The sequence below is a fragment of the Vipera berus genome, assembly GCF_964194415.1.
Source record: "Vipera berus genome assembly, chromosome: 1".
Lineage (NCBI taxonomy): Eukaryota > Metazoa > Chordata > Lepidosauria > Squamata > Viperidae > Vipera > Vipera berus.
In genome coordinates, this window is record NC_138202.1 from 5644302 (window position 1) to 5705249 (window position 60948).

The window sequence follows — 60948 nt, forward strand, 5'->3', positions numbered from 1 at the left end:
TCTTTTCTACTGCCTTCTCTTCTTGGTATCATTATTACAATTATTACTAATCGAGGAGAGAAGCAACCTGGAACTAAGGAGAAACTTCCTGACAGTGAGGACAATTAACCACTGGAACTCCTTGCCTCCAGAAGCTGTGAATGCTCCAACACTGGAAGTTTTTAAGAAGAGACTGGACAGCCATTTGTCTGAAATGGTATAAGGGTTTCCTGCCCGAGCAGGGGGGGGGTTGGACTAGATGACCTCAAAGGTCCCTTCCAACATTATTATTATTATTATTATTATTATTATTATTATTATTATTATTATTATTATTATTATTATTATTATTATTATTATTATTATTATGATGTCATTTTGCACACACCAGAGGTAAATTCCTTGTGTGTCTAATCACACTTGGCCAAATAGTGGTAGTCAAGCCCTCGATTTGCGACCACAACTGAGCGCCACATTTCTGTGGCTAAGCGAGACATTTGTAAAGTGAGTTTTGCCCCATCTTACACCCTTTCTTGGCACAGTTATTAAGTGATTTGCTGCAGTTATTAAGTCAGGGACACGTCGTTAAATGGCTTCCCCACTGACATTGCTTGTCTGACGGTTGCAAAAGGGGATTTATTTTATTTATTTATTTATTTGATTTATATACCGCCCTTCTCCCGAAGGACTCAGGGCGGTGTACAGGGCAATAAAAATAAGAATACAGGATACAAGATTTAAAGTTAAATGATTGTGCCCAATGTAGTAAGTTAGTTAAAACAATGTTAAAACCCCAAACCCATCAGACCAGGCCGGCTTGTTCGAATAGATAAGTTTTTAGATCATGCCGGAAGGAGCGAAGGTCGGGGGCCATCCGTAGTTCAGCCGGTAAGCGGATCACGTAACCCCGGGACTCGGCAACTGTCATAAATATGAGTCAGTTGCCAAGCATCCGAATTTTGATCACGTGACCATGGGGGGGGGGATGCTGCGACGGTCGTAAGTGTGAAAAACAGTCCCAAGTCTTTTTTTTCAGTGCCGTTGTAACTTGGAACAGTCACTAAATGAAAGGTTGTAAATCAAGGACCACCTGTTTTCTATTCTGTTCTACAATTCAGACAAGAGCGTCTGTTTGTAAGCAAGTTAAGTGAGTTGTGCCCAATTTCGTGACCTCTTTTGCCACAGTCAGTAAGTGACTCCGGCTTGCCCCATTGACGTGGCTTGTTGGGAGCCAGCTGGGAAGGTTGCAAATGGGGATCCACGTGACTTCGGGATGCTGCGACCGTCATAAATACATGCCGGTTGCCGAACACCACGGATTGTGCCTGTGACTGTTAAGGGCCATGCGACAGTGAACAATGCGTGGGTGGGTTATAATAATAATAATAATAATAATAATAATAATAATAATAATAATAATAATAATAATAATAATAATAATAATAAGAAGAAGAAGAAGAAGAAGAAGAAGAAGAAGAAGAAGAAGAAGAAGAAGAAGAAGAAGAAGAAGAAGAAGAAGAAGAAGAAGAAGAAGAAGAAGAAGTAGTAGTAGTTGGAAGGGACCTTGGAGGTCATCTAGTCCAACCCCCTGCTCAGGTAGGAAACCCTATACCATTTCAGGCAAATGGCTGTCCAGTCTCTTCTTAAAAACTTCCAGTGTTGGAGCATTCACCGCTTCTGGAGGCAGGTAGTTCCACTGGTTAATTTTTTCTCACTGTCAGGAAGTTTCTCCTTAGTTCTAACCCTTTTTTCAGCACTGTTGTGACTTTGACTGCTAAACTGTGTACAATGTGATCTCTAATCCTCATCAATGGAGAATCCGGCTTGTATTCCTACCCTCCGATTTTCAGTCTCCTCGAAATTGCGATCTCTTTTCTGACTTCCATCTGCAAAAAATATTGTTGGCTGCCATTATCCAGAAATGATCATCAGAACTGGATAAAAATAGGCCAAGATGAATTCTGAATGACACCCCAGAGACTGGCCAAGGCAGCTTTCTTAGCCTGGATAAGGAAGGCTGCTTTCTCAGCTGCTCAATCTATTTTGTGGTTCCCCCCATCCATAAAATAATCAGCTCTGACCTTGCTTAGATTCTCAAGTTCAAGCAAAATGGCTTATTTGAACTGCTAAGGTCTTTAAAGATTTTTTTTCCTCCCCTGTTGGGTCAATTTTTCATCCAGAACAATTTCACAGTCCTAGGTGCAATAAAAAGTGCAGTGCAGCTAAGTCCTCGACGTACGACCGCAACTGAGCCCCAAGTGTTTGTTGCTAAGCGAGACATTGGCAGAGCGGGTTTTGCTCCTTTGTTGCCCCCGTTGTTATGTGAATCACTGCAGTTGTTCAATTAGTAACCCGGTTGTTAATTGAATCCGGCTTCCCCTTTGACTTTGATTGCCAGGAGGTCGCAAAAGGGGATCACGCGACCTCGGGACACTGCAAACCGTCATAAGTACGAGTCAGTCGCCAAGCGTCTGAATTTTGATCACGCGACCGCGGGGAGGAGGCAACGGTCGTAAGTGTGAAAAACGGTCCTAAGCCACGTTTTTCAGTGCCGCTGTAACTCTGAGCGGTCAGTAAATGAACCGTTGTAACTCGAGGACTATCCGCGGCTTGTCTGCATTTTAAAGAATGAGCACTCTTTCGCTAGAGATCCCGGCTTCTCTCCAGGCAGTGCAAAACGTAGAAAATATTAAACAGAAGGAATCTAATTATTAACTGATTGATAATGTGCCCTGCTAGTTCATATTATTTCTTTGCTCGCTTGTTTATTAATAGAAAAACTACAACTGTTTGTTAAATATTTAAGCCACATCTCAGAGAGAGAGAGAACAAAAAAAGTCATTTTTAGGACGGCTTCCAAGGTTGATTCAATTATGGGTTCTCGCAGTTTCTCTGTCTGGCTTCATTATTTCATTGATACAATATCACGGCTGCTATTTTTATAAGCTTTTCCAGGCTGGTTAATCGCCTTGTTTTCTCTTGCGTTATATGTAGTCTTCGATTTACAACAAACAGTTCATTTAGCGACCATTCAGAGTTACAACGGCACTGGGAAATGTGACTTACGGCCGTTTTTCACCGTTATGACCTTTGCAGCATCCTCACGATCACGTGATCAAAAATTCAGACGCTTCGGTTCGTAGTTATGATGATCGCAGTGTCCCGGAGTCGCGTGATCCCCTTTTTGCAACCTTCTGACAAGCAGAGTCACTGGGGGGAGCTGGATTCACTTAACAACCGGGTGTCTAACTTGTGACCTTCAGTGATTCCCTTAACAACCATATGGCAAGACAGGTTGCAAACTGGAACGAAACTCACTTAACTAGTGTCTCGCTTAACAACATAAATTTTGGCCTCAGTTGTGGTCGTAAGTCGAGGACTACCTGTATTAAACATCACAAGGAAGAGAGATAAAGAAGCCGGTGAACTCCACCGTGTAGTTTATCAGCTGCTAAAAGTCTCAAACAGTAGTTTTCATCTTATGACCGTTTGCTTAGCGACTGTTCAAAGTTACCATGGATGTAAAAATGCGGATTTAGAATAGAATAGAATAGAATAGAATAGAATAGAATAGAATAGAATAGAATAGAATAGAATAGAATAGAATAGAATAGAATAGAATAGAATAGAATAGAATAGAATAGAATATGGAAAAATAATATAGAATAGAATGGAATGGAATGGAATAGAATAGAATAGAATAGAATAGAATAGAATAGAATAGAATAGAATAGAATAGAATAGAATAGAATAGAATAGAATAGAATAGAATAGAATAGAATAGAATAGTAAGATAGGGTAGGATAGGATAGGATACAGAATGAATAGAATAGAATAGAATAGAATAGAATAGAATAGAATAGAATAGAATAGAATAGAATATGGAAAAATAATATAGAATAGAATAGAATAGAATGGAATGGAATGGAATGGAATGGAATGGAATGGAAAGGAATGGAATGGAATGGAATAGAATAGAATAGAATAGAATAGAATAGAATAGAATAGAATAGAATAGAATAGAATAGAATAGAATAGAATAGAATAGAATAGAATATGGAAAAATAAAATAGAATAGAATGGAATGGAATGGAATGGAATGGAATGGAATGGAATAGAATAGAATAGAATAGAATAGAATAGAATAGAATAGAATAGAATAGAATAGAATAGAATAGAATAGAATAGAATAGAATAGAATAGAATAGAATAGAATATGGAATGGAATGGAATGGAATGGAATGGAATAGAATAGAATAGAATAGAATAGAATAGAATAGAATGGAATGGAATGGAATGGAATGGAATGGAATGGAATGGAATGGAATAGAATAGAATAGAATAGAATAGAATAGAATAGAATAGAATAGAATAGAATAGAATAGAATAGAATAGAATAACAGAGTTGGAAGGGACCTTGGAGGTCTTCTAGTCCAGCCCCCTGCTTAAGTAGGAGAACCTATACTATCTCAGACAGGCGATTGTCTAGTCTCTTCTTGTGGGTGATGGAACGCCCACAATTTCTGGTGGCAAGCAGTTCCACTGGTTAATTGTCCTCACTGTCAGGAAGTTTCTCCTTAGTTCCAGGTTGCTTCTCTCCTTGACCAGTTTCCGACCAATGTTTCTCATCCTTCCCTCTGGTGCTCGGGTGAACAACCTGGCCCCCCTCTGCCTTGTGGCAGCCCCTCAGATACTGGAACACGGCTATCATGTCTCCCCTATTTCTTCTTTTCTTTAGACTGGCCAAACCCAAGTCCCGCAGCCGTTCTTCGTATGTTTTAGTCTCCAGGCCTTGGATCATCTTAGTTGCTCTTCTCTGCACTTTTTCCCAAAGTCTCAACATCTTGTTTATCGTATGGTGACCAAAATTGCCTGCAGTATTCCAGATGTGGTCTTCTGATAGTTGGGGGTCCCTCCCCCCCAGTCATGTGACTGCACTTTGGGTTCTCGCCAACATGGCAATTCCGCTTTTTGGCACAACTATGGCACAGCGAACGATGGATTCACTTAGCGACCGTGGAGTTTCCCTGACGACTGCAGTGTTCGCTTTAGGACCACTGTGTGAAACTTTTTTTACAGCGTTTCAAGGCCCCTACAGTCAATAAAGCTAACATTAAAATAAACAAGTTTTAAAACTGTGAAAATATCATAACGGACAGGTAGCCCTCAACTTACGACCTCGCTTGAGCCGTTTCCCTTGCAAAGAGAGACAGCTGTGAAGTGGGTTTCGCCCCATTTTGCGACCTTTGTTTTGCCACACTTGTTAAGGGAATCCCTGCAGTTGTTAAGCAAGTCACACGGCCGTTAAACGGATCTGGCTTCCCCCCACTGACTTGGCTTGTCCACAGCCCGCTGGGGGAATTCCAAATGGGAATCCCAGGACAACTGGAACATGGCAACTGCCGTAAATACACACCAGGTGCTCAGATCACAACAATATTACACAATCATGTCATGCAACAGTCGTACGTGCGAGGACTGGTGTGGTAAGTCACTTTTTCAGCCGTATTGTAACTTTGAATATAGCTCCCCAACTTCTCCACCACAAATGAGCCCAAAATTTCTGTTGCTAAGTGAGACATTTGTTCAATGAATTTTACCCCATTTTATGACCTTTGTAGCCGCAGTTGTTAAGTGAGTCACCGCAGTTCTTAGTAACCCCGTCATTAAGCAGATCTGGCTTCCCCCGTTGACTTTGCTTGTCAGAAGGTCGCAAAAGGGGAAATCACCTTGACCCCCACCCCACCCCGGGACGCTGCGACCGTCGTAAATATGAGCCAGTTGCCAAACATCTGGATTTTGATCATGGGGATGCTGGAAAGGGTGTAATTGTCATAGCCCGCTTTTTCAGTGCCGTTGTAACTTTGAACGGTCACTAAACAAATCGCTGTAAGTCGAGGACTACCTGTAATAAGTCTTTTAATAACCTCCCGATACAGATCCGCCTGGTTCCCCCCCTTGTTATTATTTCGAATACAACTAAAGACGGAATCGTGTCGCTATAGGTTTCCTCCCCCATCCTTCTCTTGTGTTTTTTTATTGTGTTCCTTCGTTCATTTCGTTCCCACTGTTCTTACTGTTAAGTTAGTTTTAATTAATTTTTATGCTCTGTGTAAGCCGCCGAGAACCGTCCTGATTGCAGCGGGATAGAATTGTGCGAAATAAATAAATGCATAAATACACTTTGCCCGGTGCTGTTCAAAGATAAGACATAATGGGGACTTAAATTGCGGTAGACCCGGATGTATCTTATCTTCAGCTGAGAGGCTGCAATCATGCTGCCTCGTTTATAAACACAAACATCGGAAGAAAAAGAGGCACACGTTGTCTGTCTCAGGGCTTTCCAACCTTTTCACCCATTGTACCACTTTTAGGATACGGCAACATCCGAGGACCGCCAGTCGCCTAGCAAGGTGTCAAAAACTTGATGACCAAAAAAAAAAAAAGGAAAAAAGTGATGAAGTACAGGTAGTCCTCGACTTACAACACCTCGCTTAGTGACTGTTCGAAGTTACAATGGCACTGAAAAAGGTGCCCCCCAAGCCACAGCCGAGCAAGACACCCGCCCGCCCGCCCGGCGGCGGTCTTCCTCCTGTCCGAGGTTTTCATCGTTGTGAGCATTTCTGTTGAGGATTGGCAGCGGGGGTGGGGGGGGGTTGTTTGGTTTTTATCCCCCCCCCACCCTCTACTAGGTGGTTGCAGCAGGTTTTGGTCACTTCACATGACCCTGGGACACTGTGACCGTCATAAATATGAATCAGTTGCCAAGCATCTGAATGTAAATCACAAGACCCTGGAGATGCTGCAACATTCCAGGTGATCGGCGCGTCTTCTGGGCTCAGAAGCGCCGGGATCAGTGCAGAGCTCCAGCGGGATCCTGGCGCTGATCCTGGCGCTTCCGCTGAGCCCTGACAGCCCTGCAGCTCCAGCCGTCTCTCGCTCAGGCTTGTGCGGTGCTGCCACTGGTTATGCTCATTCTCCTCCCCCGCTGCCACTTTTCTAGGATGATCGTGTACCACCTGCCAGGTGCCAATGTACCACAAGTGGTACCCGTACCACTGGTTGAAAACCCCTGGGCTATCTAACACAGAGCGAAATGGCAGCGGCAGGAGAAAAAAAAACCCTTCCCAGGTGAATGGGGAAATTTTTCCTCCCTGTGAGTTCTCCTCTTATAACCTCAATTGGGGGGAGGGGGCAGAATTTTCATTCCGGTGATTGTTAAATGGGTCGTATCTGATTTTACAATCTGTTTTGCCACTGTGGCTTAAGCGAATGCCCGATTCTGTTGTTAAGTGAGTCACACGGTCATTAAGCGAATCCGGCTTCTGGGACCATTGACTTTGCTTGTCAAAGGTCACAAATGGGGATCACGTGACACACACACACACACACACACACACACACCGGGAGGCTGCAAACCATCATAAATACAGGCCGGTTGCCAAGCACCCTTGATCACGTGACCTTGAGGATACTGTGATGTTTTGTGTGAGAATTGGTTGTAAGTCGTTTTTTAGTGCTGTTGTAACTTCGCATGTTCGCTAAAGGAATACTGTACTTGTAAGACAAGGAGTAACTATATTATGTAATTATAAAGCCTAAGAATAGAATAGAATAGAATAGAATAGAATAGAATAGAATAGAATAGAATAGAATAGAATAGAATAGAATAGAATAGAATAGAATAGAATAGAATAGAATAGAATAGAATAGAATAGAATAGAATAGAATAACAGAGTTGGAAGGGGCCATGGAGGTCTTCTAGTCCAACCCTCTGCTCAGGCAGAAAACCGTGTACCATTTCAGACAAATGGTTGTCCAGTCTGTTCTTAAAAACTTCCAGTGTTGGAGCATTCACAGCTTCTGGAGGCAGGTTGTTCCACTGGTTAATTGTTCTCACTGTCAGGAAATTCCTCCTTAGTTCCAGGTTGCTTCTCTCCTTGATGAGTTTCCACCCGTTGCTTCTTGTCCTGCCTTCAGGCGCTTTGGAGAATAGCTTGACTCCCCCCTCTTATTTGGGGTAGACCCTCAAATATTGGAAGACTGCTATCATGTCACCCCTGGTCATTAAACTGGACGTACTCAATTCCAGAAACCGTTCCTTATATGTTTTAGCCTCTAGTCCCCTGATCATCTTTGTTGCTCTTCTCTGTACTCTATCTAGAGTCTCAACATCTGTTTTACATTGTGGGGACCAAAACTGGATGCCGTATTCCAAGTGTGGCCTTACCAAGGCGTTGTAAAGTAGTATTAACACTTCACGTGATCTTGATTCTATCCCTCTCTTAATGCAGCCTAGCACTGTGTTGGCTTTTTTGGCAGCGGCAGCACACGGCTGGCTCCTATTTAAGGGATTGTCCACTAGGACTCCGAGATCCCTCTCACAGTTGCTACTATTGAGCAAGGTAGCACCTATGGGGTCTTCAAAGTTGGCCCTTTTATGACTTGTGGACTTCAACACCCAGAATTCCTCAGCCAGCGTGTCTGGCTGAGGAATTCTGGGAGTTGAAGTCCACAAGTCATAAAAGGGCCAACTTTACCTGTGCATTTGGTTTTTCTTGCCTAAATGTAGAACCTTACTTTTTTCACCATTGAATTTCATTTTGTTACATAGTGCCCAATTGTCAAGATCCTTCTTTATCTTAAGCCTATCTTCTGGGGTGTTGGCTCTTCCTGTCAGCTTAGTGTCATCTGCAAATTTGATGACTTCAGAGGAACTTATCAGAAATCTGTGAGAGAAGGATAAGTTGGAAAGAATCACAAAGAAATCTTTTAACCAGAGAAAGATAATCGTATTATTTGAGTACAGTGATATTTATACGGAATTGAATTACTAACATGCTAATGTTGAAATAACTTAAAGCTTTAGAGATAAAGAGAAGTTTACATTAAGTATTAACTAAGAGTTCTAAAAGGCCAAAGTTGATAAACAGAACACTGTTTTAAATTTTGCATGCAAAGTTAAATGCGGCATCAATAAACAGCATGAAAACTCATCAAGTTATCTGTTATACGAGAAAGGTTTCTGTTATAAGCTTAATATTTAATACCAAGATCTTTGCCTTATTTATCGTTTTTGTAGATATTATAGATTCTATCAGTTGATAGAATACAAAATAGATAAGTCCTGGGAATGGTTAGATTTTATCCAACATCTTTCTAGACTGAGAGATTAAAGAGACACAGAAAATGAGATTCAGAAAATGTCCCAATTAGGATTCATTGAACCATCAAATAGTGATTTTAGAACCGTTTTGGTCCTAAAAGCTAATGACAAAATGAGATTTGGTGTGGACTTAGGAAAACTTAATTAAGTTACAAAAATCTCTACTTTCCCCACTATTTCAGTCATTCCAAATAGGCTGGGATATAGGCAAACGTTATGTAAATCTTGTCTCGTGTTTTGTTGGGTACCTGTCCATTTTAGGACAACGCATAAATGGGCATCTGAAAGGAACTTTGGGCCAAAACAGTGTTTCTCAACTTTGGCAAGTTTCAGATAGATGGTCTTCAACTCCCAGAATGCCCCAGCCAGCATGCTTTAAGAGGGGTGGACTTCAACTCCCAGAATGCCCCAGCCAGCATGCTTTAAGAAGGGTGGACGTCAACTCCCAGAATTCCTCAGCCAGCATGCTTTAAGATGGGTGGGCTTCCACTCCCAGAATTCCCCATCTGGCATGCTTTAAGATGGGTGGACTTCAACTCCCAGAATTCCCCAGCCAGCATTACTTTAAGATAGATGGACTTCAACTCCCAGAATTCCCAGCCAGGATGCTTTAAGATGGGTGGACTTCGACTCCCAGAATGCCCCATCCAGCATGCTTTAAGATGGGTGGACGTCAACTCCCAGAATTCCCCAGGTGAGCATTACTTTAAGATAGATGGATTTCAACTCCCAGAATTCCCCAGCCAGCCATGCTTTAAGATGAGTGGGCTTCAACTCCCAGAATTCCCCAGCCTGGGGGAGTTGAAGTCTACCCGTCTTAAAGTTGCCAAGCTTGAGAAAGGCTAGAGTAGAAAATGCCGGGCAAAGGAGGAGAAGGAGTTAGGACTCAAAATCAGGAAGATGCCCCTTCCGATGCTCCCTGTGCGTGTGAGCAAGAAGCCACCCTGCATCGTCCCGTGATGCCTCAAAGAGACTCACTCCCACGAGAGGCTCATCCAGCCACAACTGTGTTAAAAGGCCAGTGTCACGCTCGCCTTGACCCCAGATTGAACTGAATAACTGAATAAGGCTGTGTCAGCTCCAGCTCCTAATCACATCAATCTTTTTGCCGCACCAGCAGCTTGGCTTGACTCCCTGACATCACCGCGGAAAAAAATAAGCTGTCTGGTCAGTGGAAAAGTGCATTACGTCCAGAGACAGGAGGAATTTGGAAACGTGCAGTCATAAAAAGGATGTCAGCCCCGTCTTCATTGCCACAAAACTGGGCTAAAGTCAGTTAAAAAGACACCCGGCCCTTCGGGAACTTCCGAGGTGGAATTTGGGGCAGAAAAACCTAAGAAGCCGTGATGAAGGAGTCTGAGGGAAATGGCTGTGGGTGAAATGCGAGCCCCCTTTACAGCGAAATTGGTCTTCGTTATTCCCAGAAGGGTAATTTGGGGTTCCAACTCAATCCGGGGTTTGCGCAAGAATCGAAATGAAATCCAGACCACCATGAGGAAAAGAGATATATTTGTTCCCCAAAGCACAGGGGCACAGAGATATTGTTTTATAGGGGAGTTGTCCTGTGTGTGTGTGGGGCGGGGGAAGTAGGTACGTGCTGATGCTAGGGTTGAAGGAAAAGTCTTCATCGTGGTTCAGTCCAAGCCGGGAATAAACAACATGGCGACTGCTTTAGGAAGAAGGTTGCAGTTTATTGAAGAGGAGAGCCAGACAGGAAAAGGGCTCTGGCAGAAAAAAGGGCTGAGCACATGTAGGGAGTGGGTTTTTATACCCTCTGGAGCCTTTTTTGTTTGGAGTTGTTCCGGTGGCATAAACGTTGACCTGAGTCTGAGTGTGCCCCTTTGGCATCTGTGGGTTAATCCTATAATGTCCTGTCTTAGAGTTTGGGTGGGGCATGTAAATTTTAGGTGTCTTTGTCTTCCTAAGCTTCTAGCTGGAGGCCTCCAACCTTCCTGAATGGATTATCACATCTGCATTTCTACAGAGCTGGTCTCCGCTTCGGGGAAGGAGACTTTTAAAGAGGCTTTTCTGCCTCTTTAAGATCTTTTGAGGAAATATATTTTTCTGCCCTTTTAATATTTCCTTCTCTGGGGGGGGGGGCTGACTTCCCACACTAGGGTGACACTTGAGGGACGTGGGTGTATGATGTCTATTCTTGTGAGCAGTTCCACTGGGAGACCAATTTAATGAACTCTGGGTTGACAGACCTTATCCTTTGATATGTGGATTAGGTCTGAGTAACTTATTTGGGCGTTAGAGGAAGTTTGAGTACAAGATTTTCCCGTTGGCTGTTTTTAGTTGGTTAGCTTAGTTTCCTGCTTGACTGCCAATTATCTCATGGAGAATCTGATTCTCAGCCCATTGTGGATGCAGCTAATGTTTTAAGGGAAGGCGGAAACAGTATAAAGAGTGAAATCTATTTTGATATAAAACTTCCCGCCGTATTTTTAAGCCTCTTTCTCAAGCTATGCAAAGGGATGGATAGATTTGCCTTCTCGAAGGGATTTCTAACTCTTGCTTACAATGAAAGACTTTTTGAGTGGTTGGCAAAGTTGTGGAAGAAGGAATAGGGAACATAACTTGACTTGTGACTGGAATTGAGCCCGGAATTAGACTGGTAAGGCAGGCTGTTTGTTAAGCAGGTCACTACATGACCCTATGTGCATTTTACGACCTTTTGTGCAACGGTTGTTAAGTGGATGTTAAGCAAACACAACGTTAAGTAAATCCATTGTTTGTAATGGGTCAGCTTTCCCAGGAACTGAAAGTAAAAAACACCCCCAAAAAACAGTTTCTGGCAATAAATAAATAAAGCAGAGTTATGTGACTAGACTAGACTAGACTAGACTAGAATATTATAGAATAGAATAGAATAGAATAGAATAGAATAGAAGAGAAGAGAAGAGAAGAGAAGAGAAGAGAAGAGAAGAGAAGAGAAGAGAAGAGAAGAGAAGAGAAGAGAAGAGAAGAGAAGAGAAGAGAAGAGAAGAGAATTACAGGATAAAATAGAATTACAGAATAGAATAGAATAGAATAGAATAGAATAGAATAGAATAGAATAGAATAGAATAGAATAGAATAGAATAGAATAGAATAGAATAGAATAGAATAGAATAGTTTTGGTCACCACGATGTAAAAAAGATGTTGAGACTCTAGAAAGAGTGCAGAGAAGAGCAACAAAGATGATTAGGGGACAGGAAGCTGAAACATACAAGGAACGGTGGCAGAAATTGGGGATGTCTAGTTTAATGAAAAGAAGGACGAGGGGGGACACGGACAGCAATCTTCCAGTATCTCAGGGGCTGCCCCAAAGAAGAGGGAGTCAAGCTCTTCTCCAAAGCACCTGAAGGCAAGACAAGCAGTAACGGATGGAAACTAACCAAAGAGAGAAGCAACCTGGAATTAAGGAGGAATTTCCTGACAGTTAGAACAATTAACCAGTGGAACAACCTGCCTCTAGAAGCTGTGAATGCTCCAACACTGGAAGCTTTTCAGAAAAGACTGGACAGCCATTTGTCTGAAATGGTATAGGGTTTCCTGCCTGAGCAGGGGGTTGGACTAGATGACCTCCAAGGTTCCTTCAAACTTTATTATTATTATTATTATTATTATTATTATTATTATTATTATTAGTAGTAGTAGTAGTAGTAGTAGTAGTAGTAGTAGTAGTAGTAGTAGTAGTATAATTCCCCAGCTACGTTGCTTTAACATGGGTAGATTTCACCTCCCAGAATTCCCCAGCCAGCATGCTTTAAAGATGGAATAACTTCTAGAATTCTCCAATCAGCAAGCTGGCTGAGGAATTCTGGGAGTTGAATGCATCCATCTTAAAGTTTCTGAGGCTAAAAAGCAGGGTTTTCTTTCTAATAAATGCTACTAATCAGATCTCTGAAGATGCGGCCTCTGGATTAACTATTTTGGGTTCAAATTGCAAGATGGGGAAGGCGGCCCTCGAGTTATAATTGGCTGAGCTTATTAAATTTGAAAATATAATAAAATTTGAAGCGGATAATCCATCCTGAGCCCTCTCTGATGCACTTCCTTTTAATAAATATTACTAATCAGAGCTCTGGAGACGTATCCTTTAGATTAACTATTTCCAGTTCAAAATTCCCACCGGTGAAACATGGTTTTCCAATTTACAAGCTGCAATCACTCGGTTGGGATCATAAGATCCATAAAAGCTTCTGTCATTTAATAAAATGTGCTAGTTGTAAAAAATGTTACCTCACTTCTTCTCATTTTGGGGGAAAGTCCAGACAGTCCTCGACTTACGACCACAATTGGGCTGCTAAGCGAAACAGTTCTTAAGTGAGTGTTGCCCCATTTTATGACCTTTCTTGCTGCAGTTGTTAAGTTGATCAACATAGTTGTTAAGTTAACAACACAGCTGTTAAGTGGATCTAGTTTGCCCATTGACTTTGCTAGTCAGAAGGTCGTGAAAGGGGATCACATGACCCCAGGAGACTGCGACCGTCATAAACGTGAGTCATTTCCCAACTGTTCAAAATTTTGATCACGTGATCATAGGGATGCTGCGAAGATGGCAAGCGTGAAAATCAGTCGTAAATCCCTTTTTTGAGTGTTGTTGCAAGTTCGGTCACTAAATGAACTCTTGCAAGTCGAGGATTACCTTATTTGTCAAGGCTGCAGAGGTGGTAGATTTCGGCCCAGGGCATTGGGGGGGTGGGGTGGGGGGGTCAGACTAGATGACCTTCCAAACCCTTCAAGGATTTTCTTTCCTTCTATGAAATAATCATACGCAGCATGGTGTAGTGACAAGAGTCTTTCCAAGCAATTTCACTCACCCTCCCCCGCTTTCTTAGATGGTCCTTGCGGTGATAAAAATAGGAGTGTTGCAAAAATTTTAATTTTTGACAGGTTGTAAAACACACCCAGACGATGCCATAGCTACTGCTTTACACTCTGTAGCAAGTCATCTCGAGAAACCTGGAAGTTATGTCAGGATGCTTTTTGTTGATTACCGCTCGGCTTTCAACACCATTTTGCCGAGCATTCTCATCGAGAAGCTGACTGACTTGAAATTCTCCCCCGCCATCTGCAATTGGATTCAAGACTTTCTCAGGGACCGGTTACAAACAGTGAGGGTCGGGTCTGCTTTGTCCACCCCCCCTGAAGCTTTGCACCGGCTCGCCACAGGGCTGCGTGCTTAGCCCCTACCTGTACTCTTTGTACACATACGACTGTGTATCATCCGACCCATCCACTGCGATAATCAAGTTCGCAGATGATACAACTGTGGTGGGTCTTATTACAGGTGGGGATGAGACAGCATACAGGGCGGAGGTACAAAAACTATCCATGTGGTGTAGTAACAACAACTTGCACCTAAACATCGGCAAGACGAAAGAGATGGTGTTAGACTTCCGGAGAAAAAAGGAGGAACCTGCCACACTTTACATCGGGGAGGACTGTGTGGAGAGAGTTTCCTCCTTTAAATTTCTGGGTGTCTACCTCTGTGAAGATCTTACCTGGAAAGTTAACACAACCCAGGTGGCTAGAAAGGCCCAACAGAGGCTTCACTTTCTTAGGGTCTTGCGGAAGAACAGGGTAGAACAACAGCTAATGACCCTCTTTTACCGGTCTACTATAGAGAGCGTCCTCTCGTATGGTATTGTGGTTTGGTATGCTGGTCTGACAGCCGCGGACAGGAAAGTATTACAGAGGGTAGTGAGCACAGCACAAGACATTGTGGGCTGTCCCCTGACACCACTGGATGACCTCGCCAGGGCTCGCTGCCTTGGAATAGTGAGGAAAATTCTCAGGGATGACTCACACCCTGGTCGGTATCTCTTTACTCTCCTACCATCCGGTAGGTAGGAGATACAGGAGTATAGCCAGCCGCACCAACAGGCTGAAGCCCAGCTTTTATCCGTGGGCTGTTAGGCTTTTGAACGGGAAATAATTTTTATACACTTTATGCATGATTGACTTGCGAGGCCGGTGTGTGGTGCAATCCGTTCACATGGTGTAACAAGATGGAGGTTTGTTGTCACTGTGAGTTGCGGGGTGGGAGCACGAAGGGAGGCTCAGCTAATCTCAATGTATACATGGTTGTACTTTGACAATAAAGGTTCACTCATTCCAGTTCCTGTCGGAGCCTCTGCCTGAACTAGTACCAGCCAAGAAGGCGAGTGTGGTTGTGCTTGTGGTGATATGTTCCGGGTAAATGCATGTCTGATGCAAGGGCATTCTTTGGGAAAACAGACACACACACACACACACACAAACATGCACAACAGGAAGGGGTTTATTTGCATCTCTTGTACCACTGATCATTTATTTCTTTTTTTTTAAAAAAATTTCTTTCACCTACAGCTGGCATTATAGCACCCACTGGAGAAATAAACTGAAGAAGGGAAGGAAGGAAGCTAAAAGGGAGGCAGAAAGAGATAGATAGATAGAAAGAAAAAGACAGAGAAAACCCAAAGAAAGAAAATGAGAAGGAGTAAGAAAAAGAGGAAGAAAGAGAAAAGAGAAAGAGAGAGAAGAGAGAGAAAAAAGAAAGTGACAGTAAGAAAGAGAGACAAAAAGAGACAAAAAGAAATAGAGAAGGAAAAGAGAACGAGGAAGAGAAAGAAAGAGAGGAAGAGAAAAAGAAAGAGGAAGAGAGAGAGAAAGAAAGAAAGGAAAGAAAGAAAGAAAGAAAGAAAGAAAGAAAGAGAGAGAGAGAGAGAGAGAGAGAGAAAGGAAGGAAGGAAGGAAGGAAGGAAGGAAGGAAGGAAGGAAGGAAGGAAGGAAGGAAGGAAGAAAGGAAGGAAGGAAGGAAGGAAGGAAGGAAGGAAGGAAGAAAGAAAGAAAGAAAGAAAGGAAGGAAGGAAGGAAGGAAGGAAGGAAGGAAGGAAGGAAGAAAGAAAGAAAGAAGGAAAGAAAGAAAGAAAGGAAGGAAGGAAGGAAGGAAGGAAGGAAGGAAGGAAGGAAGGAAGGAAGGAAGGAAGGAAGGATATGCAATATGTCAGTCTCCTTTTTAAATTCCATCATCATATTGTTGTGTTGCTCTTTAAATGGTACTTAAGGTCATAACATGCTAAGCTGTTTCTCTTCAAAGAAATTTTCATTGTAATCAATCCATCAATCAGCTGGATTTGTTAATGCCAAATTCTAATTCGGAGAAGACTCTAAGCTGCCTACACATAGATTAAAACCATAGTAAACACCACATAACTGCCCAGACCAAACAACACCCCTCGACAGGTTTAAAACTCAGCAAACCTAGCCCGAGTCATTTTCTGCTCGGATGACTGCAATGCGCTATTCATGGGGCTGCCCTTGAAGACTAACATCAAGAGTCCATCGGACTTGGGCGGGCCTCGTACAGCATTTGAAGAATGTATTGAAGAAGGTGCAACCGAAACGGGGGAACTAGAACTTCGGTTGCTAAGTGAGGCAGTTGTTAAATGAGTTGTCTTCGATTTTGCGGCCTTTTTTTGGATCTGGTTGTTAAGCAAATTACATGGTCGTTAAGTGGATCTGGCTTCCCCCATTGACGGCTTGTCGGATGCCTGCTGGGAGAATCACGAATGGGAATTGAATACGACAATTGGAACATGGCCAAGGTTGTAAATATGCACCAATGGCCAAGGGCTCAGATTGCAACAATATTACACAATCGTGTCATGCAACAGTCGTAAGTGCGAGGACTGGTGTGGCAAGTCATTTTTTTCAGCGCCATCATAACTTTGAAGACAGCTCCCTCACTGCTCGACTTAGGACAACGGATCCCCAAATTTCCATTGCTATGAAGACATTTGTTAAGTGAGCTTTGTCCCACTTTATGACTTTTCTTGCCGCCGATGTTAAGTGGATCACTGCAGTTCTTAACTTAGTAACACGGTTGTTAAGTGAATCCGGCTTCCCCCGTTGACTTTGCTTGTCAGAAGGTCGCCAAAGGGGATCACGTGACCCCGAGACACTGCGACCGTCATAAATACGAGTCAGTGGCCAAGCGTCTGAATTTTGCTCACCTGACCATAGGGATGCCACAACGGTCATAAGTGTGTGAAAACAGCCATAAGTCCCTTTTTTTCAGTGCTGTGGTAACTTTGAACAGTCACTAAATGAACTGTTGTAAGTCGAGGACTACCCGAACTCCTTAAATTAATAGTCGTAAGTTGAGAACTGGGTGCATCGCCTCCATATCTGTTTAAAGTTCCACAGATAAATAAGAAATTGGAATTTATGACAGCTGGAATTGAAATTGGAGGGTAACCTCTTAACAAATGTAACAAATAAATACCTAAAATTTAAGATAAGCAGATGATGGAGCTTGTTTGTGAAAGCCTGTACAAATTAGAATGGAAGATAACATTTTAATTATGGTCTGCTGACCGGTTTTGTTAAGAGGCTGGATAGAAGACGAATAATAATTAAAAAAAAAATCCCTGAAAAGGCATAAAACCTTCTAATAAAATTAAGCGGGAAATAAAATAGAATGAAATTTTTTAAAATAAATAAATAAGACCAAGCAATAAACACCAGCGCCGGAGTAGTAAAAGATTAAATACTTAAGACTAATTACCGCTTTATGAAAGTACTTTGACTAAGGTGGCGAACAGAGAAGAGAGTCAATATATAAATGGCATAAAATGCAGATAAAAGGTGGCAAATTACATCCCGAGTTTCTCCCGTCAGGCTGAGAATAATCATCGCTTTGTTTCGCTGACTTATTTCGAGCAGAAATCACAAGAGCTCTCGTGAAAAAGCCGGAGAGAAGGAAAACGAAGCATCTGGGTTAAGATTAAATATTAAGGAGACAAAGGAAACGTCGGCCGTAATGAACACGACGTTGACGGTGAGGGGGAAAAAAAAGAAGAAGAAAAGAAATAGATTTGTTGTTTTTTTTTCCTCCCCTCAGACTCCGGAATAGAGAAGAATAAAAGAGAAATAAAAAAGGAGATTAATCTTAGGGTAGCCGGCACTGAAAAATTTGCATTGGATCATCGAAGATCTTTCAAAGACCGTTAAGATCAGAAGGATAAAGCAACGCAGGGAGTCCTCAACTTACGACGACGTAAGACTTTACTTGGGCATTGTGAAGCGAATTAGGCCTCATTGTGTGACCTTTTTTGTTAGATAGATAGATAACCTTTATTGTCATTTTTTTTTAACCGTGGGCACAGTAATTTATTAAGTGAATCACGGCCGTTGCTAATGCGAATCAGGCGGTTGTAAAGTGAATCCAGCTTCCCTCATGGATTTTGCTCGTCGGAAACCGGCTGGGAAGGTTTGAGGGAGTGGACCCCCAGGATGCTGCGACCGTCATAAATACAAGCCAGTTGCCAAAGCGCCCAGACTTTGATCTCGTCACCGACGGTTGGGAAGCACGAGGACCCATCACAAGTTGCTCTCTTCGGTGCTGTGGTAATGTCGAACGGTCGCTAAACGAATGGCTGTAACTCGAGGACTATCAGTAGTGAAATATGGCTCAGAACAGCAAAGGAAGGGTGATTGGGGAGACCACCAACTTCAGTGAAGAACTGAGGACTTCATGTGGCAGGAGGTTCCCCTGGCTAAGAAGATGTACAGAAGTGTCTTCTAAAAGCAGGCTTGGATTAATAGATTACAAACAAAGTATTGTTTGAATAGTTTTACTGTTGAGATGTTGTAATGTAATAGAAAAACCACGTTAAAGGCACTCCTCAACATACAATCACTTGTTTAGTGGCTGTTCGAAGTTACAATGGCACGGAAAAAAGGGACTTACGGCCATTTTTCATACTTACATACGGTAACGTGATGAAAATGACAACTGGGTCATATTTATGATGGTCGCAGTGTCCCCGGGGGGGGGGGTCACGTGATCCCCTTCTGCGACCTTCCAGCAAGCAAAGTCCAGGGGGAAGCCGGATTCACTTAACAACCGGATGACTAAGTTAACAGTGATTCAGTTACCGACCAGGTCAAAAATGGTTGTAAAATGGGGCAACACTCGCTTAACAATTGTCTTGCCTTTCAATGGAAATTTTGTGCTCAGCGGTGGTCATAAGGCGAGGACTGCCTCATACATCGCCTCAGTTAGGAAAGAAAAACGGCAAATTTACTCAAAGTAAAAGAGCTAAAAATCACGCTTTGTGGGGTTTTTTTCGTGCCGAATGCAAAACGCAAACTTTGTGCGTAGAATTGCCGTATTGGAGCTGACAGTGACTGATCACGGATGGGATATGGGAATCGCGGTGCAAAATCCAATGAAAACATCAAGCAAGATGCACAGCTGCGGCAAAAAAAAAAGCAAAAAAAAAAATCCTTGCCCAGAATTATTAGGAAGGGAATTAAAAATGAAATTGTCAATATCGTTAGGCCTGGATATCAATCTGAAAGGAAAACCGCTTCAGAGGGCTATATCCATCGTGGGCTGCCGCGCTTGAAAAATGTTTCTTAGGGCTGGGGAAAAATGCAAAAATTAAATTAAATAAAGATTAAAATACAATAAAATAAAAGTTAAAATAAAATAAAATGATAAAATATAAATATAAATCAAATCAAAACAAGATAAAATAAAACCTCCTGCCTGAGCAGGGGGTTGGACTAGATGGCCTCCATGGTCCCTTCCCAATTTATCATTATTATGAAGTAAAATAAAATAAAATTAAAATTAATGTATAAAATATAAAATAAAAATAATACAAATAGAAATAAGAATTATATATATATATATATATGTGTAGATCTAGAGTCTCGGGTCTCTTCCCGCGTTCCTTTCATCTTCAGAAAGTTGTGGCGACGTTTCATATATATATATATATATATATATATATATATATATATATATATATATATATATATAATTTGTTTTCTGAGGTTTTCGCGGGTGTTCGTATGTGGATCTTTGGTCATTTGGGTTTTTTTCCCGCGTAGAACTAAAGGTTCTTCTGGGAGAAGTGTGTGGACGAAGAAGAACGAAGCTGAAGCCACCAGCCTGAGGATGACGGATGAGATTTTGTCGAAACGTTGCTCTTATACCTTCAATTCTACGTGGGAAAAAAACCTGAATGACCAAAGATCCACATACAAACACCCGCGAAAACCTCAGAAAACTATATATAAGGTAAAGGTAAAGGTTCCCCCGCACTTGCGTGTTGGCATAAATAATAATAAAATAAATAAAATAAAATAAAATAAAATAATAATAAAATAAAATAAAATAAAATAAAATAAAAAAATAAAAAAATAAAATAAAATAAAATAATAAAATAAAATAAAATAAAATAAAATAATAAAATAAAATAATAAAATAAAATAAAATAAAATAAAATAAAATAAAAGTCTTTGTTTGTGTAAGCAAAACAAGCAACAGGAGAAGACCCTAGCCAGAAAAGATTTTAAAATTCTGTTCCTTTTCCCCCTCTTGGAACAAAGGTGGAGAAATAAAGACTCGATTGAAGTATATAAAAAAACAAAACCATGCAAGGTATTTAAAAGAAAAGGTGGATAAAGAGATTTTTTCCCCCTCTGCATTGATTTAGAGCTGAACGGATCAAAGCTCTGAAGCCGAATGAAGAGTTAAATTATGGAATTTGCTGTCAGCCGAGGGGAACAGCCATCAATCTTGAAGCTTCAAGAGAGCAGTGGCTAAATGCATGCTTATCCCTGGTTTAGAATTTACATGGCGGCTGACTTATCTACCGGCTTATAAGGGCAACCCGTAAATTGGGGGCGGGGAAATCCCAGGTTTTCATACTTGATCTCCCAAACACAAGTTCCGGCCACGGTGGGATCCACAATGAGGAATAGGAACAATCCCAGGCCTGATCCAGCCTCCCAAATTTTTGAAAATTCCACATTCCCACAAACAAAGTGTTTGTTGTGGGTAAGCCTGGCTGATTGGGGCTTATTCCCCAAACCACAGTTATTATTATTATTATTATTATTATTTATTAAATTTTTATACCGCCCTTCTCCCGAAGGACTCAGGGCGGTGAACAGGGCATATCTTAAAACTACAAAAATACAAAAATTAAAAAAGAATTAAATTATTGCCCACAATAAAAACAATAAAAATATATATAAATATTAAAACCCTAAGTGATTCCCCATCAGGCCAGGCCAGCTTGTTCAAATAAATGGGTCTTTAACCCGCGCCGGAAGGAGCGGAGATCCGGTGCCATCCGGAGCTCAACCGGCAGCTGGTTCCACAAAGCCGGAGCGCCCACAGAGAAGGCCCTCCCCCTGGGGGCCACCAGCCGACATTCTCTGACTGGAGGCACCCTGAGGAGGCCCTCTCTGTGGGAACGCACGGGGCGGAGGGGAGTTGACGCCGGCAGCAGGTGGTCCCCGAGGTATTCCGGACCCATGCCATGTAAGGACTTAAAAACCATCACTAAGACCTTGAACCTCACCCGGAAGACAACTGGTAACCAATGCAGCTCGCGGAGCAAAGGTGTAACATGGGAGTACCGGGAAACTCCCAAGACAACTCTCGCGGCCGCATTCTGTACCAGTTGGAGCCTCCGAGTGGCCTTCAAGGGAAGCCCCATGTAGAGAGCATTGCAATAGTCAAGACGAGAGGTCACGAGCGCATGAGTGACCGTACACAGGGCATCCCAGTCTAGATAGGGCTGCAACTGCCGCACCAGGCGAACCTGTGCGAAAGCCCCCCTGGTCACGGCTACTACATGATCTTCTAAGGTGAGCCGTGCATCAAGGAGGACTCCCAAGTTGCGAGCCCTATCTACGGGGGGTAAAGACTCACCCCCCATAAAAAGAGATGGAACATTTTGAATGTCCTGGGATGCCGGAATGTACAGCCACTCAGTCTTGTCAGGGTTGAGTTGAAGTCTGTTCCTCCCCATCCAGACCCGAACCGCCTCCAGGCAACGGGACATCACAGCGAGGGCATCACTGGGGTGGTTTGGGGTCGAAATGAAAAGTTGGGTATCATCAGCATATTGATGATACCCAAGTTAAGCCGACTTGCACATGGTTTCTTTTTTTGCAGAGTTGTGCTTCATACAGGCGGTCCTCAAATTACGACCTTGACGGAGTCCAAATTTCTGTCGCTAAGTGAGACATTTGCTAAGCGAATTTTCCCCCGTTTTATGACCTTTCTGGCCACAGTTCTTAAGGGAATCACTGCAGTCGTTAAGGTAGCAACTCGGTTGTTAAGTGAATCTGGCTTCCCCCATTGACTTTCCTCGTCAGAAGTTCGCAAAAGGGGATCACGTGACCCCGGGACACTGCAACCGTCATAAGTATGAGTCAGTTGCCAAGCGTCTGGATTTTGATCATGTGACCATGGGGAAAATGCAGCAACGGTCCTAAGTGTGAAAAACGGTCACAAGTCACTTTTTCCAGTGGCATTGTAACTTGGAACGGTCACTAAACAAACTGCTGTAAGTCGAGGACTCTCTGAACTCCTGTCGCTTTGAATCATGCAATCTTAATTCATGAAGGTGAAGCCGAGGTTGTGCTATCTTTTTTGGCAAGAATACAAACAGTCCCCAATTTAGGCCACTAACAAAGTTGTGACAGTCCTGAAAAAGATGACTTGTAATCAGTCCTCGCACTTATGACCTGCACAGCATCCTGGCAATCCTGTGATTGGCAGCCAGCATCTATCAAGACGGCTGCAGCATCCAGGCATCGCCTGTTTCGCACCTGAGACCTTCCCGGGGGCGGCTTCCAACAAGCAGAGTCAGTGTGGGACACTGGGTCCCCTTAACGGCCACGGCAGCAAAATTTTGCAAAATTGGACAGGACTCACTTAAGGACCACATTACTGTTTACGACTTTTGTGACCTTACTAAAGATCATAAGATCAGGCATGACTCCCTTAATGACCAACATTCTGGTGCCCAATTGTGGTCATAATTTGAGGACTACCTGCGTGGGAGAGCTAGGCACATTTTCTTCCAAAACCTCCCAATCTAGCAGACAGTAAGGCCAAGGGGGCACATGAGGTAGGGCAGGAATCTCTCTCTCTCTCTCATATCTCTCTGTCTATCTCTCTGTATCTGTATCTGTATCTATCTATCATCTTTCTATCTATCTCTATCATATCATGTCTCTCTGTTTATTTACCTCTATATCTCTATCGTCTCTATCTCTGTCTATCGCTATTGCTATCGCTATCTCTATCATCTATATCTACCTAGCTATCCATCTCTCTCTATATATATCCTATCTATCTGTCTGTCCGTCCGTCTGTCTACTATCATCTCTTTCTGTCTATCTCTATCTTTCTCTATCATCTCTATCATCTATCCATCTATCTTTATCATCTCTCTCTCTAAATATCTATCCATCTATCTCTATCTATCTATCTATCTATCTATCTATCTATCTATCTATCTATCTATCTATCTATCTATCTATCTTATCTATCTGTCTATCTTATCATCTATCTTATCTATCTATCCATCATCTCTCTCTCTCTCTCTCTCTCTCTCTCTCTCTATCTATCTATCTATCTATCTATATCTCTTATCTATCTTTCTATCTTATCTATCTGTCTATGTTATCATCTATCTTATCTATCTATATCTATCTCTTATCTATCTTTCTATCTTATCTATCTGTCTATCTTATCATCTATCTTATCTATCTATCTATCTATCTATCTATCTATCTATCTATCTATTATCTATCTTTCTATCTTATCTATCTATCTTATAATCTATCTTATCTATCTATCCATCTATCTCTATCATCTCTATCTATCTATCTTCATCTCTCTCTCTCTCTCTCTCTCTCTCTCTCTCTCTCTCTCTCTCTCTCTCTCTCTCTCTCTCTCTCTCTCTCTCTCTCTGTCAAATGCCAGGTGAGTGACTGCATCGATCACAAACTGTCAATCTCGGACAGATTGATGGGGAGGTTGAAAAATTCATTGTGTTGTGGCAAATAAAAGGACAACTAAAGCACACGCAATTAGTTCTGAATCCATTATAGATAGTCCTCGACTTACAACATTTCATTTAGTGAACGTTCAAAGTTACAGCGGCATGGAAAAAAGTGACCTCTGACCATTTTTCACATTTACGACCGTTGCAGCATCCCCGTGGTCAGGTGATCAAAATTAGGGGTCACACTTATGATGGTTGCAGTGTCTCTTTTGCAGCCTTCTGGCAAGCAAAGTCGTTCGCTTATCAACTGTGGCAAGAAAGGTCATATTTTTTATTGCTAAGGAAGACCGTTGCTAAGTGAGTTTTGCCCCATTTCAAGACCTTCCTTACCATATCCCTGCAGTTGTAAAGTGAGGGATGTGGTTCTTAAGTGAAAAGTTAGCTTCTCTGTTGACTTTGCTAGTCAAAAGGTCGCAAAAGGGGATCATATGACCCCCGGGACGTTGTAACCGTCACAAATAGGAGTCAGTTGCTGAGTTGTTGAATTTTAATCAACTAACCATGGAGGATGCTGCAACGGTCAGAAGTGTCAAAAACGGTCATAATTCACGTTTTTCAGTGCCAGCAGCGGAGACCACGTGAAGCGGGTGGCCAGCTTTGTGATTTCTGGGTGTTGGCATAAAGGAGGACCTGATCTGGAGTGCTCCGGTTATAGCATTGGTGGATAGGATAGAATAAGATAGGATGGGATGGGATGGGATGGGATGGGATGGGATGGGATGGGATGGGATGGGATGGGATGGGATGCGATGCGATGCGATGCGATGCGATGCGATGCGATACAGTGCAATGGAGTGAAATAGAATAGAATAGAATAGAATAGAATAGAATAGAATAGAATAGAATAGAATAGAATAGAATAGAATAGAATAGAATAGAATAGAATAGAATAGAATAGAATATAGACTGGAATGGAATGGAATGGAATGGAATGGAATAGAATATAGGATAGAATAGATAGAATAGGATAGGATAGGATGGCATGGGATGGGATGGCATGGGACAGGACAGGACAGGGTGTCAAACTCAATTTCATTGAGGGCCGCATCAACATTGCAGTTGCCCTCAGGGGGCCGGGTGGGTATGGCCTGGGTGGGTGTGGCCTACTGGGTGGGCGTGGCTAGTGTGTATGGCCTACTGGGTGGGCATGGCCAGCTCTACATCGTTGGCATCAAGGGTGCCTATGGGGGCCTGGGCAGGAGTGGGACAGATCTGAGGGTCTCTGGCAGGAGGAGGGTCTCTGGGCCAGGGCCAAGGCAGTGGGGGCCGTTCCCTCACTGTTTCCAGGATGGCTTCGCGGGCTGCATAAAACCACTTCACGGGCCAGATCTGGCGCCCGGGCCTTGTGTTTGACATGTCTGGAATAGAATATAATTACAGAATGGAATGGAATGGAATGGAAAAGGGAATGGAAGAATAGGACAGGACAGGACAGGACAGAACATCTTTATTGTAACTCACAACGAAATTAAGTTCTGTCCACAGTGCACACTGCACACAAGTAAAAACCACAAACAATTATATACGCACATCTTTCACATTCTATTCACCATTGCGCTGCCCCTAATATTGCACTTCAGTGTTGCACTATATAGTAGCGTTTAATATGGTTACAACACTGGAATTTTTGAAGAAGAGACTGGACAGCCATTTGTCTGAAATGGTATAGGGTTTCCTGCCTGAGCAGGGGGTTGGACCAGATGACCTCCAAGGTCCCTTCCAACTTTATTATTATTATTATTACTAGTGGATAGTGCAACATTGAAGTGCAATATTAGGGGCAGCACAATGGTGAATATAATGTGAAGGATGTGTATATAATGTATGTTTTTACTTGTGGTTTTTATTTGTGTGTAGTGTGCACTGTGGACAGTACTTAATTTTGTTGTGAGATACACAATGACAATAAAGATATTCTATTCTATTCTATTCTATTCTATTCTATTCTATTCTATTCTATTCTATAAAAGGAGAAAGTTAACTCTTTCTTTCTTTCTTTCTTTCTTTCTTTCTTTCTTTCTTTCTTTCTTTCTTTCTTTCTTTCTTTCTTTCTTTCTTTCTTTCTTTCTTTCTCTTTTTTTCCTTCTTCTGTACTTTTTCACCGTTGGTCTTCCTGACAGTGAGGACAATCAACCAGAGGAACAGCTTGCCACCAGAAATCGTGGATGCTCCATCGCTGGAGATTTTTAAGAAGAGTGTCTGAGATGGTATAGGTCAGGGGTAGGCAACCTTGGCTCTTTTATGACTCGTGGACTTCAACTCCCAGAATTCCTCAGCCAGCATGGCTCAGCTTGGAAACCTCTCCCTTTCTCCTCAACATGGCTGGCTCAGGAATTCTGGGAGTTGAAGTCCACAAGTCATAAAAGAGCCAATGTTGCCTACCCCTGGTATAGGTTCTCCCTACTTGAGCAAGGGGGTGGACTAGAAGACCTTCAAGGTCCCTTCCAGCTCTATTCTATTCTATTCTATTCTATTCTATTCTATTCTATTCTATTCTATTCTATTCTATTCTATTCTATTCTATTCTATTCTATTCTATTCTATTCTATTCTATTCTATTCTATTCTATTCCATATTTTCTATTCTATTCTATTCTATTCTATTCTATTCTATTCTATTCTATTCTATTCTATTCTATTCTATTCTATTCTATTCCATTTCACTCCATTTCGATCTATTTCACTGTGTTGCGTTGCGTTGCGTTGCGTTCCATTCTATTCTATTCTATTCTATTCTATTCTATTCTATTCTATTCTATTCTATTCTATTCTATTCTATTCTATTCTATTCTATTCTATTCTATTCTGCTTTATTCTATTCTATAACTTCGAGTAGTCACTAAACAAATAATTGTTACTCAAGGACCATCTGTATTACTCGGGGAGCATCAGAAAAGCTTCAACAATCCATAAACCCCATTTTATAAAGTGCAGAAGCCTCTTCAGCCAAACGCAAAACCAAGCTTCCCTTTGAAGGTCTCCAGCGAAGAGAAACATACTTCTGAGCAGCCATTCTTTCTGAAATGCTGCTGCAGTTTCTGCCCAAGCAGGGGCTTGACTAGATGACCTCTGAGGTCCCTTCCCATCCTACGATTCTGTGCTATATAAAGCGTAACTCAGCCAGCAAGGTTTACGAAGCCAGAAAACCAATCTTACCGGTCAAATCAGAAGGTGAGATTGGCTGAAGTGCTGCGTGGATTAGAGGAATTCTTCCGTCGACTCTGGGCTGTTATATTGAATTTTAAAGATAGCTCAAACACGTTTCTGCTTTGTGAGTATTGAACACCTGAGGATTTGGGCTAAATTACAGACGTGGGCACTTTTAAGCCGTTCCACAGGGGAAGCGAATCATATCTTCTGGAATGGCTTGGGAGTTTTGTTTTAAATAAAACCGAAAAGATGGCAGGGTGGAGATTAACTTTTAAATCCTGTCATTACATCACTTTGTTGGGTTATAAAGGTAAGGCTGGCAGAACGGTATATTAAGCAGTGACTGCAAGGAAGACCGTTCGTTTTAAAGGGGGAAAAACGTGAAGGGGGAGAGAAAAAAAACACCAGGCAAGGCTTCAAAAAAGCGGGAAATTGGATGGATTATGTTCAAATATACCATACGCAATTTGAATAAGGGAGAATCAGGCCTTCCCTTCGTTGAGCTGGCCAGATTTTACCTTTATTTTTTTTAATGTTTTATTGGTGTTATTGGGACTTCTTTGATCGCCGCACGCTTCCCCGAGTCATTAGAGCGAGGATGGCGTAAACATTAATGGCGATTATCGTTAAAGAAAGGTAATACAGATAATACAGGCCGTCCTCAACTTAACAACCACGACCGAGCCCCAAAACTGCTGTTGCTAAGCGAAACATTTGCTCGGTGAGTTTTGCCCCATTTTGCGACCTTTCTCGCCACAGCTGTTACGTGAATCGCTTCAGTTGTTAGGTTAGTAACAACGGTTGTTAAGGCACTCTTGGCTTCCCCCTTCGACTTTGCCTGTCGGAAGGTCGGAATGACGCTGCGACCGTCGTAAATACGAGTCAGTTACCAAGCGTCTGAATTCTGACTACGTGATTACGGGGTCGTAAGTGTGAAAAATGGTCATCGGCCGCTTTTTTCAGGGCCGTTGTAAACTTTGAATGGTCACCAACTGACCATATATATACGGCTGCTATGGGGAACTTTATTTTTTAAAAAAGCAAATGTTATAGTAGTCGACTTACAACCACCATTGGAAGTTCTGTCGCTAAGCAAGGTAGTCATTAAGTGAGTCACACCTGATGCATTTACAGAGGGATAGAATCAAGATCACGTGAAGTATTAATACTACTTTACAATGCCTTGGTAAGGCCACACTTGAAATACGGCCTCCAGTTTTGGTCAGCACGGTGTAAAAAAGATGTTGAGACTCTAGAAAGAGTACAGAGAAGAGCAACAAAGATGATCGGGGGACTGGAGGCTAAAACATATAGGGAATGGTTGCTGGAATTGGGAATGTCTAGTTTAATGAAGAGAAGAACCAGGGGGGACATGATAGCAGTCTTCCAGTATCTCAGGGGCTGCCCCAAAGAAGAGGCAGTCAAGCTATCCTCCAAAGCACCTGAAGGCAGGAGAAGAAGCAACGGATGGAAACTAACCAAGGAGAGAAGCAACCTGGAATTAAGGAGAAACTTCCTGACAGTGAGAACAATTAACCAGTGGAACAACCTGCCTCCAGAAGTTGCGGGTGCTCCAACACTGGAAGTTTTTAAGAAGAGACTGGACAGCCATTTGTCTGAAATGGTGTAGGGTTTCCTGCCTGAGCAGGGGGTTGGACTAGATGACCTCTAAGGTACCTTCCGACATCATCATCATCATCATCACCATCACCATCACTACTACTATTACTACTATTACTACTACTGTTGTTGTTATTTTAAAGCTTTCGTTGGATTTACATTATTATGATATACACTCTGTTATGACTGAAGCCATTTGAAGTGCTGGAATAAAGATAGGTTCGAGAGCGGGAGGGAGCCAAAAAAAAAAAGAAATTTGTCGTCCAGCGCTCCGGATTTCCTCAGAAAAAGAAATTACCTTGCGACGCAGGCAGCCATTTCACACCAGAGCGTATCCCAGGGCTGATTTTTCAGAAAGGCAAGACGGGATCAGAAACGCATGCTTTTTAAATAATATATCACTCTGCCCTCCAAATCAAATTCCCAGGACGTCGTACATAAAAACTGACGTAATGAAACAACTGGTTTTACAGAACACAATTGGAAAAAATGCCTGTCAGCCGAAGGGGGAAGAAAGACAAACTGTCTGATAAAAAAAAGACATAAAATGACATTGAGAAATCAATGCCTGGTAACAGGAGCAATAGGGCCAGTATAAGAAAGGAAAGAGACAGGAAGAAAGAGAGTGAAAGAGGGAGGAAGAGAAAGAGAGAGGGAGGGTGGGAGAGAAAGAGAGGGAGGGAGAGAGGGGGGAGGGAGACAAAGGGAGAGGGAAGGTGGGAGAGAGGGAGGGAAAGAATGAGAGAGAGGGAGGGAGGGAAGGAGAGAGGAGAGAAGGGGTGGAAGAGAAAGAGGGAGGGAGGGGGGAGGGAGACAAAGGGAGAGGGAAGGAGGGAGAGAGAGGGAGGGAAAGAAAGAGAGAAAGAGGGAGGGAGGGAAGGAGAGAGGAGAGAAGGGGTGGAAGAGAAAGAGGGAGGGAGGGGGTGGGAGAGAAAGAGAGGGAGGAAGAGAGGGGGAGGGAGATAAAGGGAGAGGGAAGGTGGGAGAGAGAGGGAGGGAAAGAAAGAGAGAAAGAGGGAGGGAGGGAGAGAGGAGAAAGAGGGAGTGAAAGAGAGAGAGAGAGGGAGAGAAAGAGAAAGAAGGGAGGGAGAGAAAGGGGGTGGAAGAGAAAAAGGGAGGGAGGGGGAGGGAGAGAAAGAGAGGGAGGAAGAGAGGGGGAGGGAGATAAAGGGAGAGGGAAGGTGGGAGAGAGAGGGAGGGAAAGAAAGAGAGAAAGAGGGAGGGAGGGAAGGAGAGAGGAGAGAAGGGGTGGAAGAGAAAGAGGGAGGGAGGGGTGGGAGAGAAAGAGAGGGAGGAAGAGAGGGGGAGGGAGATAAAGGGAGAGGGAAGGTGGGAGAGAGAGGGAGGGAAAGAATGAGAGAGAGGGAGGGAGGGAAGGAGAGAGGAGAGAAAGGGGGTGGAAGAGAAAGAGGGAGGGAGGGGGGAGGGAGACAAAGGGAGAGGGAAGGTAGGAGAGAGGGAGGGAAAGAAAGAGAGAAAGAGGGAGGGAGGGAGGGAAGGAGAGGAGAAAGGGAGTGAAAGAGAGAGAGGGAGAGGGAGAGGGAGAGAGAAAGAAGGGAGGGAGAGAAAGGGGGTGGACGAGAAAGAGGGAGGGAGGGAGAGAAAGAGAGAGGGAGGGTGGGAGAGAGAGGGAAGGAAGGAAGGAAAGAGAGGGAGAGAGGAAAAAGAGGGAGTGAAAGAGAAAGAGAGAGGGATAGAAAGAGAAGGAGGGAGGGAGGGAGGGAGAGAAAGAGAAAGTCCACAGGGGAACTAAGCCCACCTCTCACCAACTTCCATGGGCAGAACACCTCAAGAAGTTCTGTGGCGAATCTGAATTATGAGATGTGGCTGGGGATGATGGGCGTTGGATTTGCATTTGGGTAACCTACTAGCATAATATACATATATATAAGAGAGGGATTGTTTGAAGGAGGGAGGGAAGGAGGGAGGAGAAGAGAATGGGAAGGAAAGAAGAGAAGAAGGAAGGAAGGAGTGAAGGAAGGAAGGAAGGAGGGAGGGAAGAAAGAGAAGGAAGGAGGGAAGGAAGGAAGGAGAAGAAGGGAAGAAAGAAGGAAGGAAGGAAGAAAGAAAGAAAGAGAAAGAAGGAAAGAAAGAAAGAAAGAGAAAGAAGGAAAGAAAGAAAGAAGGAAAGAAAGAAAGAAAGAAAGAAAGAAAGAAAGAAAGAAAGAAAGAAAGAAAGAAAGAAAGAAAGAGAAGGAAGAAATAGTGAAAGAAGGAACAATAGAAAGGGAAAAGAGAGAGAAAGAAAATGGATAAACAGAGATTGGACGCTGGAAAAAACCCAGCAGGAACTGAGGTTGGAGGGATGTTACTTTTTCAAATGAAAAAGAAAGAAAAAAGGGCTTCCGCAGCCCCGTGGCTAGAAAAGAGGTTCAAAGAAGTCTCCGTCCCCCACGTCAGCCAACCAGGAAGTGCGGCTGACCCTGGGGGACCCCTTCTCGAGAGGCAGAGGCAGAAGGGAGCCGCATTCAGACAACCGGCTGCTGCCCTGAGGTTAACGGCAACCCAGCGGCCAAGCCCAGCTAGGATTCAGCTGGCCTCTGGCTGAGGAGTCCGCGCTTTGGCCGAAGCCGGTTGGTGGGCCTCAGTGGGTCAACTCGAAAACCCCGATGATTGCCATCCTTGAACCAGGTTACGCAGGCTGTGTGAAGCCCGTGTTTTTCTCCGGGTTAGGCCCATCTTCGAAGCACCCTCCGGGTTCAAAGCTCTGGGCTTTGAAAGGCCGCTGGCTGGGGAATTCTGGGAGCTGGACTCCAGGCATGAAGGCTGAGAATGGCTGGTTGAGACCTCGATTAGACAGCCGGCAGGGCGGGGACTTCTGAAGCTCCCTCCCTCCCTCCCTCCCTCCCTTCCTTCTCTTCATCTCTCCTGTTTTTCCTTCCTTCCTTCCTTCCTTCCTTCCTTCCTTCCTTCATCTCTCCTGTTTTTCCTTCCTTCCTTCCTTCCTTCCTTCCTTCATCTCTCCTGTTTTTCCTTCCTTCCTTCCTTCCTTCCTTCCTTCCTTCCTTCCTTCCTTCCTTCCTTCCTTCATCTCTCCTGTTTTTCCTTCCTTCCTTCCTTCCTTCCTTCCTTCCTTCCTTCCTTCCTTCCTTCATCTCTCCTGTTTTTCCTTCCTTCCTTCCTTCCTTCCTTCCTTCCTTCCTTCCTTCCATCTCTCCTGTTTTTCCTTCCTTCCTTCCTCCCTCCCTCCCTCCCTCCCTCCCTCCCTCCCTCCCTTCCTTCCTTCATCTCTCCTGTTTTTCCTTCCTTCCTTCCTTCCTTCCTTCCTTCCTTCCTTCCTTCCTTCCTTCATCTCTCCTGTTTTTCCTTCCTTCCTTCCTTCCTTCCTTCCTTCCTTCCTTCCTTCCTTCCTTCCTTCCTTCCTTCCTTCCTTCCTTCCCTTAGAACTAAGGAGAAACTTCCTGACAGTGAGAACAATTAACCAGTGGAACAACCTGCCTCCAGAAGTTTGTGGATGCTACATCAATGGAAGTTTTTAAGAAGAGATTGGACAGCCATTTGCCTGTAATGGGTATATCGGGTTTCCTGCCTGAGCAGGGGGTTGGACTAGAAGACCTCCAAGCTCCCTTCCAACTTTGTAATTCTATTCTATTCCTGCCTCCCTCCCTCCCTCTTTTCCTTCCTTCCTTTCTTTCTTCCTTCCTCCTTCTTTTTCCCTTCCTCCCTTCATCTCTCCCTCTGTTCCTTCCTGACACAATTCCTTTTCCCTTCCTCCCTCTCCCTTTTTTCCTTCCTTCCTCCCTCCCTCCCTCTTCTTTCTTTTCTTTTGTTTCTTTCTTTCTTCCTTTTTTCCTTCCTTCCTTCCTTTTCTTCCTTTCTTCCTTCCTTTCTTCCTTCCTTCCTTCCTTCCTTTCTTTCTCTTTCTTTCTTTCTTTCTTTCTTTCTTTCTTTCTTTCTTTCTTTCTTTCTTTCTTTCTTTCTTTCTTTTTCTTTCTTTCTTTCTTTCTTTCTTTCTTTCTTTCTTTGTTTCTTTCTTTTTCTTTCTTTCTTTCTTTCTTTCTTTCTTTCTTTCTTTCTTTCTTTCTTTCTTTCTTTCTTTCTTTCTTTCTTTTTCCTTTTCTTTACCTTGTTACTTGCAACCTTCATTAGAACATTTCCACTTGATGGCCCTTCTGTTAAAACATTCACACATTTTCGAAACCGGGAATCAGAAATGCCCAAATAAAAACCCTAACCTCTGTTCCTCTTTTCCAGGACCTTCCCGGAATGGAGTCTCCTTAAAGAGGGCACAGCTCGCCAGAAACCGTGGACTCACACAAGTGTGCAAATGAGTAAATACGTGAGGAGGAAAAACACACACAGCGGGTGACGATTTATGTCCCTCCATTCGAAGAAAAATGCCGATTCAGCTCTCCCGATCCAGAAAAATCCACCCCTCGTGCCCAAACTCGGGAGTTTCCAGAAAAACCTGGATTCGCACGACCGCCGACCCCTCCCAGCCTCGCCGTTCCCCACCCAGGCTCCGAATCGCCAACCTCCCAAACTCGTCCCAAAAGGAAGCGTTTCCAGAATTGGGGTACGAAGCCGTCGCCTCCGGCTTCCACCGGGGTTGGACTAGATGACCTCGGAGTTTCTCTCCCCAGCCCTACCAGTCTCCAAGGCCCCTGCTGGCTGTCATGGCGGGCCGGTTGCTTTTTTCTGCAGCCTCAGGAAGGAAGGTCTTGGCTGCTGATGCTGCTCAATTCAAAAGCAGGCCTTTTTAAAATATATATATATATATTATAATAATGAAAGAAAAGGGAAGGGTATCTCCCCTGCACGCTTCGTTTGGTGCCAGGCCGAGGGTGCATGATAGATGTCACCGTTGCCCGGTGACCTCCAGCTTTGCCAAAAGACAAAGACGGCAGCCCCCAGCCCAAGGAGCTGGCAGCTGATCCCTTTCCCCCCCCTTCTCTGCGCCCCCCCCACCCACCCCACTCTTGTCTTGCTTAATGGAGATTCATCTGCCCGCGTTACGGTTTGCTGGCTGCAGCCATAACTCATCGCCCAGACAGGGAGGAAAGAGAGGGACACCCCCGCTCTCCCCCCCCGTCAGGCCATTAATAAAGACACCCCCCCCTCTCTCTTCTTGCCAACCACCCAAGAGGCCAGAGAGGCTTGACAAGCGGAAAAGCCGGTTCCATTTTGGCATTGCTTTTTTTTTTCTTTTCTTTTTTTTTTCCTGCAAGCGATGGCCGGAGATTATTCAACCAGGAAACCTAGCAGGAGAAAAAAGAGCTTTTTTAGCAGAATAAGTGGGGAGGGGGCGAAACAGGCAGAAGAGAGGATTTCAGGCTGGTTCAGGAAAAAAAAACCCACACACACACACGTACCCTCCCAACGCACTTTTTTCCTGGGAGTTGCATTGACCCCAACACCGCAAACCAGATTAAGACAGTCGGAAGGGACCTTGGAGGTCATCTAGTCCAACCCCCTGCTCAGGCAGGAAACCTTATGCCATTTCAGACAAATGGCTGTCCAGTCTCTTCTTAAAGACTTCCAGTGTTGGAGCATTCACCGCTTCTGGAGGCAGGTTGTTCCACTGGTTAATTGTTCTCACTGTCAGGAAATTTCTGCTTAGTTCTAGTTTGCTTCTCTCCTTGGTGAGTTTGCATCCGTTGCTTCTTGTCCTGCCTTCAGGGGCTTCGGAGAATAGCTTGACTGCCTCTTCTTTGGGGCAGCCCCTGAGATATTGGAACATGGCTATCCTGTCACCCCTCGTCCTTCTCTTTATTAAAATAAGGTAAAGGTAAAGGTTCCTCCGCACACGCGTGCTAGTCGTTTCCGACTCTAGGGGCCGGTGCTCATCTCCGTTTCAAAGCCGAAGAGCCAGCGCTTGTCCGAGGACGTCTCCGTGGTCATATGGCCGGCATGACTAGACGCCAAAGGCGCACGGAACGCTGTTACCTTCCCACCGGAGTGGTCCCTATTTTTCTACTTGCATTTTTACGTGCTTTCGAACTGCTAGGTTGGCAGAAGCTGGGACGCGTAACAGGCGCTCACTCTGTTACGCAGCACTTGGGATTCGACAAACTGCCGACCTTCTGATCGACAAGCTCAGCGTCCTAACCCACTGAGCCACCGCGTCCCTTTAAAATAGACATCACCAATTCCAGCAACCGTTCTTCATATGTTTTAGCCTCCAGTCCCCCAATCATCTTTGTTGCTCTTCTCTGTACTCTTTCTAGAGTCTCGACATCTTTTTTACATCGTGGTGACCAACACTGGATGCAGAATTCTAACCCTTCTCCTCTTTTCACCTTCTCCTCCTCTTCCTCCTCATTCTCTTTTCACCTTCTCCTCTTCCTCATTTCCTCCTTTTCCTCTTTTCACCTTCTCCTCTTCCTCCTCATTCTCTTTTCTCCTTTTCCTTCTCTTTTCACCTTCTCCTCTTCCTCATTTCCTCCTTTTCCTTTTTTCACCTTCTCCTCTTCCTCCTCATTCTCTTTTCTCCTTTTCCTTCTCTTTTCACCTTCTCCTCTTCCTCATTTCCTCCGCTTCCTTCTTTTCACCTTCTCCTCTTCCTCATTCTTTTCTCCTTCTCCTCCTCTTTTCCTCCTCATTCTCCTCTTTCTTTCGTCTCCTTTTCCTTCCTTCTTTTTCTCCCATCCTTCACCTTCTCCTTCTCCTTCAGCTGTTGAGGGGAGAGGTTCTGCTTCTCGGTCGTCCCAGCCACCATCTATTTATTTATAATTTTTTTGTTGCGTTTATATTTCGTATTCCTTTACCCGCCCATCTCCCTCAAAGAGGGGCTCCGTGCCCCACCCCACCCCACCCCTAAAAAAAAGATAGCAAAATGGAGTGCCACCCATTACACAACCGCATCGCTTAGCGATGGGACGTTCCGGTCCCCATTGTGGTCGTAAAATGGAGGACTACCTGTAAACACCAGCCAGCCTGTTGCTTCGAGCACCCCTGCGCATTTGTTGCGATGTCAAGCAGAGAGCCTCCACGCTCCGCGGACCGGTGTGCCAAGGCCTCATCCTGGGAAGACCTGCCGCAGAAGGTCTGGGAACGTCCGGACCCAAAGCGGGGTGGGGGGGTGAGATGGGGAAACCAGCTTGCTTTCTCGGACCGGTTAACCAGGCAAACCGGGAGGTCTCCAGGCCCCATCTCTCCCTCTGCCGGGAAGAAGGAGCTTAAGGCAGAGGTCCCCAACCTTTGGGGCACCAGGGACTGGTTCCGTGGAGGGAGGTTTTTCCGCGGACCGGAGGGTTGCGTGGTTTTTTTTGTTTTTTTTTAAAAATTCCATTTATATCCCGCCCTTCTCCGAAGACTCAGGGCGGCTTACAAGCTTAGCAGTAGCCTTCATTCTATGTATATTTATTTTATTTATTTATTTTTATTTTAATCCCATTTATATCCCACCCTTCTCCGAAGACTCAGGGCAGCTTACAATTTAAGCACAAACCAATGTGCTTAGAAATAGCCTTCATTCTATGTATATGCCTGCTTTATTAGGGCTTTCGGCCCCCCCGAAGCGGCATTATTACAAAGTCAGCTTAATTGCCCCCAACAATCTGGGTCCTCATTTTACCTACCTCGGAAGGATGGAAGGCTGAGTCAACCTTGAGCCTGGTGGGATGCGAACCTGCACTAATTGCAGGCAGCTGGTGTTACTTAAGGAGGCATTAGCCCACTGCTCCACCAAGGCTCTATTCTATTCTATTCTATTCTATTCTATTCTATTCTATTCTATTCTATTCTATTCTATTCTATTCTATTCTATTCTATTCTATTCTATTCTAATTCTATTCTATTCTATTCTATTCTATTCTATTCTATTCTATTCTATTCTATTCTATGTGTATCCTATCCTATCCTATCCTATCCACCAATGCCTGCTTATTAGGGCTTTCACACACACACACACCCAAGCGGCATTATTACAAATTCAGCTTAATTGCCCCCAACAATCTGGGTCCTCATTTTACCTACCTGGGAAGGACGGAAGGCTGAGTCAACCTTGAGCCTGGTGGGACTCGAACCTGCACTAATTGCAGGCAGCTGGTGTTACTTAAGGAAGCATTAGCCCACTGCTCCACCAAGGCTCCTTGGTGGAGCTGCCTGCATCCCACGGATGGGGCTTTGCTTGTTTGTGCGGACCGGTTGCTGGCAGGCCGCGGCCTGGTACCGGTCCACAGACCGGGGGGGGGGGGGTTGGAGACCCCTGGCTTAAGGGAAGTGGTGGCAGCTGGGCTCACTGGCGCGAGGTGCCCTCAGCGGGCCTAGAAGGGGCATCGGTTGGCTGCAAGGCTGCCTCTGAGCCTTCAGGAGCCGCCACACAAGGCCACAATGTGAAGTGTGGGTCACGCGAAGTGTGGGTCACGTGCTGCGGGGGCCGCGGAGAGCTGACCAGAGAGAGAGGGGGCTCACTCTCCCAACAGCGGCGCCTGCTTAGCGACCGTCAACCATTAAAGCAAATCGCCAGTTACTTCATCGAATCCACAGCCTGACTGACTGTGGGTGGGTGGGTGTGTAATCCTCAACTTATCACAAATCAGCCCCAAATTTCTCTTGCTCTGCAAGAGGGTTTAAGTTTTTTCCCCTTTATCGTGACCTTTTTTTTTGCCACGGTCGTTAAGTGAATCCACTGTAGCTGTTAAGTTAGCAACACGGTTGTTAAACGAATCTGGTTTCCCTGTCGACTTTGCATGTTGAGAAGGTTGCAGAAGGGGATCACTCCGTTCTTTCCTTCCTCCTTTCTTCCTTCTCCCTTCATCTCTCTGCTTCTCCCCTTCCATCTCTCCGTTCCTTCCTTCTTTCCCTTTCCTCCCTTCATCTCTCCATTCCTTCCTTCCTCCTTTCCCCTTCCTCCCTTCTCCGTTCCTTCCTCCTTTCCCCTTCCTCCCTTCATCTCTCCGTTCCTTCCTTCCTTCCTGACACAATTCTTTTCCCTCCCTTTTTCCTTCCATCTTTTTTTTCTTTCCTTCCTTCCTTTTCTTTCCTTTTTTTTAACCTGTTACTTGCTACCTTCATTAGAGCATTTGCTTGTCAAGAAGGTTGCAGAAGGGTATCGTGTGACCTCCGGGGACGCCGCGACCGTCGTAAATGCAGGTAGTCCTTGACTTACGAGCCCCAAATTTCTGTGGCTGAGCGAGGCGGTGGTGAAGTGAGTTTTATGACCATTCTGACCGTCATTAAGCGAGTCACTGCAGTCGTTAAGTGAATCTGGCTTCCCCCACTGAATTTTTGCAAAAGGGGATCATGTGACCCCAGGACACTGCAACCGTCGTAAATATGAGTCAGCTGCCAAGCGTCTGAGTTTTGACCCCGTGTCCAGTGGGATGCTTACGACGGTCGTTAAGTGTGAAAAACGGCCCAAAGTCCCTTTTTTCACTGCTGTTGTTAACGTCGAACAGGTCGCTAAATGAAGCGTTGTTAAGCCGAGGACTTGCCCGTGCACCGATTTCACTTGAGAACAGAGGGGGACTAAATCCGTGCGTCTGCCATCACAAGCGCCACTCTAGGAAAACTGAAATTTAATTTTGGGGGGACAAACTGCCGTCAGGAAAAGGCGGACAAGTAAAATAGTAAGATGGTGGAGATTCGGCCTCTCGGTCCGCCAGTGTGGACAGGGCCGGCTTCTTCTCAATAACTCATTTTGTAAAAAGATGACAGGGTAAATTCTGGCCTCTCCTTCTTTCAGGTCCATTAAAGTCACGTTTGTCAACACCTCAGCAGCTTTCATGAGGTGCGGACTTCAACTCCCAGAATTCCCCAGCCAGCATAGCTGGCTGGGGAATTCTGGGAGTTGAAGTCCGCACCTCATAAAAGCTGCTGAGGTTGAGGAACATAAAGTTGGGCAACAGGAAGAGATAGAGGATGGGAAGATTTGCCGTTGTTTTCATTCAACGGAGAACATCAGATGGTTTGGTCCTTCAAGAGACCCACTGAGACAGGAGTCCCCAACCCCTGGGCCGTGGCCTAATACCGGGCTATCACCTATTTGGAACAGGGCCACACGAGCGGCCGGCTGGTACGCACACGCAACTCAACTCAACTTGCAGCTGAGCTGTGTGCACGTCTGCGTGCCTGCCAGCCCGCCACTCGCGTAGTTGCCCGCACGAGCATGCATGCCGGCCCCCACTCACATGGCCCAGTTGCCCTCTCCTCCTCCCCAGCCCGGCTACCAAGCCATAAAGATTGGGGACCGCCGCATGAAGAAATATTTGAGAAAAGACACCATTTTCATCATGGAAAATAATGATGATAATAATAATAATAATAATGCTCTCTGCTCTTCTTGCCGGGTGGGAAACGTGATGGGCGGCGGTCTTGTCCAGTGGGGCATCCTGGATTTCAGCCGGGATTTACGCAGAATGGAAAAAGATGATCTCCTCTTCTCACAACCCCACAAGTCTTCCCCCCCCCTCAAAAAAAAAATCAGTCGCTTTTACTGTCGTCGCTGTCGGAATATGTCCCCAGAAGGCCGAGGGAAGAGATTTTAGTGTTTGAGCTGGGCAGGGTCCCTGTAGAATCGCCGTGCTGCTTCCCACCTAAAAGAGGTGAAAATTCAAGAGTTGCAGAAAGACAGCAAGGAGACTTCGCCAACTCTTCTCAACTCGGACTTTCCAAATCCTGGACTACCGAGCCCATATGCCCCGACCCTTGAGAAAATCAGAAGCTCAGTCCCTTCCCGCTTCGGCACAGGCGAAGGCTAGAGAGATGGTCACTCCCCTCACAGGGGGTTCCCAGATAACACTAACCCGATACATGTGGTCCTCAACTTATGACAGTAAGTCACAGTGGCTGTAAAGCGGATCACCCAGCTAATCGACCCGATTTAGGTGCCTACGGAGATCCTCAGTCATCCAGATCATGGTTGCCCCAAAGGTGCTTTTTCAGGAGGCAACTAACTTTCTTGTTTTTGCCTTGAAGACATTTTGCTTCTCCTCCAAGAAGCTTCTTCAGCTCTGACTGGATGGTGGGGAATGGAAGGATTTATACTCCTTGCAGACAGCTGGTCATTTGCATCCTTTTAGAGAGTCGTTGAGGCCACTTGGAAGTTTATCTGTGATACGATATCGTCCATTTCCTGTCTACAGCACAGTTTTTTCAGCAGTTCCAAGGAGGCTTCACACCCATTTGCATCACTCAGGGGACCCGAGGACACAGACAAACCTCCAAGTGGCCTCGACGACTCTCTAAAAGGATGCAAATGACCAGCTGTCAGCAAGGAGTATAAATCCTTCAATTCCCCAGCATCCAGTCAGTGCTGAGGAAGCTTTTTGGAGGAGAAGCAAAACGTCTTCAAAGCAAGTCCCGTTGCTTCCTGAAAAAGCACCTTTGGGACGACCCAATTTAGCTAAAGGTCCTGGACTTAAAACCGATCACTTAACGACCTTTCAAAATTTATGATTTATTTTTTTTCTTGCGGCAGTCGTGTAAATGAACCCACGGTTTGCCGTGGGGCCGCTTTGCCACAAAAATCCGCAAAATCAATGCCGGGTGTCGGTAGGAACGCCGTAAGCTGTGGCCAGGTGACCATGGATTGCCGGAAACGCAGCCGCAGGACTGTAGTGGTCGGCCACCAAAACTTTGGACCTGGTTGTGGGGTGGGAGGGTGGGTGTGTTTGGGGGGGGAGGGGAGGTCTATCATAAGTATGAAAGGTCGTTAAGCAACCGGTTTTAAATCGAGGACGGCCTGTAGCTAAGTTCTAATCAAGTCAGCCAGACTTTTCGCAAGAAAAAGGGAGGTTTAATTCCCACTTGAATCAGGGAGAAGATCAAGGTGAGGCCTCGCTGATGCTTTTGATCTTTTGTCTAACTGTCTCTTCCTTCAAGGGGAAGTTGCCCTATGAAGGGAATCTCCATGTTTTTGCTCTGCAGTTTCACAAGCATCTTTTCTGATTCCTCTATCATCTACCTATCCATCCATCCATCCATTTCTCTATCTATTCATCTTTATCTTCTGTGTCTGTCTGTCTATCTATCTATCTATCTATCTATCTATCCATCCATCAATCCATATTTTATCTACTGTCTTTTATCATCTATCTTATTTAATCTGTCTATCTCCATACATCTCTCTGTATATCCATCTATCCATCCATCTCCCTATCTATATATCCAACTATTCATCTTTATCTTTGGTCTATCAGCTATATGTCTGTCTATCTATCTAATCTATCCATCCATATTTCATCTACTCTCTATCATCTATTCATCTATTATCTAATTAACAATGTATATGTATCTATCCATACATCTATCTATCCATCTATCTATCCATCTCTATCTACTATCAATCCTATTTCTCTCTCATCTATTATTTACTATCTATCATCTACCTTATCTATCCATTTTTATCTACCTATCATCTAACTACAATATTTACTATCTATCTATCTATCTATCTATCTATCTATCTATCTATCTATCTATCATCTATCTATCATCTATCATGCTAGTTGGGGAATTCTGGGAATTGAAGTCCAACCGTCTTAAAGTTGCCAAGGGTGAGAAACACTGCTCTACAACCTGATCCTCGTGCTTTGAAGCATCCCACTTCCATCTTTCATTTCAGAAATATTTTAAGGCTAAAGATTCAACAAGAGACAGACATGCCAAAAGAGGCAACACAGGCCTAGATTATGGACCATTTGGCACACAGGGGAAAAAAAAGGAAAATGGACTTTGGACTCCATCTTAATTCCTGGTGGTTACAAGGCACATCCATATTGTCCTGTTGGCAGTAATCAAGCCTAGAATTCAGGAATATCCTGGTACTTTTTCCTATGGTGCCAATTAGCTTACAGATTTAGACTACACAGCTGCCTGCTGCCCTCTGTTGGCGCTTAGGAAGTCCTTGACTTACAATTATTCAATTACGACCAGTGGCTTACAACTGGTCCTTATGCTTATGACCGTTGCTGCAAGTTGATAGTACAACCAGTATATATCAACAAAGAGCAAATTCGACACTTGCTTCTAGCACTGATGCTGTTACCTAGTTGGGTCGTGAAATGTCTGCAACGAAACCACCAAGTTCAGAGAGCACCAAGGACCCCAGTCCTCCTTCTCCTCTTCCCCCTCCTCCTCCTCTTCCTCCTCCTCTCCACAAACCCCATTGACTCCCTTCTAGCACTGATGATGTTCCCTAGTTGGGTCATGAAACGTCTGCAAGAAAACCACCAAGCTCAGAGAGCAGCGAGGACCCACCGTTCTACCAGATGTGTATGATTCTCTCTCTCTCTCTCTCTCTCTCTGTGTGTGTGTGTGTGTGTGCACGTGTATATATGAATGAATTGGGCAGCTATGCAGAACAGACCTTGACTTGCAACCAAAATTAAGTCCAAATTTTATGTTGCTAAGCAAGACAGTTGCTAGCTGAGTTTTTGCCAGATTTTAAGAGCTTTCTTGTATGGGACTAAAAAGTTCCATTTAGCTTATGAGTAGATTTTAGTGGGATATTGTTATTGGTACGTTGTTTGTAGTTATGTTAAAGGGGAGTTAAAGCACATTATGAATTTGGTTAATTGTATATTATACATAAATTTTTATTTAGAATATGATTATTGTAACTATAATCCTGTATTTAGCTCTGGGAAGTGGGCGGGTTTGGGGTGGGAGGGATTTGGGGATATATTGTAAAATTTTGTTTTTGTAAAACTCTTTAATAAAAAAAAAAGAAAGAGCTTTCTTGTCATGGCGGTTGAGCAAATCCCCGCAGTTGTTCGGTTAGTAACACGGTTGTTAAGTGTATCTGGCTTCCCCCATCGACTCTGCTTGTCAGAAGGTCGCCAAAGGAGATCACGTGACCCCCGGGGACGTTGCCACCGTCATAAATACGAGCCGCTTGCCAAGCGTCCGAATTTTGATCACGTGAGCCCAAAGGGGATGCTGCAAATGGGAAAAAAGGTCCTGTCACCTTTTCCAGTGCTGTTGTAACTTCGAAGCGGTTACTAAATGAACGGCTGTGAAGTTCAGGACTGCCTGTAATCAATCTGAATAAATAAAACACTCTAATAAAATGCAACAAGATAAAGCTAGCATGAGCCTCTATCCGGGAACGTTTGAGTCCTTCGGTATACCGGACAAAAATTCCTTGCGTGACTAATCACACTTGGCCAAATAAAATGCAGGTCATCCTCGACTTACAACGGTTCATTTAGCGACCGTTCAAAGTTAGAATGGTGCTGGAAAAAAAGCGAGTTATGACCGGTGTGTGTGTGTGTGTGTGTGTGTGTTTTGCACACACGACTGTCGCAACATCCCCTTTTGGTCACATGATCAAAATCCAAACGCTTGGCCACGGGCTCCTATTTACGACGCTTGCAAGCGTCCCAACGGTCGCGTCTGATGCAGCCGACTTCTAGTTATGGCGGTTGCAGGGTCACCCGAAATCCCCCATTTTACGACCTTCTGACAAGCAGAGTCACTTAACAACCAGGTGGACAACTTAAAACAACTGCAGGGATTCACTTAACAAATGCGGCCAAAAAAAAATAAAAAATAAAGTCATAGTGCGTGGCAAAATTCACTTAACGAATGTTTCACTTAGCGGCAGCAGAACTGTGGGGCTCAATTGGAGAGACCGAGGACTACCTGTATTCAATTCAGTGCAACTCAACTCATCCCAAAGGTGCTTTTTAAGGAGGCAACTGGTTTGAAAGAGGGGTCAAAGAGGCCATCTATGTCCAAACTGAACCCCCGTCTCTCAACAGAGGGGGAGGGATACGGCATCATCTATCTCCAGTCTACAACACGGTCCTTTCAGCAGCTCCAAGGAGGCTCCACACGCACTTGCAACACTCAGGTGACCCTGAGGACACAGATAGACCTCCAAGTGGCCTCAACGACTCTCTAAAAGGATGCAAACAACCAGTTATCTCCAAGGAGTATCAATCCTTCCCTTTCCCACCATCCGGTCAGAGCTGAAGAAGCTTCTTGGGGGAGAAGCGAAACGTCTTCAGAGAAAAAACAAAGAAAGTCCAGTTGCCTCCTGAAAAAAAAGGGACAGCCCTGACCTGGATCGACTGAGCATCTCCACGGACATTGAGCCGTGCGCTTTGGGAGGAACACCCTTCGGATGGTGCGGGAGGAGGAACGGATTCCCGGAAATCATTCCAGGCTCCAGGAACCGTTTGCGCTTCAGTCGGAGAGGCAGACAACACGGACTCATCCCCAACAGCCTGCGCCCGTCTTCAACGGTGAAGGGACACAGGTCAGGAAACATCCTGCGGCCAAGGAGGCTCCACACCAGGGGGTCTTCAAACTTGGCCCTTTTAAGACTCGTGGACTTCAACTCCCAGAATTCCTCAGCCAGCATGCCTGGCTGAGGAATTCTGGGAGTTGAAGTCCACGAGTCCTAAAAGGGCCACGTTTGAAGACCCATGCTCCACACCCATTTGCCCCACTCGGGTGACCCCGAGGACACAGGTAAACCTCCCAGTGGCCACAAGGACTCTCTAAAAAAGGATGCAAATGACCAGCTGTCTGCAAGGAGTATAAATCCTTCCCTTCCCCACCATCCGGTCAGAAGCTGAAGAAGCTTCTTGGAAGGAGAAGCGAAACGTCTTCAAAGGAAAAACAAGGAAGTCCAGTTGCCTCCTGGAGAAGAAAAAGCACCTTTGGGAAAACCATGACCTGGATGACGGAGAATCTCCATAGACATTAAACTCAACTCAACTTCGCCACCCTTGTTCACTTCCATCTTTTCTCCCGGAGGTCCCCCTTGTCGCCCTTTCTCCACTGGAGCTGCCTTTGTCCTCCTGACCTGGTTCTGATGCTGCCTCTTGGTTTCCCAACCCGTTGGCCACCCTGGAAACGGGCTTCTTCTTGGCGGTCACCAGCCCCGAGAGTTGTGTCTTCACCGAGAGTTTTCCCACACTCCTTTCCCAGCTTTCCAGCTTTGGCTTTTTAGCTTGCGGCTCCGAGTCCTGGGAAGGAAGCAAAAGGAACAGCCAGGGTTACGCTCAAAGCAGCTGTACTCAAAGGACACCCTCCCAGCTGCCTACTGTGGTTGTGACACCAAACAAAGTAGGGTTGCAATTCTGGGTTTGTGTGCAAAAGGTGTCCATGTCCACCTAAAGCAGGGGTCTTCAAACTTGGCCCTTTTATAACTTGTGGACTTCAACTCCCAGAATACCTCAGCCAGGCATGCGTGCAAGGCTAAGGAATTCTGGGAGTTGAAGTCCACAAGTCATAAAAGGGCCAAGTTTGAAGACCCCCGGCCTAAAGCACCTGCATTTCAGGGGATCGGATTAGATCAGGGCCAAAATGTCCACTCAAGAGCAAATTTTGCGTAAGCAAGGCACACACGCAAACAAACAAACAGATGTGAATGTAAGGTTTGTTCTGCAGACCGGTATTCCTATACCAGCTTATCAACTCTTCAAAGTTACACAGGTGCTAAAAAGAGTGGCTTATGACTGGTCCTTGTGATGATGATGATGATGAGGAGGAGGAGGAGGAGGAGGACGACGACAACGACGATAATAATAATAATAATAATAATAATAATAATAATAATAATAATAATAATAATATGATGATGATGATGATGATGATGATGATGATGATAATGTAACGGTGATACCCATTGTCATCGGGGCACTGGGAACTATGTCCCAAAACTTTGCAAAATGCATCAAGAAATTGCAGCTTCCTGCAATAACTCCAGCAAAGCTACAAAAAACTGCGCTACTCGGAACATCTTACATTTTAAGGAGATACCTGGTTGATACCTAGGATGCTGGCAGCAGCCCATGTCAACCATTAGTGCCAGTCAATTTGACACTCAGATATTGGAAGACTGCTATCATGTCACCCCTGGTCCTTCTCTCCATTAAACTAGGCATACCCAATTCCAGCAACCGTTCCCTATATGTTTTAGCCTCCAGTCCCCTGATCATCTTTGTTGCTCTTCTCTGCACTCTTTCTAGAGTCTCAACATCTTTTTTACACCGTGGTGACCAAAACTGGATGCCGTATTCCAAGTGTGGCCTTACCAAGGCCTTGTAAAGTGGTATTAGTACTTCACGTGATCTTGATTCTATCCCTCTGTTAATGCAGCCTAGCACTGTGTTGGCTTTTTTGGCAGCTGCAGCACACGGCTGGCTCCTATTTAAGGGATTGTCCAGTAGGACTCCGAGATCCCTCTCACAGTTACTACTATTGAGCAAGGTGCCACCTATATGACACCTGTGCATTTGGTTTTTCTTGCCTAAATGTAGAACCTTACTTTTTTCACCACTGAATTTCATTTTGTTAGATAGGGCCCAATGTTCAGGTCTGTTATGACCATCACAGCATTCCCCATAGCCATGCTGGGATAGCAATCTGGGTGCTTGGCAACTGGCTCACACTTATGACAGCTGCAGGGTACCTGCAGTCACATAATCGCCATACGTGACTTTCCCAGGCTTCCAAGCAAACCTGACACAGGTAGTCCTCAATTTATGACAGTTAGCATTCCTGTTGCGAAGCGAGACAGTTAAGTGCATTTTTGCCCCGTTTGACAACCGGTCTTGCCACCGTTCAGAGCATCATTGCAGTTTTAAGTTAGTAACATGGTTTGTTAAGCTAATCTGGTTTCTCCACTGACTTTGCTGGTCAGAAGGCCGCAAAAGGGATCACATGACCCTGCAACCGTCATAAGTACTAGTCAGTTTCCAAGCGTCTGAATTTTGACCACATGACTGTGGGGATGCTGCAAAAATGATGAAAAGGGACCAAACTCACTTGCATAGTAACAGTCAATTTCAGTCGTAAGTTTAGGATTACCTGCGCGTGCGTGCACGCGCACACACACACACTTGGTGGGGCCATGGATTTGAGTCCCCCCCCCATTTTACGACCTTTTTGCCCCAGTTGTTCAGTGAAATCACTGCAGTCGTTAGGTTAGCAACAAGGTTATTAAGTGAATCTGACTTTGCTGGTCAGCAGGTCGCAAAAGAGGGATGACGTGATCCCCGGGAACGCTGCCACCGTCCTAAATGTGAACCGGTCGCTAGGCGTCTCAATTTTGATCACATGACCAAGGGGATGGAGCCGGGGTTGCAACTGTGAAGAACACGTCACGAGCCAGTTTTTTCCCGATGGCGTCGTAACTTCGAATGGTCGCTAAATGAACTGTTGTAAGTCGAGGACTACTTATAGGAGGTTCTTTGGAGATCCCCCCAGTCCAGCCCTACGGCTCAAGGCAGGTAGAGACGCCGTGAAGAGGGACTATCCACCTCCATGAGGTCAGCCAGCCTCTCGGAAGATGCTGAAGGACCATTTCCACATACCACTTGCAGGATGTCGGTGGGTTTCCCCTTTGCAAGTTGTTTTGGCCGAGCTGGAGCGGGGTCCTCTTCCGAATCGGAATCTTCCAACATTTTCCGGCTTTGGGCTTGCTCCAGCATGGATCTGGGTGAGAAAGAAGCCAGGGAGAGAGTGGTGGGTCGGCAACTGACAAGGAAGACAGTGTGGGGACTGAGTTCAAAGACAGGGTAAAGTCATCACATGCTATTTCTATTTTTCCAATTGTGCATCTGCAGATATTAAGTCAAAATTCCACAGATCTTCCCTAACAGGTTTTGGTTTCCCCCCCACCCACCCAACCTGGGCAACTTAGAGGAGATGTGGCTTTCAATTCCCAGAATTCCCCAGCCAGTCACGCTTTAAGATGGGTGGGCTTCAGCTCCCAGAATTGCCCAGCCAGCATGCTTTAGGATGGGTGGATTTAATCTCCCAGAATTCCCCAGTCAGCACGCTTTAGGAAGGGTGGACTTCGACTCCCAGAATTCCCCAGCTAGCTTGCTTTAAGTTGGGTGGACTTCAACTCCCAGAATTCCTTAATAAGTATGCTTTAAGGTAGGTGGACTACCAGGATTTCAATGCAACAAAATGCAATGTATTTCCAATGGCAACCCAACTATGGTATAGATCAGGGGTAGGCAACCTCGGCTCTTTTATGACTCGTGGACTTCAACTCCCAGAATTCCTGAGCCAGCCATGCTGAGGGGAAAGGGAGAGGTTTCCAAGCTGAGCCATGCTGACTCAGGAATTCTGGGAGTTGAAGTCCATGAGTCATAAAAGAGCCAAGGTTCCCCACCCCTGGTATAGATATACAGACAGAGGTACAGGCATGGGGGGGAGGGGGAGGGAGAAGGAGAGGAGAGATGTGGGGTCTCTGGTGTTTTTGAGCTTGATTCTTTTCTTACAAGCGTGTTGTTACCCAACTATGTAACATCATCAGTGCTGGAAGGGAATGTGGAGCTTGTTCTCTTTTCATATAAAGCAAAAGAGACACTCAAAAAGCCAAAAGGCTAAAAAAAAAGAAAAAAAAGACCAAAATACCTCCTCACCAGCAATCAACACCAGAGAAGCAGAATTAAACACTAGACCGGGGCGGGGGGGGGGGGGTTGTCTTCAAACCTGGCTCTTTTATGACTCGTGGACTTCAACTCCCAGAATTCCTGAGCCAGCGTGAGGGAACTATGGCCCCCTCATGACTCGTGGACTTCAACTCCCAGAATTCCTGAGCCAGGCTGGTTCAGCATGGAAACCTCTCCCTGTTCCCTCAGCGTGGCTGGCTCAGGCATTCTGGGTGTTGAAGTCCACGAGGCACAAAAGAGCCAAAGTTGCCTATCCCTGCACTAGACCAACAATCCAGGAGGAAACAACACCCCAGTCAAGGAAGTACCAACTCCGGGAAGGCTTCTGCAGCCGAGAACGGAGGCCCGGATTCCCCCCCAGCCTGCATTTCGCCGTTAGAGGCCTTCCGGAAAAGCCTCTGACGGCAAAATGCAGGCCGAAGCGCCATTCTCAGCTGCAGAGGCATTTCCTTCGGCCACAGAAGAAGTGGGCCGGCTGGGTGGGGCTGTCGGTGCCACCGTTGTGAAGTGAGACCAAGGAAATAAGACCTGGTGCCTCTTTTGGAGGCAAAAAAAGAAAAAGAAAAGTAGTAACACTAAATAAGACCGGATCTTATTTTCGGGGAAAACACGGTACTGGGAGATACTCCTAGAGGCTCACTTCATTTCCTGCTCGTCTTCCTCCAATTCCCGCTGTTTCTGCTGTTCCTCAAAATCTTTGTACTGCCGCAGCATGGATTCAAAATCCACGTTGGCCTGGCGCTGGTTGAGTTCTTTCAGCTCCTGCAAGTTTTCCAAAACTTCCATCTCTAGTTTGGAATCCTTGGTTCTGTTCTCCAAAACCTGGAAAAACGAAAAGCAGAAAAGTGCTCGGACTCGGAGGGCAGTTAGTTAGAAGCAATAGTAAGAAATGAAGAAGCTTCTTGGGGGAGGAAGCTAAACGTCTTCAAAGACAAAAAAAAAAATGCCAAGAAAAATGAAGTTGCCTGTTGGAAAAGCACCTCTGAGACGAGAATCAGAGATAAAAAAGCAAAATGGGAGATCTACTTATTTTTATTTTCGACGTTTCTTCTGGTCTGGCTCTTCCAGAAGGGAGAATGAGGCTCAGTAGTGGCCAATCACCAGGAGACAGTGAGTTCTAGTCCCATTTTAGGCATGAAAGGCAGCTGGGTGACTTAGGGCCAATCAGCAGGAGACGGTGAGTTCTAGTTCTGCCTTAGGCATGAAAACCAAGTGGCTGACTTTGGGCCAATCACCAGGAGATGGTGAGTTCTAGTCCCATCTTAGGCAGGAAAGCTGGCTGGGTGACTTTGGATCAATCACCAGGAGACGGTGAGTTCTAGTCCTGCTTTAGGCATGAAAGCCAACTGGGTGACTTTGGACCAATCACCAGGAGATGGTGAGTTCTAGTCCCATCTTAGGCAGGAAAGCCAGCTGGGTGACTTTGGGCCAATCACCAGGAGACAGTGAGTTCTAGTCCCACCTTAGGCAGGAAAGCCGGCTGGGTGACTTTGGGCCAATCACCAGGAGACGGTGAGTTCTAGTACCATCTTAGGCAAGAAAGCTGGCTGGGTGACTTTGGATCAATCACCAGGAGACGGTGAGTTCTAGTCCTGCTTTAGGCATGAAAGCCAACTGGGTGACTTTGGGCCAATCACCAGGAGACGGTGAGTTCTAATCCTGCCTTAGTCCTGAAAACCAAGAGGCTGACTTTGGACCAATCACCAGGAGATGGTGAGTTCTAGTCCCATCTTAGGCAGGAAAGCCGGCTGGGTGACTTTGGGCCAATCACCAGGAGACAGTGAGTTCTAGTCCCACCTTAGGCAGGAAAGCCGGCTGGGTGACTTTCAGCCAGTCACTCCCTTTCAGCTCAACCCACCTCACAGGGTTGTCGCCGTGGGGAAAATAGTAGGATGAAGGCGCGTTGTCTACGTTCACCATCTTGTGTTATTTGTAATAACTACGAAGGCAAACGATAAGGCAGGCTAGTTGCCGAGTGCCCAAAACGTGGCCATGTGACTGCAGCGTGCGTGTGTCTCACTCTGTCTGCCACGACTCTGAACGGTCACTAAGCAACCAAGTTGTAAGTCGAGGACTACCTATACAGGAATACATAAAAAACTACCGAGCAAAGAACTCCAATTCCTGCTCTGCCAACAGTCTATTTAGAAAAAAGGAAGAATGAAATTCCTTTCCCGGCTAAGGACTGGCCAACCACCTTCATGGGGTTATTCAGCTCTTCGTCTTCTCTTTCTTTCTGCAGACGTTTCTCCTCTTCCTCCAGCAATTTCTCGGCCTGGAAGTTGCGGGTGGCTCCGTGCTCCATGGCGTAATCCGTGTTTTCAGGGTCTGTCTGAAGAGAGAACAGGACAAAGAGGGAAGAAGAGCATTAATTCTCTGGCTTGAAAACCGGAAGGGCTGAACCGTGGACGATCGGCCGCTCTCGGCCGAGTCAAAATTTGCAACTGACAGCAAGGAAGCATTCTGCCTAAATGTTCTCACGTGTTGTGCACAGAATAGAGGACAGCTACTCTGCGTTTCCCAAGATCACCGCAGAAGGGGACTGCAGCCAAGAAATTAAACGACACGTGCTCCTGGGGAGGAAAGCCATGGCAAATCTAGACAGCACCCTAAAAAGCAGAGACATCACCCTGCCAACAAAAGTGCGTATAGTCAAGGCTATGGTCTTCCCAGTTGCAATGTATGGCAGTGAAAGCTGGACCATAAGAAAGGCTGAGCGCCAAAGAATTGAAGCCTTTGAACTATGGTGCTGGAGGAGACTCCTGCGAGTCCCTTGGACTGCAAGGCGATCAAACCGGTCAGTCCTAGAGGAGATCAACCCTGACTGCTCTTTAGAAGGCCAGATCCTGAAGCTGAAACTCAAATCCTTTGGCCACCTAATGAGAAGGAAGGACTCACTGGAGAAGAGCCTAACGCTGGGAAAGGTGGAGGGCAAGAGAAGAAGGGGATGACAGAGAATGAGGTGGCTGGATGGAGTCACTGAAGCAGTAGGTGTGAGCTTAAATGGACTCCAGAAGATGGTAGAGGACAGGAAGGCCTGGAGGAACGTCGTCCATGGGGTCGCGATGGGTCAGACAAGACTTCGCAACTAACAACAACACCCTAAGTTTGGAGGTAACAGAATAGAATATCTTTATTGTCATTGTGTACCTCATGACGAAATTAAACACTGTCCATGATCTACAAAAAGAAGAGGGAGTCAAGCTATTCTCCAAAGCACCTGAAGGCAGGACGAGAAGCAACGGATGGAAACTAGTCAAGGAGAGAAGCAACCTGGAACTAAGGAGAAACTTCCTGACAGTGAGAACAATTAACCGGTGGAACGACCTGCCTCCAGAAGTGGTGAATGCTCCAACACTGGGAGTTTTTAAGAAGAGACTGGACAGCCATTTGTCTGAAATGGTATAGGGTTTCCTGCCTGAGCGGGGGGTTGGACTAGATGACCTCCAAGGTCCCTTCCAACTTTATTATTATTATTATTATTATTATTATTATTATTATTATTATTATTATTATTATTATTATTATTATTACTATTATTATTATTATTATTATTATTATTATTACACTACACACAAGTAAAAACATACATTATATTACACACATCCTTCACATTCTATTCACTGTTGCACTGCCCCTGATACTGCACTTCAATGTTGCACTACACAGCGGTATTTAATATGGTTACAGCTCTGGGATTAAAAACTATTTGTCTTTGTTTTCACTATCCAGTACCGTCTGCCAGATGGTAATAGTTCAAAAACAGACTGTCTGGGATGAGTCTTTCAGAATATTTTGAGCTTTCCTAAGAGCACGGGAACTGTTCATCCCGGGGGGGGAGGGGGAGGAAAGAGAGAGGAACTTGCCCATCGCGGTCATAACGCCTGAAAATCAGTCACGGTATCTTACGATTATTATTACTATTTTTGCAGCACTCATTAAACCAATCAATGCAATTTTTAAATGAGTGCCGCAGTTGTTAAGCGAAACAATGGTTTGTGAGGGGTGCAGCTTTACCAAAAACTAGATATAATAATAACAACAGTAATAATGATGATGATGATAATAATAATGAAGTTGAAAGGGACCTTGGAGGTCATCTAGTCCAACCCCTTGCTCAGGCAGGAAACCCTATACCATTTCAAACAAATGCCTGTCCAGTCTCTTCTTAAAAACTTCCAGTGTTGGAGCATTCACCGCTTCTGGAGGCAGGTCGTTCCACCGGTTAATTGTTCTCACTGTCAGGAAGTTTCTCCTAGGTTGCTTCTCTCCTTGGTTAGTGTCCATCCGTTGCTTCTCGTCCTGCCTTCAGGTGCTTTGGAGAACAGGTTGACCCCCGTCTTTTTTGTGGCAGCCGCTGAGATATTGGAAGACTGCTATCATGTCACCCCTCGTCCTTCTCTTCATTAAACTAGACATTCCCAATTCCAGCAACCGTTCCTTATATCTTTTAGCCTCCAGTCCCTTGATCATCTTTGTTGCTCTTCTCTGCACTCTTTCTAGAGTCTCAACATCTTTTTTACATCGTGGTGACCATAACTGGATGCTCTATTCCAAGTGTGGCCTTACCAAGGCCTTGTAAAGTGGTATTAAGACTTTACAAGTAAAAACAGTTTTCTGCAAAAGCATTGTAAGACGTGGTCACGTGACTGCAGGACACTACAAACCGCAGAAATGATCACGTGAATCGGGGAGGGGAGCAACCAATGGAATTTTATTTTTAGGTTGCATGCGCTAAGCAACCGGTCATAAGTTGAGGACTCCCTATTTTGTTATCCTGAAAGTACTAACTAGCATCTTTAACATCCCTAAGCTGTCAGGTCAGTCAGGCATTTTTAAACAAAACACAGCCTGAAGTTTGTTCAGAATTTTCAAACATATACCGAAATATAAGCTACTTAAAACCTCCATGGGATAAAGCAATTGAATGCAATCAGTTTAGACAAGATGCCAAAGAAGGGTAAGACAAGGAAACAACAAAATAAGAAAGGTGTTATCACAGGATGTAAGCTGTTATTATAATCATTTGCTTCTTATTATTTTTATGTGAGGGCAAAATAGCCTACTTAAACCCTTAAATTTAATCACTTAAATAGGAGCCAGCCGTGTGCAGCAGCAGCCAAAAAAGCCAATGCAATCCTAGGCTGCATTAATAAAGGGACAGAATCAAGATCATGTGAAGTGTTAATATCACTTTACAAGGCCTTGGTAAGGCCACACTTGGAATACTGCAACCACTTTTGTTCGCCACGATGTAAACAAAAAAAATGTTGAGACTCTGGAAAGAGTGCAGAGAAGAGCAACAAAGATGATTAGGGGACTGGAGGCTAAAACATACGAAGAACGGTTGCTGGAATTGGGGATGTCTAGTTTAATGAAGAGAAGGACCAGGGGGGACATGATAGCAGTCTTCCAATATTTGAGGGGCTGCCCCAAAGAAGAGGGAGTCAAGCTCTTCTCCAAAGCACCAGAAAGCAAGACAAGAAACAATGGACAGAAAATAATCAAGCAACCTAGAACTAAGGAGAAATTTCCTAAAGGTGAGAACAATTAACCAATGGAACAACTTGCCCCCACGCGTTGTGGGTGCTCCATCCCTGGAGGTTTTCAAAAAGAGGCTGGACAATCATTTACCCGAAATGGTATAGGGCTTTCTGCTCGAGCAGGGGGTTGGACTAGATGACCTCCATGGTCCCTTCCAACTCTTATTATTCCATGTTCTATGTTGGAAGAGAAGAGAGGCCTAAAGAGGCCCTTACCTTGAACGTGATTTCTGCCAGGCAGCGGGTGCATTTGATGTAAAACCGGAAGATGGGAAGTCCCAAATAAGATTCATTCTGGACTGTCTCTTTCCGGGCGTTAAATTTTTTACCTTTGTAGATGTATTCACCACAGGTTTTGCATCTACAAGATAGAAAAGATCTCAAGAAATGCAATTCCTCGTTCTTCATCTGCTTACCGACCGTTTTAACCCTCACCCTGGGAGGTTTACGCTACAACTCGCCTTGCTCCATCTACTTACTATTGCTGGGAGAGGCGAGTCAGGAGCTGCCAGCAGAAATTTTTGCATAATTGGTCCTTCACGTGCGACCGCAACTGAGCCCAAAATTTCTGTGGCTAAGCAAGACAGCTGTGAAGTGAGTTTTGCCCCACTTTGAGGCCTTCCTTGCCACAGTTGATAAGGGAATCATTTATTTCCTGGCAGAACAACTAACCAGTGGAACTACCTGCCTCCAGAAGTTGTGGGTGCTCCAACACCGGAGGTTTTTAAGAAGAGATTGGACAGCCATTTGTCTGGAATGGTATAGGGCAGGGGTAGGCAACCTTGGCTCTTTTATGACTCGTGGACTGTTCTGTACCAGCCTACTACCGGCCCTGCAGATAAGGCAGGGACAACCCCTTTACAAGAAGGCAAGAGGCTGGAACTAAGCCTACCAAATTTATGGATACAAAAGCAAACAAGACACGAACCATGAAACAGGAGCTATTCAAGCGGTTGCCTTCAGCAAACCAGCCCTCCCACGCATTCCCCTTTTATACAGTTCAGGGCGTGGCTTCTCTCTGCCTCCTTCCGAGGTGCCCCATTGCCTTCCTCTGTTTACTCCTGATTGACTGCCTCCTGCGTTGGGCGTCCTTGAACAGGGCCAGTTGTGGGTCATCTTCATCCACGCTGTCAGGCTCACACAGCTGGGTCTGCGTCGTAACCAGGTGGGAGGGGCCTGGCTGAGGGCTCTCATCAGCAAGCTCTCCAACCCCCTCAGCAAGCTCTGCAACACCCCCCTCCTCCTCCTCTGAATCGTCCGACCCAACTGCCGAACCCACAGGCTGACCCTGAATCACAACATGGACTTCAACTCACAGAATTCCTGAGCCAGCATGCTGGCTCAGGAATTCTGGGAGTTGAAGTCCACAAGTCATAAAAGGGCCAAGGTTGCCTACCCCTGGTATAGGGGATAATAACGCTATAAACATTGGATGTTTCCCGCTCTGGCAACTGATGAAAACCACAGCCCTTTTCTCCTTGCTTTTAACATGCTTTTTCTTCTATTTAAAAATTAGGTGCAGAAGGGGGGTTGGGATGAATGCTTAAGCTTAGCTAGCCATAATAAGAAGTGCTGCTTTGTGGGAACCCAAGGACGAATTCATAACGTTTTGGAGGGCTGAGGAGCTGGGGAGAAAGCCCGCATTTCAGGCTAATTGGAGAACGTGATTTATGACTGCTTATTGGGGGGTGGGAATTGCAATTGGTTACTTTGTATCCGGGGGAAGGGAAACTAGTTTTGGGATTCAACTATGTAGTGCCGATACGTTGTTTCTTGAATAAAATGTTCTTTAAGGAAGAATTCTTGCCTTGAAGTTCTTTCGATGGGTTTCATCTATCGGAACCATGACAATAGGGTTTCCTGCTTGAGCAGGGGGTTGGACTAGAAGACCTCCAAGGTCCCTTCCAACTCTATTGTTGTTGCAGTTGTTAAATTAGTAATACAGTTAAGTGACTCTGGTTTCCCCGTAGACTTTATCAGGAGGTCGCAAAAAGGGATCCCGAGACGCTGCATCCGTCATAAACGCATGCCAGTTGCCAGTCATCCAGATTTTGATCACATGACCATAGGGATGCTGTGATGGTCATTAAGTGTGAAAAATTATCATAAGTGCTGTTAAAGCTTCAAAAGTCACTAAAGGAATGTTTGCAAGTTGAGTGCTACCTGTAAGGCTGAGTAAAGGAACAATCTCTACATAAAAAGAGCATTTAAAAAAATTGTTTCCCATTTAAAGTGTCTTCACCCGAATCTGGTTTTTGGATACAGGTGACCCACAACTGAGCCCAAAATTTAAGTTGTTAAATGAGACAGGGATTGAGTTTTGCCCCATTTTGCTTTCTTGTAAACAGTTTTTAAACGAATCACTGCAGTTGTTAGGTTAGTATTCTAGGTTAGATTGCTATCTGAATTTTGATCACATGGAGATGCTGTAACAGTCGTAAATATGAAAAATAGTCATGTCACTTTTTTCCAATTTCGTTGAAACTTTGAATGGTTACTAAATGAACTGTTGTAGGTCGAGGACTATCTGTAGAAGGAATGCTAAAAGAAAAGCTGAACCAGCCACTCGTGGTGGCTATGTGTATGCCATGCACTCACGGATAAATCAATCATGATTTACACATTGATTCAAAAATATGAACTAACCACACTTTTGCACAGAAGCCAGCTAGTTCATGGGTCAGTGTGTTATGTACATCTTACTTACGAGCTTTAAAAATCAGATTCCAGAATAGCTGGATTCAAGTATCACAGCTTAGCTATGCTGACGGAGGAATTCTGGGAGTTGAAGTCCATGAGTCATAAAAGAGCCGAGGTTGGCTACCCCTGGCTTAGCACAATATGCCAACCAGGCAGCAGCTTTAACCCTGGAATCCAAATATCTGCAACATTCTTTTATCGCAGTATTTCCAACCTTGGTACTTTTAAGATATATGCACTTCAATTCCCAGAATTCTTCAGCCAGCCTGGAATATGAATGTAATTTTCTTGGTTTTGCTCTTGAATTTTTCTTCAGATAGCAAAGTTATAAACATAAAGAATTAACATTTTGTCATCTTGAAGGCCTTTTTTCAGATTGGCCAGATTTTCCAAGTTTGTCTTTTATTATTTTCAAGAAAACAGGATTGCCACACATTCAACTCATTTTAGAAATTGAATATTCCCAACAGAATTTAAGCATCTCTTACCGCATGTTAAAGGGAGCCATCAGCCGGACCACATACTGCCTGTCCTTTGGAAGTTTAAGCTTAGGGATCTTGGATGGATCGAAATCTGGCGGGTAGTATTTCTAGAATGCCCAAAAATAAAAATAAAATTAAAATGACCTTTTTTTGTCTTTTTGCTTTCAATTTGATTTGATTCAAAAGATCAAAATACAAAAGAAAAAAAATTAAACAGAGTCAAAACAAAACTAGACAAAAACATCTAAAAAGTGAATTTAAAAAGACAAAAACACCCCCCCATTTTCAATTTAAAAAATTGAAAAAAAGAGACAAAAAAAGAGAAATAACTGATCATTTATTGATACTAATAGCCTAGGCAGGCGCAAGACCCCAGTGGATCCCAGCCGATTCTTAATGAAATAACTGATGAATCCACTATGTTCTCCCTTGCATAGTCTGGCCTCTTTACAACAGCCCTGCGAGGTAGACCGCCACCCCAAGTTTAACCCTTTCTGAGTACCTTACCCAACCCTCCGAGGCCCCCAACCGGCCCCAGCCATGTTTTTCCCCTCTTTTCCTTTCACTCACGTTTAACACTTTCCTTTCCGACATTTTGCCTCTTCGCGGTTGTTCCCAATCTCCGTGAAATTCTCCCCAAACACCGCTACTTCCCGGATTCTCACGCGTCCCGCCTCCTTCGCTACTATTGGCTGTCAAGGTCGAAACGCAGCAGAAGGCGCATTTCTATTGGCTTATTTTGCAGTCAGTCAACATTTAATTCCCTCCCGGTCGACGCTCCATTTTTGCGTCATTTAACCAGCGCCTCGCGTTATTTGTCCTTCCCTAAAATATTCCGGTGGGAAAACGAAGCTGTGACATCGCTAGTTCCGGAGCTGCAGGATTGTGCCTTAGGTTGAATAGAAGTTATGAAGAGCGTTTAATAAAGAAAAATAATGCCTATGAAATATTCATTACCTCTACTAAATATTTAACACTTCAAATATTGATGGCTCAACATTGAAATTAAAATTAAAAAGTGAAATTGGCTTGGGGATTAAAGTATATTAGATGCTTGGTACTGTTTACACAAGGACTAAACCCTAAAATTATTTTCATGGCAACATGTTTAATAAAGTAATCATTATTATTGCTGCATGCTCAGAGCTTCCTTCCGTCCTCCCAGGATGTTGCTGAGTTTATTTATGTTTTGTCTTTAAAATGTATATATTGCCTTTGCAAACCAGTTGTCCCAAATGGCTTATGAAATCTTTTGTTGAATTATCAAATACAAACTAAAAACAAACGTAAGCATACAGTTGGTATAATGATGCACAACAGAGAAATGAAGGCCATTAAACCAATTCTTGTATTTCTTTATATTTCATTATTGAATTTATATGCTGCTCATCTTGTTATTGTTGAAGGAAAAGTCTTCATCATGGTTCAGTCCAAGCCAGGAATAAACAACATGGCAACTGCTTTAGAAAGAAGGTTGCAGTTTATTGAAGAGGAGAGCCAGACAGGAAGATGGCTCTGGAAGAAAAAAGAGAGAGAGAGCACATGTAGGGAGTGGGTTTTTATACCTTCTTGAGCCTTTTGTTTGGAGTTGTTCCTGTGCCATGAACTTTGACCTGAGTCTGAGTGTGCCTTTCTGGTATTCTGATGGTGGTGGGTGAATCCTATTATGTCCCAAAGGTCAATCCTGCTTCCTTGGGATTTTTGGTGTGAGGGATTGTTGACACACACACACATCTCTCCCCGCTTGCAATTCGAGATTTGCGCATGCCCACGATGGCGGAGGTGCTGGGCTGAGCTCCGTGGAGCGTTTCCAGTTTTGGCGTCCTTACCGGTCCTTTGGGGTTCCTCCGAGCCCGCGGAGATGTTTTTCCTCTTTGTCGTGGCTCGGAGAGTTGATTGAACCGAGAGAGAAGGAGAGTCGGCATGCAGTTGGAGTTGCAGCCCTCCATTTTTCAACTAAGCTTCGGTGTCTTCATCTCGGAGGCCCTGGTGGAGCTGGGAGGAGCCGCGGCTTGGAGGGCTCCGAATGGTGGATCCTCGGGGCCGATAGAGCCGCGGCCTAGAGTGGCCTCCGATTTTCCTGTTTGCTTAGTAATGGTGGTTGACTCGGCCTCAGAATAGAACGGTGGAGTGATCGACTGCGAGCGGAATAGGGAGCGTTTTGCTGGCTCGTGGCCCCTGTGCGGTCTGTGGAGGTCTGTTTGAAGTCACTCTTGTTTGCTCTCGACCGAGGAGGCCTGCGGCTGGCTGACTTCTGGTGCTGTGTGTGGCTGGCTGGGCGACGGGCTTTTTGCCTCCGGCTTTCAGCCCCCTGCATCGGGGTCCATCGATCTTCTATCCTGCGTCTCCTGCTCTCCCCGCTTTGCGTTTCCCGCCTTGAGAGGAACTCTGCTCTCCAACTTAACTATGGTTATCCTCAGGTTAATCCTGATAACTGCTGCTCTTCTTTTTCTCTCTCTATGGTCCCCACTGAAGCAAGAAGGTCTTGGACGAGCCTCTGTGAGAGGGCGGCTCGTATATGTTATCATCGATACCAACCAATTACCATCTGCTGCCTCCCTAGAGGTGAGAGATCTAGGGAGGTATGCCCTTTTGAGTTGGCAATTGTCCATCCCATCGTAGATCTGGGCCCTTCGTGAGAGGGAGGTGCCTGTTCTATCCTGGAGTCATCTGACTGGTACCCAGCTCAGTGGCAGGGAGCTGGTGAATTGGACACTTTTGACTTTCAGCTTCCCAACTTTTGACTGATGGACTGCCTGACTGGACTCCCCCGGACTAATGGTTTTATCTTACTCCAGCACAGCCTTATTGGCGCTCAGGGGTGCCCCCCTCTCCTGGGTGCGACCCGCCTGCTTTTCCATCGTGCCTCCTGATGACGGACCCAATTATTGGGACCCCGAGAGATGGCTGGGCAGGGACAGGAGCCTCTCTTCCAAATTTAATAAGAGGCCCCGGTGTGTTTTTTAGCTAAATGTTTTGAGGGGTTAGGGAGGGGGGTGGGCTCATCGGCTCGGTTGGAAACTAGGGGGGTTCCACCAACCGTTTCTCAGACCAGGTCAGGGACTGATCGCACCGTGGTAGGGGCCGGGCTGGGGGTTTACGGGGCCCCGGAGCAGGGTGTGGGATTATCTATTCCCACGGCGGTTGGGAATGGCCGCAGGTGTAGGAACAGAGGGCCACATCAATACCCGGGGGTGCGTCCCCGCTGTCTTCAAGCGGTGATGCGCTCCGACCCTCTGATTTCAGCACGTGGTACCGGGAGCGAGGATGAGCAGCCACCTGAGCTCAGGCTCGTGTATTTTAATGCCAGGTCTGTAATGAATAAAGCACCTCTCATTCACGATCTGATTGAGGAGGAGCATGCAGACCTGGCTTGCATTACGGAGACCTGGTTGGGCCCAGAGGGCGGGGTCCCCCTGGTTGATCTTAGCCCATCAGGTTTCCGGGTGCTGCACCAGCCTAGGGCTCAAGGTAGGGGCGGTGGAGTGGCAGTTGTTGTGAGGGAGACCTTATGTCCGCGGGAGGCCACCATAGTCCAGATAGCCGGGTGTGAGTCCCTCCTCCTGAGATGTGGTCCCAGAGCTCAGTTGGGCTTGCTGTTGGTGTATATTTCACCTAGACACGTGGCAGCAGCCCTGCCTGAGCTTCTCGATATCCTCTCAGGGTTGGTGGTTGAGTTCCCCAAACTTATAGTTTTGGGTGACTTCAACCTACCATCCCTGGGGGGATCATCTGAGTTAGCTCGGGAGTTCATGGCTTCCATGACGGCCATGGACCTGAAGCAGGTTATTCTGGGCCCAACTCACGGAGAGGGTCACACGCTCGATCTGGTTTTTCTATCTGGACGGTGGTTAGATGATCTTGGGGGGGGTTCCCCAATTAATTTACCCCTGTCATGGACCGATCATCATCTCCTGCGGATGGTCTTCCGTTTTGCCACTCCCTGTCGTGGGGTTGCTGAGCCAACAAGATGGTTCCGCCCTAGGCGCCTTATGGACCCTGAGCGGTTCCAAACGGCGCTTGGGCCCCCACCTGCCTCCTTTGCTCACAGCTCGGTCGATGCCCTGGTGGAAGCCTGGGAAAGGGCAGCCACAGAGGCACTCGACCAAGTTGTACCCATGCGGCCCTTGACCCGACGCAGAT

At 45.0% G+C, this 60948-nt stretch overlaps 1 protein-coding gene across 2 annotated transcripts; it reads right to left on the reverse strand.

Annotated features, from left to right (window-relative positions):
- Window positions 1-38890: 38890 nt before the first annotated feature.
- On the reverse strand, window positions 38891-57516 carry YJU2 (YJU2 splicing factor homolog). 2 transcript variants are annotated; one of them, XM_081314857.1, is made up of 8 exons: window positions 57376-57514; window positions 56812-56912; window positions 53840-53984; window positions 50278-50412; window positions 48721-48902; window positions 46989-47109; window positions 44474-44636; window positions 38891-39251 (listed from the first exon to the last, which is right to left on the reverse strand). In XM_081314857.1, the coding sequence occupies exons 1-8, from the start codon at window positions 57397-57399 to the stop codon at window positions 39139-39141; spliced, it is 984 nt and encodes a 327-aa protein (XP_081170983.1). In that variant the 5' UTR covers window positions 57400-57514; the 3' UTR covers window positions 38891-39138. The 2 variants fall into 2 exon arrangements, with proteins under 2 accessions (XP_081170983.1, XP_081170984.1); XM_081314858.1 differs by lacking the exon at window positions 38891-39251 and adding an exon at window positions 44238-44307 and having other exon boundaries at window positions 57376-57516.
- Window positions 57517-60948: the final 3432 nt, after the last annotated feature.

Coding starts and splice junctions, on each gene's coding strand:
- YJU2 (XM_081314857.1), bottom strand. CDS start 57,399: ATGTCGGAAAGGAAAGTGTTAAAC. Junction 50,413..53,839: donor TGGCAGAAATCACGTTCAAG/GTAAGGGCCTCT, acceptor TTCTCTCTTCAG/ACAGACCCTGAAAACACGGA. Junction 48,903..50,277: donor AGCTGAATAACCCCATGAAG/GTGGTTGGCCAG, acceptor TCGTTTTTCCAG/GTTTTGGAGAACAGAACCAA.